Source organism: Triturus cristatus, chromosome 10, assembly GCF_964204655.1.
Source record: "Triturus cristatus chromosome 10, aTriCri1.1, whole genome shotgun sequence".
Classification (NCBI taxonomy): Eukaryota; Metazoa; Chordata; class Amphibia; order Caudata; family Salamandridae; genus Triturus; species Triturus cristatus.
The window spans coordinates 256,161,061-256,233,149 of NC_140593.1; positions in this window are offsets into that span (position 1 = coordinate 256,161,061).

The following is a 72,089-nucleotide window of genomic DNA, read 5'->3' on the forward strand; positions in this document are numbered from 1 at the left end:
ATTTGTAGTCCGTTTATATCCACAGATGGATGCCTCTTATGATAGATGCCATCACAAGTTCGCCTTAAGCCCCAAGGGAGGAGCACTGCTCAATCCACAAATCGCGCTCCACTATTGGGTCCTGGTTAAGACCCGTGGCCCCCTAGTCCCGGGGTGGTGCTTGCTTCGCGACTGGACCGCCGCGTTTTAAATCCAGGCTCATAGGGGTGACCATACTTCAAGCAGCACTTGAACGTTGTTTAGCTTGTCCCCTTTCCATAGCTTTATTGGTATACAGGCAGCTTTCCTCGGTATTCTCACTGGCACACAACCAAAAGCCTGACGCGTTTCGTTAAGCAACTTCTTCAAAGGCATATAGGTTGAAAGAGGCAGTCGGGCCACACCCCCTCATTTGTACCCAATCATACGCTGATATGCAGCTGCTCTGAAGGAGCATGTATGTCACGGTGTTCTGGGATTTGTAGTCCGTTTAGATCCACAGATGGATGCCTCTTATGATAGATGCCATCGCAAGTTCGCCTTAAGCCCCAAGGGAGGTGCACTGCTCAATCCACAAATCGCGCTCCACTATTGGGTCCTGGTTAAGACCCGTGGCCCCCGAGTTCCGGGGTGGTGCTTGCTTCGCGACTGGACCGCTGCATTTTAAATCCAGGCTCATAGGGGTGACCATACTTCAAGCAGCACTCGAACGCGGTTTAGCTTGTCCCCTTTCCATAGCTTTATTGGTATACAGGCAGCTTTCCTCGGTATTCTCATCGGCACACAACCAAAAGCCTGACGCGTTTCGTTAAGCAACTTCTTCAAAGGCATATAGGTTGAAAGAGGCAGTCGGGCCACACCCCCTCATTTGTACCCAATCATACGCTGATATGCAGCTGCTCTGAATGAGCATGTATGTCACGGTGTTCTGGGATTTGTAGTCCGTTTAGATCCACAGATGGATGCCTCCTATGATAGATGCCATCGCAAGTTCGCCTTAAGCCCCAAGGGAGGTGCACTGCTCAATCCACAAATCGCGCTCCACTATTGGGTCCTGGTTAAGACCCGTGGCCCCCTAGTCTCGGGGTGGTGCTTGCTTGGCGACTTGACCGCCGCGTTTTAAATCCAGGCTCATAGGGTTGACCATACTTCAAGCAGCACTCGAACGCGGTTTAGCTTGTCCCCTTTCCATAGCTTTATTGGTATACAGGCAGCTTTCCTCGGTATTCTCACCGGCACACAACCAAAAGCCTGACGCGTTTCGTTAAGCAACTTCTTCAAAGGCATATAGGTTGAAAGAGGCAGTCGGGCCACACCCCCTCATTTGTACCCAATCATACGCTGATATGCAGCTGCTCTGAATGAGTATGTATGTCACGGTGTTCTGGGATTTGTAGTCCGTTTAGATCCACAGATGGATGCCTCTTATGATAGATGCCATCGCAAGTTCGCCTTAAGCCCCAAGGGAGGTGCACTGCTCAATCCACAAATCGCGCTCCACTATTGGGTCCTGGTTAAGACCCGTTGCCCCCTAGTCCCGGGGTGGTGCTTGCTTCGCGACTGGACCGCCGCGTTTTAAATCCAGGCTCATAGGGGTGACCATACTTCATGCAGCACTCAAACGCGGTTTAGCTTGTCCCCTTTCCATAGCTTTATTGGTATACAGGCAGCTTTCCTCGGTATTCTCACCGGCACACAACCAAAAGCCTGACGCGTTTCGTTAAGCAACTTCTTCAAAGGCATATAGGTTGAAAGAGGCAGTCGGGCCACACCCCCTCATTTGTACCCAATCATACGCTGATATGCAGCTGCTCTGAATGAGCATGTATGTCACGGTGTTCTGGGATTTGTAGTCTGTTTAGATCCACAGATGGATGCCTCTTATGATAGATGCCATCGCAAGTTCGCCTTAAGCCCCAAGGGAGGTGCACTGCTCAATCCACAAATCGCGCTCCACTATTGGGTCCTGGTTAAGACCCGTGGCCCCCTAGTCCCGGGGTGGTGCTTGCTTCGCGACTGGACCGCCGCGTTTTAAATCCAGGCTCATAGGGGTGACCATACTTCAAGCAGCACTCGAACGCGGTTTAGCTTGTCCCCTTTCCATAGCTTTATTGGTATACAGGCAGCTTTCCTCGGTATTCTCACCGGCACACAACCAAAAGCCTGACGCATTTCGTTAAGCAACTTCTTCAAAGGCATATAGGTTGAAAGAGGCAGTCGGGCCACACCCCCTCATTTGTACCCAATCATACGCTGATATGCAGCTGCTCTGAATGAGCATGTATGTCACGGTGTTCTGGGATTTGTAGTCCATTTAGATCCACAGATGGATGCCTCTTATGATAGATGCCATCGCAAGTTCACCTTAAACCCCAAGGGAGGTGCACTGCTCAATCCACAAATCGGGCTCCACTATTGGGTCCTGGTTAAGACCCGTGGCCCCCTATAAATATATATACATATACCTGTGAAATCTTTCATTGAATTCATGGTGCAACATATCGTCCTGAAGATGGTCTCGTGGACCTTGGTGGCCATTTAGGGACCGAAACGTTGACGCAATAACACCCTTTTTTGTTGTAAATTGTGATTGTTGGTGAACAATGAAATGAATGCAAACGATTAATTGATCACAATGTATGGTTCAGTCAAGGTACTATCCATAGCGAGGTTTTATCAAAAGGGTGTCTTAACACTACTATTAGCTTTACAACTGAGGTAGTAGTGCAACTGTTGCCGTACATGAGAAACTGAATGTATTTATATCTTTCTCATGGTTTTAAGATTTTGTATTGACAGTTTGCTTAAATTCAAACCATACACAATATAAAAATTATAACATTTGTTTTGGAAATTTCCCTGATTTAATTTGTTCACATATGTGACAATATAAATATTGAATTGTTTATGTGAATGACTCCTCAAAGAACATTTTGTAATTGTTATTAGTCAGGAGGCTTGAGGTAGGTCAGGGGTCACCGAATCTTGGGTCAGGATCGCCGGGGGGACCTCCTTGTTGTGTTATTCCACTCGAGCTCGGGCTGGGTTCCACGGGTGCAGAGTGGGCTGGATTCACTGTTCCTGGCTGATGTTCACGGGAGAAACAGTCTGGAAAGTGAAGACAGGCAGGTTCTCCAGGGTTTGGAAGCTTGCTGGCTGCTGGACACGCCAGGATTTCGCAGGAGCAGGTTCGAGGGGAGACAGGCCTCCAGGGCTAGGGCCAAGTCAGTGGACGTCGTCCTCTTGTTAGCTCTGCACGGCTCTTTGTCCTTCTTTTCATCTTCTTTTCTTGTTGTTGCTGGATCTGAGGAAGGAGGGATCAGGGTACCCCTAAATATTAAATTTAGGGGTGTTACAGGTAGGTAAAGGGCAGGGACCAATGGGTCCCTTCCCTGGGGTGGGTACACCCTCTATTCTGCCATTCTCCAGTGGGAGGGAGTCAGGAGCCTGTCCCTGGTTGGCTGGGTTCCCCCATCCTCAAGATGGCGGGGACTCGAGGTTGTGCATCACCTCGCCTCCCCCACCTTAGGGGGGAGTTGGCAGAGGCGGGCACACCTCTCTTCCTCACTTGTTTTTCTGAAAGCTGCAAATGGTCTGGAGAGGCTCACAAAGGCGGCATGCCTTTGAAGCTTCTCCTTCCTGAAACCTGCCCATCCTGGGGGAGGAGGCTTGGCACCTCGTCCCAGGATGTGCATTGTTTCAGGCCCCTGAGAGCAGAAAGCTGTCGACCCAGTGGTCCAGAAACATGTCTGGTGGTGGCAGTCTAAGCAGCCACTCAGTCAGGTCACTAGGAATTGGTCGAATTTCAGGGGGCATCTCTAAGATGCCCTCTTTTGTGCATTTTACATTAAATCCCACACTGGCATCAGTGTGGGTTTGATGTGCTGAGAAGTTTGATTCCAAACTTCCCAGTCTTCAGTGTAGCCATTATGGTGCTGTGTAGTTCATAATGACAAACTCCCAGCACCATATACTCTTTAATGGCAGCACTGCACTTACCGTGCCCAGGAATGGATTTGGGCACTGTAAGGGTACAGGGCTCATGCACCTGTACCCTGACCACTGGCATAGAGCAACCATCTAGAGGGGTGACTGATGTATGCCAGGGCAGTGGTTTGTGGGCATGGCACACAAGGATGTGTGCCATGTCAACTCTTCACTTTGTTCTACACCAATGCACTCAGTCTGCAAAGGCAGTGTGTGAGTGTCAGGGTACAGGGCCTCTGAGGGTGGCACAATAAGTGCTGCAGCCCTTAGAGGCCTTCTCTGGTCACAGTGCCCTGGGTGCCTGTGGTACCATTTACCAGGGGCTGACATGTGGCCAGAGATGCCAATTGGGTTTAGGATTCAATGAAGTTTTAGGGAAGGAACATAGGCCCTGGGTACCTGATTAGCCGGAGCCCAGGGCACACTCAGTCAAAGACCATCAGCAATTCAGCAAAAAGTGGGGGCATACCATGCAATAAAGAGGGCACTTTGTCACAGTTCTCAACTACTTATAACTCATTTGTGGGAACATAACCCCATATTTTGCTGCAGTAAGCGGCTTTAGCGACACTCTTGGCCTGGTATATCTTTAAAAGTGCAGCAATCAGTCTGCTGCCTAATTTGGAAGCAAAGTTTAAAACAGCCGTAATTGCACACACCAGGTCTCCCCTTTTCCTCTGTTTTGATGGGCCCCAGTTCATTTGATCATCCATGAGGACCCCCAAATACGAAAAAATGTCAGTTCGAGAAACTTGAGCAGATACAACCATAAATTTAAAAAAGGCTTTTTCGGGCGAAGTACCACCTGCATCCCATATGTTTTAGAATAGTTTATTGACAAGTCCAAGTTTACCATAAAGGAGGAAAAAGAGTTGAGCAATGTTTGTAACACCCTTGCGGTCCCGGATAAAAGTACAGCATCGTCTGCATATAATAAAACAGGCAGACCACGTCTGCCTACCTGAAGATAATCTACCATTGTCTTTGTTAAAACTTTGTCTAAATCATTAATATACAAATTAAACAAAAAGGGGGCTAAAATACACCCTTGGCGTACTCCTCATCATATTGCAACTTTACGAGAAGCTCTTAGATCTGGGGAGAATCTAACATGCGCCTTGGTTGATTGGTGGAGGTCTTCCAAAAAGTAGACAATATTGCCATCCACCCCCATAGCCACCATGGCCTGCCAAAATTGAGCCCTATTCACGAAATTAAACGTGGATGACAGGTCCATGAAAGCTAGGTAAATGGTTCTGGGGCAGGCCACTGTATATTTGTTCAAGATCATGGATAGATTAAGGCACTGGGTCACAGTGGACCACCCAGGGCGAAACCTATATTGAACATCCTATAGGATAGGATGTTCCGCTGCCCAACTAGATAGCCTTTCCAGGAGTACTCGACCTACCACCTTTACTACGAATCCAGCAGTGAGATAGGTCTATAGCAGTGAGTACTATCTCATTTGCCCTTTTTAAAGATCGGCACTATCGTAGAAATAGCCAATGATTCAGGGCAACCTGTCCCTACGGCAGCATTCATGAGTGCCATAAGGACTGGTGCCCAAAAAGTTGGGTCTGATTTGTAAAGAACACTTTGATGGCTTTATTAACAAATAGGTTGCTTAGCACACCATGTCATAAACTCTGAAACCATATACCAATTGTGTGGCTCAGACAACTTTTTAAACCACCACTGCATGAAACTCACTTCTTGTATAACATTGAGAAGAAAATCATCAAATTTAAGGACTTTTCCAACATTTTTTAAAAACATTAAATTTGAGAGAGATAAGAAATCATTCAGCTTGGAAACAGTGTATCCCTACCTAAAACATGACATTTATATTTGACCTGCCTCAAGAGGAAGGTCCAAACAAAAATTAATTACTTTTTCTGAAACTTCATAATCAGAACCTACAGGTCACTCCTTGGAGAGGGACCCTCGAATCAAAACCTTAATGCAAAAAACAGCTGACTTTTTTGGGGGGAGGTCAGTACAGAGGAAGAGGCAAAAAAAAACAATCAATCAACCATGGGAAATACGGACTCGATGGCAGCTCTGCCAATATCAATAAAATCACCAATTTTCAATTTGTCTAAAAGAAATCTCATAGACATTGAGCAAAGTGTTCTGGAAAACAGCTTGTCTTTTGTGTCTGCAAGATCAACTGACTTTGTTCGCCTGAAAGAGGCATTGGAATTTTTCCGAAAAATGTTAGAAAGTATTTTTTGGAAACAATGATCTCCAACACATAGAAAAACCCTCAGGACTGAGAAAGAAATCTACATTCTGCCCCCTCTCAATTTGATTCCAAAAGAACTACCTGCGTTTGAGCAGACAGTCTTTTCAGCCATTAACCAACTAGAAATCAAGAAAGAGGTTATCAAAAACAATATGACTAAGGAGCAACAAGCAGCCCTAAAAAACTTATAAAAAGATGATACCATCTGTTGGAAATGACCCTTTTTAGGGTGCTTTCCCTCTACTTTGAGCACTTTCGACACTGCCATTCAGTGCAAAAGCAATGTGCTTGTCCTTTACATACTGGTGATTAGTGTATACATGATTGGCTGATTTGAGTTAGCTATAAGTCCCTTTTCTAGGGGTAAGACATATACCTACGGCATGTAACTCAAATGCTCCTCGTGGGCCTGCAGCACTGGTTGAGTCACCCACGGAGGTAACTCTTCAAAAGTGCCACAGGTTTGCCATGACAGGGCCTGTCTGTACAGGTTACTGTTACTCAACTTGGCATTTAAAAAGCTACTTGCTAAGGTTCTGCATGTCTCTCGCTACATTGGAGTACTCCCTGGGGGCATGGTGCGGTGTCGGGATGAGTTAGGGCATGTGCGTGTGTGCTCTACATACACTGGTAGTGATTGGCACAGGATGGTGTGTTCGATACAGTAGGGCCTGATTCTCACATTGGATTGACATGAGGGATCTGTGGAAAGGCTATTGAGTTGTATTTTATATGTGCAAAAGATTGTAAGGCTAGTTTTTGATATTGATGAGTTAGTAATGGCAAATCCTCTTTGGTGTTGTGAGTGGATTCAGCATTACTAATGTGGAAATACCACTTTGGGAAAGTGGGCATTTCTGTGTTTGTGGCTCTGTGTGCCTGTCAGCTTGTCTCCATTCCACATCTGGGTGCTGGGGGTGGGGGGCAGCTACATCTGTGCATTATTGATAGAAGGCCAGAAACTTGTGGTTCAAGGGAAACTGCAGACCTCCGAGGGGCCTTCCTGGGATGGATACATGGGGGTGGAATTGGCACCTACATTCCAAAGGGCAGGGTCTTGACCCCACTGAAGTTATTGATCAACCCTCCTGGGGTAGGATAGCAGACAGGACAAACTTTAGAGATGGTCCTGCATTTCAAAGGTGGCTTTTTGAACTGATCTCATCGCCAAAGGCCATTGTGGGTATAACTACTGGGACTCTACCCTCAAGAGTTAGAGACGCTTTTGAGATTAGAACCATACTACTCTGTTTCAATGCTGGGACATCAACAAGAGGAACTACTGGGGCAGGAGGGACTACAATTGGATTATCCACAGACATTGTGGCCTGGGGACTGTCATGCTCCAGGATGGGGACTATGACTTTGTGGATTTTGCCTGGAAGTTGCTGGCCTGCAACCTATTGCCAAATGTCATAGCCTGGGTCCCTAAGCACTCTCCAAGGGCCAGTTGGCTGGCCTCCTGTCCTCGAGATCCCAGGGACAGAAAGGTTCTCCCAATTTCCATGAGTTTGTAAGGACCACACAGGGTGCTCTGTGATAAGGGATGGAAGTGATCGTTCTTTGGGACAAGGAACATCCTGACATACGTTGTAATCACACTGTGCAGAGGAATGTTCTTGTAAAGATCAGCGGCCCACCTGGGGTGCCAGAGGAGTTTGAGGAGTGTGGGGGAAGTATGCTGAGTCCGAGGAACTCGGTTTGGCAACTAGAAATCTGTGCTGGCTTGCCCTCCGTAGTATGTGGTGTCTGAGGGGTGTTGGTGGGCATTTGCCAAGTCCGCAAGACTTGATCAGGAAGCCTAGACTATCTCCGACTTCCAGGTTGGGAGGACGACAGTGCCTGACATTGTGTCCTCCATCCAATGCCACTGGCTACCTCTCCCCTAACCCACACCACAAGGTAGTCTGTTGTGGAGAATAGTGTGACTGTACCTGAGGGGTCTCGTGGTGCCTTGTGGGAACCCACGGCTGGCTGCCTTGAGCAACTGCAGCTCACACCTGCGCAGGAGGGGAAACATTCCTCCAATTTGGAAAGTGCATCAGTTTCCGGTGTCTCAGTCTTTTACCTACTGGGGGATAGTGATCACACACTGGGCAAGGTGCCTCTGGGTGCCTGAAAGCCTAATCTGGATGGATGAAACTGAATAACTATTTCCTTCCGCTTTAGGTGGTCTCGATAATATAATTAAAGTATCACCCGCAGGGGCAACATGTATCGTTGGCTGGTGCTGGTTAAGTGACTGAGGGGCTGGGTCACGAGGCATAGTTGAAACCTGTGGTTTCTAGACCATTGCAAATGTATGGGGTATGCGATATTGTAAATGTTCTGTTTTATGAACACCTAAGAATAATAAATTGTGTCTATATGTTCATGGCGTTTTGCTGTAAATGGAAGAGTTCTACAATAACATATAACTGTAATATTCCCGGCCCCCTATATACCTCGGTAAAAATAAAAATCCAGAGATTTTCATTTCTATATTTGTGTTTTTGTATCATTAGAGAAGTCATTTAGCTTGGGTAGACATTGCTGATCCGAGCCAAAAAAAAATTGGATTCGTTTTTAATTTTTTTGGGATGTGTTGCAGTGATGATGTATATTTCAGGAACCATGAGACATATATAACAGGAGTGCTAAACAATATTTATTTTTTCATATTCAGATCAAAAACATTGTTTGGTGTATACATAAAAAGATTAAAACCCATTATTATTTGTTTCATTTCTATATGTCTCTTCTTCCTCTATTAAAGCCACCTTTTTGGAAAATGGCAGAAGGGTTGTTCTGAGGAGTTATTTCTTGTTTTTATAAGACTACTTGACCACCAAAACCTATGTTTTGACACCAAAATGAAGTATATAGGTCTCATGGTTCCTGAAATATTCAGAGAGATAATTTGCCATATGGACAGTTCTTATGGATTAGACGCAATTGTTCACAGAAACAATACTACTTCCTCCATGCTGAAAATCTGGTTGAAAAATAAAACAAACCTGATTATCCTTGAAAACTACAAAAAAATTCAATGAAAAGAGCTTGCTTCACTCCATGTGAAAGCCTCCTTGAGAAAAAGAAAAATCCCCATTTCTGGGCACTGGGGAGAAATCCGGCACTGTTGTGTCCCTCCACAGGAGCAGTGGGACGTAGTACCCTATTACTGGGCCCCTGCAAGGAAAGAAAGACAGGGAGCGCAGTTAGACTCCCCACAAAGCTGCAGGTGGGCCCAGGACCCCATTGCTTGGCTCCAGCGATGAAGATGGAGGAAGCGGGAGCACCGTCGCACTCTCCCACGTGACCAGCAAGACTGCAGCAGCACACGCATGTGCCCACAGGAGCAGGCAGACCAGAAATGAGCAGCAGCCTGCGATGGGCTCCTCAAGGTGCTCTCCAACATGGTGTCTGATCATTCGGGTGGTACCAGACACCCAGAGGATGGGGTCACCACCAAGTAATTACAAAAGTGTGGGGGAAGCTGCAAGAGCAGCACAGTCTTCCCCACAAAGGAAGTGCCAGAGTTCCACCTTAAGTTGGTTGGGACTCTCAAATGATATCCCCCCTTAGATTCCAATGTGATTTAAGTATTCCAGTGTTCAATGGAAAATTTCAGATTGACATCATCTAGTGGTGAGTTGGTAACTACAAACTTGTGTATTTACAAAAGGGATTACATCAAAAGTGCAGTAATGTATATTGAATGAAATATATGCTGAAGTCTATAATTGCATAGGGTTGTAATTATGAATTTGATGCTCTTTATGGGCTGAGATAAAATTGCAATATTCTTCCTAAAAGTTATGATGAGTACACTGTACTCCCAGACATGCTAAGACATTGATTCTTGCTAATACTGTATTTAAATAATGGGACAGACAGCCACTCGTGATTAAAGGTTGCATGCTTTATTGTCAGTATTAGGTCCTCTGTCATGTTTATATTTAAATATTGCATTTATTCCTAGGTGAAATGTGTGTTGACATAAACAATTGGACAGACACTCTCTTTGGTGCCAGGCTTAAGTGCTCTTACACCTAGTTATGTTCAACCTATGTCATTTAAGGACAAGATCATGTTTTGACATGTGAGTTGTGGTACTAGGCCCGATCCTTTGGGAGGGGTTAAGAGTGATTATGCAATGCTTTCTAAAAGTAATTCCATGTACTTGTGTATCTTTGTAAATTGTTGCATAGTATTGAGTAGTGTGTGGGTAATAACTGCAATTTTCCTTTTTCTAAAGAAAAAGCATGGACTGGAATGATTACTGGCCCACATCACCTCCCTTTTGTAGACCATGGACTGCTCTGCAACGCTACCCAATGACAGTCAAGCGCTACAATGGGGTGTTTGGTTCCCAGTGGAGAACAAATGTAGACACACTACTTGTGCAGGCCACACAACTAATGCCTCATTTTCAAAAAAAATTAAAATTAATCTTCATGATCCAGAATGCCTTTCACTTGGCCCTTTGGTGAATTTTGTGATGAATAAGAGATTGCCTTTACTATTTTTGAGACTACACTCTCATTTAAAGTCCGCATATATTTAAATACAAGCCTTTAAAAGCTGAACTTCTTTACAAGGCCCAATATTCATGAAAGGAATTTGTAATGGCACTCCTTGACAAATGAAAATAAATGAGCAGAAGTCATGCTGAAAGGTTAAAAAAGGTATGGTGCTTCAAATTAGCTTAATGGCTCGAGGATGTGGAATCTCATGGTGTAGCCTGTCCACGCAGGAGACGTAGGAATCCTTTAACAAGTAAGTCAAGACACTACATGTGACTTGCACAAAAAGCATTAGTCACAGCTTAAGAAAGGTTTTTTTAAGCAACCTTAGTATCATGGTTTCCACAAGAGGAGCTGCAAAAATGGTAAAGACATTTTGTAAAATTTGACATGTAGCTCGAAAGTGGCTGCTAATGAGCCCGCCTCATCTTTTATAAACTGTGCTGCGATTTAAAACACACTCATTAGAAAACCAATATTTTACATCATGTCCCGAGGACCGATCAAGTTACCATTTACATGGAGTAATTTTTAAAACACACAAGGTCCCTTTAAATGTTGCAATTCCACAATGTTTAAATCTCTTTGAATCTGACATGAAGATTGCAATTGGCAATACATGATCCTGATGACTCTTTGTTCAACTGAGTGCACAAATTACAATGTATCTATTGTAGCGTTAACGTGTTGGGCCCCCTTAAAATTTAATTATCATTTGTCTAATTTCTCCTTTCCCAAATTAACCCTAACATACCAGATCTCTACAGTCTCCAATGGATCTCGTTCTGTGCCGGAAGGGACTAGAATACTTAGAGGATGATCAATTATCACATGAGGTCAGGGAAAAAGATAATTGCTAACATACAATATTATATGTAACTCTTAATTAATCCCACATCTGTTTCTGATGAAGCCGCCAAACTAAAAAGAGTTAGCCACAAACAAATAATGAGTCTGAATCAGCAAAGTATATTTTCTTAGTTTAGTATTTCTATTTAAGTTTCAAATGAATAGCATACAACCATAAATTCAAATTAGATAAGGTTTAATAAGCATTTCCAAACTCTGCGAGATCCAAAATATAAGGAGTATGATCTTTCTCAGCAGATGGAGATTGCTATCTTAAGAAAAGTTGATCGACAGGTGAAATCAGTTGCATCTCATACCAACCCTTTATGAGTGTTCCGTAAATTCTGAATGACCAGTTCCTGTTCATAAAGGCAGAATATCTGACTTATCCAACACTGCAGTGTCAATGCCACTGCTGCTCTGATGTGAACCCTTTCAGCTGAAAAGGTTCCTCCACTCTAGCATACCAGCCGGCAGCAGATCGCAGTGTTTTGTCACAGTTTACATTGTTCATGAAAGTCCAAATCATCAGCCTCTATACCACAAAATGGGTAAAATGCTGCTGCCCATTAGTGCCAAAATCTGAGGCATTATACTCCATTGATTCAAGGTTTACCCCCCTTGACATCACCAAATTTGTCAGACCACTCTGTCCCATTGGTCGCTCTCGATAGGATGACATGGTGTAGGAAGTAAAAAGTATACAGATCCTGATGAATGAAGTAATCCATTACTCATAATTTCCTTAGATCCATTGTAGTTTAGTCATACGATCATTGGAGCATTTAGAAAGTAGGCAATTTCAGGCTCTCATCTTTTGTCAGTCCATTCTCAAGCATTTGCTCAGGGAAGTAACACTTTTGTTGCGAGTATAATCAAGTAAGCTAAAAATGTCAAAGGAGGCGATTGAAAGTTAAGACACAAGTGGTAACTTTACGAAAGATTCCAATAGGCTTCAGACCATTCCTTCACAAGTCCATATTAGGAAAGGGAGCAAAGTTGAGGCCTTCATGAAATACAGCTCATACACGATGAAATTTTGCTAGAATATGAATCTTGTGTTACAGAGAATAATGCATTAATCTTTCAGTTAAACAGATTAATATTACTTCAATATGATTACAATTATTTTATGTAGGTATAGGGTACTCATAAATAATATTTTATATATCACTACCATTCACATATAATTTAGTAAGTTGCTTTTGCACATTATGGTGCCGATTCCGATCCTGTAAAACCCGGGTACGAATGGTCGTACGGAGCGTATTCTCCGTACGACTCGTACCCAGGAAATCCTCTTTACAAAGCAGCAAGTACGATTCGTACAGAAATACCATTTCCGTATGATTCGTAAAAAACTACGTGCGGCTAAAAAATACCCACAATTCTGACCTGGGACAGCGCGTACGTGACGTCCGGACGGAGTCAGGCAGCGTTTTACGGACCAGCAAGTACGATTCGTGCCTACGTCACTCCGCACGGCTAATTTTTTACGGCAGCCAAAAACTCCCGGGAAATTGAGGACGACATGAAGAAGGAGCACCGGTACGAGACGGACAGCGATGGACCCCATCCTACGTGTCATCCCGGCCCTCCTAGCCTCCGACCTGGTGCACCGAAACCTCCGCGCACGCAGCAGAAGGTTAGAACAACACCCAGGGGCAAAGGGGGGGTGAGGGGCAGGAAATATAACCCCTACCCAATGTAAAAAATACTATATTCTGTACATACATTACCTCCAGGGTCTGGTCACTTCGGGGGGCGTGTCCACCAATCCCAGCATACCGCAACAATGGAAGTGGACGTGTACACGTACCCGTCACCACTACAATGGTGGGATGGACCGTACCCACGCTCTGAGGGCGTGGATATGGTCCGTTCCACCATTGTAGTGGTGATGTAGGGGTACGCGTGGTACGGACCGTACCCACGCCCTCAGAGCGTGGGTACGGTCCATACCACGCGTACCCCTACATCACCACTACAATGGTGGTACGGACCTTACCCACGCCCTCAGAGCGTGGGTATGGTCCCTACCACGCGTACCCCTACATCACCACTACAATGGTGGTACGGACCGTACCCACGCCCTCAGAGCGTGGGTATGGTCCCTACCACGCGTACCCCTACATCACCACTACAATGGTGGTACGGACCGTATCCACGCTCTGAGGGCATGGGTACGGTCCGTTCCACCATTGTAGTGCTGATGTAGGGGTACGCGTGATACGGACCGTACCCACGCCCTCAGAGCGTGGGTATGGTCCGTACCACGCGTACCCCTACATCACCACTACAATGGTGGTATGGACCGTACACACGCTCTGAGTCCGTGGGTACAGTCCGTACCACCATTGTAGTGGTGACATAGGGGTACGCGTCGTATGGACCGTACCCAACCTATGAATGCGGGGGTACAGACCGCATCACCCGTACCCCTAGGGCACCAGTACATTTGTGATACAAGGCGTACACACGCCACAAATGTTGGCTTAGGGCCTGGTGCAGCAGTGTAACCAGTATATTGGGGTGTGTGTATGCCCAGGACAGCAGAGTACTGCACCAAGGGTGCGGGTGGGTGGGTGCATGGCTGCCTAGGATTCCCAGCAGTGGACAAAGACATGTGAGGAGTGGGTGCAGAGGAATACCAGCAGTGGACAGAGACATGTGAGGGGTGGGTGCCTATCACTCCCAGTAGTGGACAGAGACATGGGGGTGTGTGCCTATCACTCCCAGAAGTGGGCAGAGACATGTGAGGGGTGGGTGCCTATCACTTCCAGCAGTGGACAGAGACATGGGGGTGGGTGCCTATCACTCCCAGCAGTGGACAGAGACATGTGAGGGGTGGGTACCTATCACTCAAAGCAGTGGACAGAGACATGTGAGGGGTGGGTGCCTATCACTCCCAGCAGTGGACAAAGACATGTGAGGGGTTGGTGCCTATCACTCCCAGCAGTGGACAGAGACATGGGGGTGGGTGCCTATCACTCCCAGCAGTGGACAGAGACATGTGAGGAGTGGGTGCCTATCACTCCCAGCAGTGGACAGAGACATGTGAGGGGTGGGTGCCTATCACTCCCAGCAGTGGACAAAGACATGTGAGGGGTGGGTGCCTATCACTTCCAGCAGTGGACAGAGACATGGGGGTGGGTGCTTATCACTCCCAGCAGTGGACAGACACATGGGGGTGGGTGCCTATCACTCCCAGCAGTGGACAGACACATGTGAGGGGTGGGTGCCTATCACTCCCAGCAGTGGACAGAGACACGTGAGGGGTGGTTGCAGGGGAATACCAGCAGTGGACAGAGACATGTGAGGGGTGGGTGCAGAGGAATACCAGCAGTGGACAGAGACATGTGAGGGGTGGGTGCCTATCACTCCCAGCAGTGGACAGAGACATGTGAGGGGTGTGAGGAACTTCGATTTCCGATCGCGATCGAGTCGACCCGCCATTTTGTGCTCTGCCGCCATTTTGTATTGCCATCACTCAGGCAGCACGGCGAACAAAGTCTATTCTGCTTTTTCTGCAGCTTCGTGTCGAAATGGTCCTTCTGCCTCTATTTACAAAGCTGGTGTTAGGTCTGGCCGAGTACACTAATCCCTGTCTGGTTTTCCTAATCCCCGTCTCAACTATCTGTTGGTTCACACTATTCTTTCCTGACTTTATCTTATCGTCTGGCCTTCACTGTCCTCTGCTAGCATTCTCTCGTTTCACAACTGTCCTCCAACACACACAAACGTATCTCGCCACCTGCATGTTTGTTACGAATCCGTTAATAAATTAGTTTGAGGGAGGGGTGACAAACACAGTTGGAGGAGAGGTTTCTTCGAGTCATCTGACACTTTTGTTTTCAAATCTCTCTTATTGGTTCTGTCCTGTTTTCCAACTTTCCTTATTGGCTCTTTCTTGTATGTGCTGGGTGTATACTTGGTTAATGTATATATTATCTATATGGTATAAAAGTTTGTGCGCCACAGAGTGAAGTGGCAGTCTCCTGAGAACCTACCTTGTGTACTTCTGGGACAGCTGTACTAGCTGCAGCTAATAAATCTGATCTTCTAACGCCTAACAGAGTGTCCCGTGTCTCTGTGTAGCTGAGCAGGAGAAACCCAGGAGATTAAGGCGTACCCTGCGCCGCCAGGTCCAAAAGGTTCTGGTTCTTCAGGTGGGTGCCTATCACTCCCAGCAGTGGACAGAGACATGTGAGGGGTGGGTGCCTATCACTCCCAGCAGAGGACAGAGACATGGGGGTGGGTGCCTATCACTCCCAGCAGTGGACAGAGACATGTGAGGAGTGGGTGCCTATCACTCCCAGCAGTGGATAGAGACATATGAGGGGATGGTGCAGAGGAATACCAGCAGTGGACAGAGACAAGTGAGGGATGTGTGCCTATCACTCCCAGCAGTGGACATAGACATGGGGGTGTATACATCATTATCAGATGACCACAACTCCATGGGTGTATGTACGCATCCCTAATTTTCGACTATGTTGATAGTGCCATAACAACACATCACTGACAGCAGTGTCCCACTTCCATGAGGATGGATGTCTTTCCCCCACTGCATGACACACCACATGTGGGTGTGAGGACAAATGACACATGCATACCCACCCCTGGTGGATGCAGCACAATACACACACACAGATCATGCCACAAGACTGTAAAGTCATGTCAATGCCTACTAAACTAAGAGAGCCAAAGGAAACACACACTGTCAAGCACATCCCAGGTGTGATAGGAATGTACAGGTGCTGGGATAGCCACCAAGATGTTGTCTCTTGTGGAAAGGAATAGGGTGGAGTTCCCACAGATACAATGCCCACTATTGTGAGTCAGGTGCCCAAATACCCTGCAGAACAAGTACCATATGTGTGCTAGGCTGGGATTACACACATGCATAGTGCGGAAAAGGGAGAATTTCTCCATGAAGGCAAGGCAAAATACTCAATACACAAGTACAGTGACTAGCAAGGATGGCACAGACGATGCAGCCGGAGACATTGCTGAGCAGGCATGGCCATAGTTGAAGTGATCCGTCACCAACAAAGGGACTGTATACACAGGTCAGCACAACAATTGTGCAACTCTCTGCAGGGAAGATGTCAGGTGCCACAGAGGAAGGGACACTCCTTGGTACAATGTCTCAAAAAACAAATAACACAGACGACCAAAGATCCTTTGCAGAGACCTTATGATGGCACGCAGATCCCATGGTCCACCTCATCACCATCAGACACGAACCTTTGCCCGAAACATAACACATTACCCCAACCCCATCTCCTGGAGCATCAGCACCAACATCAATACCTGAAATGCAATAGTGTTCAAAGTACAAAGAAAATGCCTTAATCAGCATAAAATAATATTTTTTTCAAGAACACTATATACATGGGCACGCGTCTCCCCTAGCTTGCCTGCACATTTGAACCCTCAGGTTCGTCGACGGGGGGGGGCATCATGTGGGGAAGGACCAGGCACCGCAGGGACAGGAGGTGTAAGGGTAGGTGTGGTGGGTGCAGTGACCGACGCCTCCGCCACAGGGGGTGGGGCAGCGCCAAAGGTGGAGGTGAGCTTGGCGCTGCACACTTCTGCCAGGGCATCCAGAGTATCCCCTGCACCCGAAGAAACCACAGGCACAAAGGAGGGGGGGGTCGGAGGGATGGGGTGCAGCGCTACTGGGGGAGGGGTGGACATGAGGGGGACTCAACTCCCCTACCCGGGGAGTGCCTTGCCCGTTTGCGGGCTGGTGACCCAGTGGGGCTGAGGCCCAGCACAGACATGTAGCTCTCCTTGTCTGACTGTCTGACAGGGGAACCAAGGGGTGTGCTTTTGGAGGGACTGGGTAGTGAGGCATGCAGACTCAGACTGTGGCTGCATGTATGCCTGTGTGCCCCAGACCCAGTGGGTGTGCCTTTATCCCCCTGAGTGTGCATGCCAGGAGGTGTGTGCTTGCCCTTACATGTTGGTGTGTTACCTGTGTCTGGTGGGGTGCGTGCTTGGGAATGTCTGGGTGTTCATGGGACACCCATGGGAGTGGGAAGTGTGGATGAGGCTGGGGTAGGGGGGGACAAAGCGCTGCAGGAGACTCACTGCTGCCGTCAGTGAAGAGTCCATGGACCTCAGCAACATCCGTTGGTCAGACATCGCTGCTGACATGCACTCCATGAACGACACCATCTGTGTCAGCAGTCTGGTGTGGCCATGGAGGACCTTCAGCATCGATGTCTGGCCAACCTGCAACTGCCGCTGAATTTCCACAGACTCTGCAGTGAGGGCAGCAGGGGTGACAGGGGCAGGGGGTGCGGTGCCTGGCACGAAGGAGACATGCTGGTGCCCTGCACGTACAGAAGGGACCGGAGCAACTGGGAGGGCGGTGATGGGAATAGAGGAGGCGGGGACATATGTTGTGCTGCTGCCAGGTGTTGTAGCAGCCTCCGCCCCCTCCAGGAGTTCAGCCTCGGACCCGTCAGCGTCATGGTCGGTGTCGCCACCAGACAGGTCCTCCGCCTGACTCCCCTCGCCCTGCGTGCCACTTGCTCCCGCAGACTCGCCAGCAGTGGTGGCACCGGTGCTGGATCCCTCCTCCAGGTCTGTGCAGATGTCTCCCTCAGTGTCCTCCGATGATGCTGTGGGCAAGGTGAAGATACAGAAAATAATCAGTCACCTGTATACATCTGACACATGAGTCCAAACAAAATAGGTCCCAGTGCATATCTGGCAATGCCTCATGAGTAACATCTAGATTAGTCCGCACATATGTAAGCCCTGCACTCCCCAGTTGGTTGACCCACCATGCCACTTGGAAACAAGGAAAAATAGGACACAACAACAAATAACTTGATATCGAAATATACAGAGAAGCTAGTGTCTGGGAACAGTTGAGCACAGCAATACTATTAAGGCATGCCACCTCTTGTTTACCATGAACGAAATAGTATTGGTGCACCCATGGCTAAATAACAGACCTCAATGCTGGAAGTGTCCCCACACTAAGGGACCTGTAAGTACTTTGGAAACACAAATGAAATACATTGTGATCCCTTGGGAATCACACCACTTTACACAATCTACATGTTTAGAATGTGTGAATGTGCCACTTTGTGAACAGAACACACATGTGCATGTATAAAAGAAGTCACACAAGGAGGTGCACACAAAACTACATTTACACAGTCATTGTATGAGCTGCCAGCCTTATTCAAAGAAGCCACTGTTAGAAAGAAATGGGGTTTCAGTAAGTACATATACATGGCACCATGGCGGTCTGGATGACTTGACACTCGTAAGTTGGTATCAGCAACAACCAAGGACTTACCCAAATTCCACCACACTGTGGGAACATGGATATGTATAATCTGAAAAACAGTCTTATTCGAACTCTTCCTTTCTTTAAAATGTGCCAGCGTGTCCCCTGAAAGTGTAAAGGTGGTTTCTTGTGCACTTCCTTGGGAGACATCTGTCATGCAGGCACATTATTGTCCTTCACAACAAAACATCAAAGTCTAGCATTGAAAACATGAAGACATGTTGACAAGTGTAGTGAGTGACAAAGTACAAGACTTCTTGACTAACAACATGAATCATGCCACCTGTCACATGGCCATCCGTACCATCACGACACAGTTGGCAACACATCTGACCCACTGCCTGTCATGTGGAGTGGCACACATGTCCAAACACAGGACAATGCATAAGCTAATGGGCATGCAATTGTGTCGGAATAAGGCACACCTGCACTGAGGAGACACCCTCATGGCAAGCAAGAATGTCCACACAGATGTCAGCACACTAAGACATAACTACGTAGCATCTGGACCACACACCGGTGCCAAAAATGGATGAGCAGGAATCATGTATTTAAACTTTTGACACATGCTGCAAAGCACAAACATTAAACCCTGCACAACATGACTGGGTCACTGCATGTTGGGTGTCTGTCCAGACAATTATCACACACAGGTCAGACCTGGCAAGGAGACATAAGGTTTGAATATGTAGGCCTCGCCCGCACAATCCCCCATACCTGAAACAATGTGATTGAGACAGATCAAGAAGTTACACCTCTTAATCAGGGTTTACAAAAATGTGCATCAAGAATTCAAAAATGTACTCCACATCACCTTGTGAGGCTGCCAACACATATTTGTGACAAACAACCATCAACAGATAGTTGTAAATAGACACACAGGCACTGCCCAGTGTGAGGATGCACAAGCCAAATGGGGTCCCCCTGTCCAGTGGACACATGTAGCACACTTCAGATAAATACAAATGAGGCCAGGGAACAATGCCACACAGGCCAACCTATGCTGAACACACAGAGAATGGGCACAGTGTTGGATGACACACATGATTCCGAGGCAAGGGTGACTCAGGGGACTGTAGTGGGCACACTGCTCCATGGTCCTGGAATGATCTGACTGTAACATGAGCAACCGTCCCGGCACTATGCATATCTCCCACTCATGCACATCATGTCTGAGGCCACAACATCGGTCATGCATGCTGCAAGTCTGTTCATTTGAAACCTCACACTCCTATGATGAGACTCAGCATCAGTGCCAACAAATATGGACCCCCAAATGACTGAACAGGACAGGGCACAGGCAAGGTACCAACACATGTCACAGACGACCCCCACACATGATGCAGAAAGCAATGTGCACTTTTATTAACTGGCAGCCTAGATGACCATGTGCAATAGTGATTACACACAGACCAGGCAACACATGTCAAGGAGGGGAAGGGAGGAAGAACAGCACCAGTTGACTTGGGGGAACAGGATATGCACTGCACATATAAACCCTGGCAGTGTATCCAGGCGACTGAGCACTTCCAAAAGCTGGTGACACACAACAAACACACATGTACCTACCCCCTCCTTGCTGCTGTATCTCCTGTAACCGCCTATCCATGTCAGGGAAGACCACTGCCAGGACACACCTCATCTGGTGGGTGAGGCGTCGGCGCCCGCCGTGGGGACATGGAGGTGAGTCCTTCAGCAGGACCCGGGCGATCCTCCGGGTCCAGCACCGGATGTCCTGCCACCGTTTTCTGACTTGGGCTAGGCGCCGACTGCGACCCTCCACTGATCTCACGGCCCTGACGGCCCGCTTCCAGATCTCCCCCTTCGCGTAGGCAGTTACCTGTGAGGATGACAAAGTGAGACAACATCACTACACCTGCTCCATGTCAGAGAGACACACATTTGAACATCTTTGATATGTTGAACAGGGCATAGGATGCTGCCAAGGAATAGCATCTTTGTCATATGGACATTGGCCTCTGTGGAAGCCCCAATGCACTACATGGCATATAAAGTACACAGGTGGCATGAGGGGTACGACACACTCCATGATCATGGCACACACTGTGCATCCCAAGCAACACCAGGCTGATGGACAGCACCTCCAAGCAGTTACATGCCCCAGGCCACTGACGCAACCTCAGCAGAGTACACAGACACACACAGGCACAGATCAATCACATGCCATTGGCAACAGCGGATACAAACCTCACTCTGCACATGTGCCACTTGCCTGTGGGGTGTCACAGGTGTCAGACACACAGCACGGCTTACTTCACACATCAGATGGGTAGAGCTGTTGCCTCCTCCATGCAGCTGTGGTGCAACACTTCACATAGACACTCACCCACATGACAAGGAACATTCACACACATCAATGTCCACGGGCCGTACACATCACTTGGACACTCTCACCACAGCTCCACTCAACTCACACACATCTGTGGGTACAGTCACCTGTCACACCGGGGGGACCACTGAATCACCTCAGGACTATAGACAAAAAATGCCACAAAGGATTAGGCAGGCTGAATGTGTCATGCACTATGCAGTGAATGTCACAGTACGCACAATCCAAGTGAGGAGTGCACACATGAACTACATCATGCTCTGCATGGGAGACATAAGCCATTCCCCCCCCCCCGGGACCCACTCTAAACAACATTGCATGTCTGTCACACCTGGACACAATGCCAGTAGTGACAGTCACAAAAAAGGTGCACAGTCAAAGCTAGTGGGGTCAGCACTAACCTGCTCCCCTGGTTTCCCATACAGGCAGGTGTACTGTGGGAGGATGATATCCAGCAATGCCGCATTCTCCTCCTGGGTGAATGGCTGGGCCCTCTCCACAGACCTTGACATGGATGCCAGAGGAAGCACAGACAGCAGCAGTTTTCTCAACAGGAAAGTTGTGCAGGCAAGTGCCCTCTCATGGGTTCTGGCTGACTTATATCTGTCTTGCTGAAGGGCATTCATTTGGACGAGTACATAGTGATTGGTCAGATTCATTCGCATCTTACGTTTAATCCAATCCCTTTCCACATACACCAGTGACAGCATTTGCATCGTTCAAATTTTGAGCATCATGTCAAGTCAACAACCACTTTGCAACATTGTATTTTGTGGCCAACTGACTTTTCCAGGACACCTGATGGACAAATTTGAACTGAAAACTCTGTATCCATGACAACCAGCATGCATTTAGTGCCTAATGCTTGTCCCTTATGTGTCCCCTATGTAATTTTCAAATCCACACACAGTTACGGTGCATTTCACACGTACACCTATGGCACCAGTTGCACAGTGTGTTTGACACGTACGTGTACGCACTGGTAGTACATGTGCGGGTATGTGTACTACCAGTGCCTACACGTACATGTACTACTAGTGCCTACACATACGTATAGGCACTGGTAGTACACGTACATATGGGTACGTGTACTACCAGTGCGTACACGTACGTGTAGGCACTGGTAGTACATGTATGGGTACGCACTGATAGTACACGTATGTGTAGGCACTGGTAGTACACGTACGTGTAGGCACTGGTAGTACACATACGGGCACGCACTGGTAGTACACGTACGTGTAGGCACTGGTAGTACACGTATGTGTGTATGGTCCGTACCACGCGTGCTCATACGGCACCACTACTATAGTGATATGGACCGTACGTGTACGGTCCGTACCACGCGTGCTCCTACGGCCACACAACTCTAGTTATACGGACCATACACACGCCCTCAGAGCGTGTGTACGGTGCGTTTCACACGCTTACACTGTTGATAGGAGGCGCACACGAAAGAAATGGAGGTCTCAGACTCGCACAAGGATGTACATCAAATCATTGTCATTGCTGTCCTACATGTGCAGGGCCTAGGTGTGTCAGGCAGTGATATTGCACATGTCTCCTCATGTATTTGCACAATTGATGTGTGATGACCTGTGTACACATGTCATGTGTGATGGGGCACTATGTGGCACACTTCCCCTTCACACTTTGCACATGTGTGCATGTAGTACAAACGTGTCAAGCACAGCATCACTGGTATGGAATAGTCACCACCACCCGCAAGTGTCCTCTGATGCCAGGGACAGGGACACTAACAACTGACATTTAACGACTAGCATGCACCGATGTGACTATGTCATGTGTGTGTCATGTGTTCCCATGAGCTTGTTGTTGGTGTTCCGTCAACTGCATCTGTTGTTGCTGCATCCAACATGTGTCTGTGTGTAGATGGGCATGGCACACATCTACGCACACCATGCCACATGTGGATTTCCACGTAACGGGTGTCTGTATGCATCGAACTTGATATTTTGACATGAGGACATATCTGCGTCGTGTCTGTGTTTTCTGTTTTCATGTGTACCCCTTCTTTGCAATGTGTGTGATCTGTACATGTGACATTCCATGTGATCTGTGCGTCTAGCTTGCTGTCAGCTGTCTGTATGAGATGACATCCTTCAAATGCTGATATGTGGATGTATGTCACTCTTGTGATGTCTCTGGATGTTCACTGACACTGGCCCACAGCTCATTCCAGGGCATGTCATGTAGACTTGACAATCAACGGGTGTAGCTGGCTTTTCGTAGGAGTATCACCTGGCTGGCATACGTATCCTGGATGTATTGCACAGACCAGACTCAGTATTTTGCAGATGTGTATTAGCAGTTGAGCATGTGCTCAGTTCATTGGCATTGATGTTGTTATGTTCTCACTGTTCGTTATTCATTCCAGTTTTCTGCAGGGCACCGCCTGTCCCCAGACCAATGCCAGACTTGGGTGCCATAAGGGAACCTGACTGCATACACCGTTACAGATTCACCCAACAGTTGATTAAGGACTTGACCGCTAAGCTGGCACCACACCTCCAACCACGACACAGGTATCCTACTGTGCTGACCCCCAAGATGAAGGTGATGGCAGCCCTAAATTTTTTTTCGAACAGGTACGTTTCAATTCATCATAGCTGATGTTGGGGGCATGTCCCAGACGATGTTCAGCCGTGTTCTGCATGATGTTTTGGCAGCCATGTTGGAGCACCTGGATGAATTCATCCATTTTCTGACTCCTGAGGAGTTGACAGCTGTCAAGGGTGATTTCTATGCCCTGGGAGGGATGCCCCATGTCATTGGGTCCATTGATGGGACACATGTGTCTTTGGTACCACCACAGGCACAGGAGGTCGCCTATCGCAACCGTATACATGACCACTCTATAAATGCCCTTGTGGTGTGTCTTGCTAACATGCTGATTTCCCATGTCTGTGCACGTTTTCCAGGGTCAGCACATGATGCCTACATCATGAGGCGTAGCAGGGTGCCACAAATGATGCTGCGGCTGCACAACGAACGAGCATGTCTTGTTGGTGGGTATACTCTGTTTGTCCTGTGTTTTGCGGTATCTTTGTATCTTACGCCATCTCCTGACCCACTTTTTTACATGATGTTTCCATGTAGGGGACTCTGGCTATCCCAACATGCCATGGCTGATGACGCCTCTCCGCAACCCAAGATCAGCTGCAGATCACCGGTACAACAATGCACACGGGCAGACCAGGCGAGTGATTGAGAGGACGTTTGGCCTCGTGAAGAGCCGATTCCGGTGCCTTCACAAGACAGGCGGGTCCCTCGCATATGCACCGGCGAAGGTCTGCAAAATCTTCCTCGTGTGCTGCATGCTGCACAACATGGCAGTGGAGAAGGCAGTGCCACTCATCCTGGAGCAGCATGAGCAGGAACATCCACCCATGGAGGATGAAGGGCTTGGTCACAAGGCAAGTGAGGAGGAGGAGGAGGATATCCGGAGTCAGCGCATACGCAACTTCTTCTCATAATGGTGAGTTACTGGGTCTGAGTGTGCATGCTTGGAGCCTTGTGTGGCATGTGTTGCAATGTGTGTGTCCAGCTGACTGTATGCTAAGTGACTTAGATGTGTGTTCTGATGTGTCACTCGAGTGATGATGTCGTTCCACTCATTTTAGCTGAGACCCTAATTTTTCTAATCGCATGGTGACAACATTATTCCTTTAGAGTAAATGACCATGTATGCGGATCACAATCTTTTAGCTGACTTCTTGTGTGTCTGTCATTCACAGGTTCTTGCGCATGTTATCTGGTCGTGTCATTGTTGGCCTACTGCTATTCCTCATGAGTATTGCAACGTGTGCTGAATCTGCGTTCCATGCACGGACATGGGGAAAAGTCATTTTGGGTGAGGATTGCTGCCAGGCATTTTGTGGGTGTTACGTGTTGGAATGTGTGGGGACTGCTCCTATGCATGTTGGTTACCATGCATACATGTCGACTCACCATGGGGCACATGACATGTAGCATGATTCCCATGAGTTGATAGTCAACCTTCGTGACAGTCATCTCTAATGGTTTGTGGATTCTGATGAAGGCATCAATGTGTGTAAAACTTCCCTCAGAAACATATGTGATGCTACGGGTGGACATGGTGTGGGACATCCCCATAACAGGCTCAATGGGGAATTGCAGCCTCTCCATGTGCAGCAGGGGGTGTTTGGCTCATCCCCTTAACTTGTGTGCCAGGCCATTTGGATTTACTACATCTGTGTTGTGAAGGGGGTGTCCAGTGTAGGTCCCACATGTTCAGCCAAATGACCTGTGTGTCTGTTCATATTGATGCATTTCTCTTAGTGTGAGCCTGAGTAATAAAGGGGTTCCTCACCCTCGAAGGTGCCTCATCTCTGTCAATGCAGGTCTCTTGCCACTGTGCATGCGGCATCTCTGGCATAGTTGTCAAAGATTGTGCATATGAGTCTATGTGTAGTTTGGCTACATGCATGCAGTTCTTCATGGGTTAGAATCTCGATTGTGCATGAAGTCCATGGTTGTGTATGTATTTGGGCATGTTGATCCCCACGACGGGCCGTCAACGCCTGCTGAGGGTGTGTCTCCTGTGCGCGGCTCGGCATTCTGTTTCCTGATCCTGTGTCAGTAATCTTTGGTGATTGTGCATCCAGTTTCTCTGGGTGTGCCATGGGTAACCGGACCCTCCTTCCTTTACATACGCCTGTTGCAGTTGTCCTTTCTGACATCCTTGTCTTTGTGTGCTACTTTTGGCATACTTTCCAGGACATGCCGCCTGCTGCTGCGGCCCCTGCAGCAAGGGCCCACAAAGTAGCAGGATTTGGCAACACACACGCCTCAAAGATGCTCCTCCCTGCCTCCCTCCACCCATTCATTTGGCTGTCATCATCTTGTCTGTGCCACTGTTGCGGCCACGCGGTGCCAAAGGCAGGACCGTCAGCACATGCAACGTGCACATTGCACGACCCTCATGTCCTTGCATGACCCACATCACACTACAGTCTGATGTTGTAGCCACCCTCCAAGCAATGTCTATCCAAAACTCAACCGCCTGCTCTCAGGCATACCCTAAGTGCACACACGACACCTTAGCATGCTGAGTGTGCAACTTCAACTGCCTACACAGTGCTGCCCCGCCTTCCAGGCCCTGTCACACCAACCAGATCATGTCCCTCCTGCTCCACACCAGCTCCGTCCACCAGCAAGGCCATGGGAGTGGGACTCAAGCCTTCAGCATGTGGTATAGTGGCGTCATCTGGCACATGGCCCAGGGATCATCTCTCAGCGTGTCAATCTTCAATGTGTCCAGGACCCCCCTCTCCACCATCACATGCGCACACAACCTCATCATCATGTCGTATGCCATTGACAGCCAGGTGCTCCTCACCCTCACCAAAGATGCAGGCATTCCCAGTTCCAACATTCAAGAAGGCATGAGGTCAGTGGATGAATGGCTGAACATCAGCCACCTGAGGCAGGACTTGTACAGGACTGAGGTAATCATCTGAGGATAGTCCCCTTACAGCTGGCCCAACTCCTTGTGTCCCACCCGCAGGGGCCCTACATAAGCACCCAGTGGCCACGCACACAAGATGGTGTGCATCATGGATTTGTCACTCACATTTGCCGTGCAAATCACCAGCATCTGTACCTCATGGTGCAACACCCTCTGCATGATGCACATGATCCTCAGATAGATCCACTCCAAGGAAAGACAGACTATCCCCCAGGTCCACGACACCAGCCGTGTCAACTACTGCCCCGCACTCTTTGGAGCAAGTACATCCAAACTCACGGGAAACTTGTCCACATCCAGGGTGCATCTGCACAACTCAGCTTCAACATCCCGCACCCCATCAAAATCACCGTCCACCTGAGATAGCTGCAAGGGATCACTGTGTGCTGCAGGATGACCTTCACACTCCTCACACACACTCAGGAGGCAGTCAACAACCCCAGACCCCAAAATCAACCTTGTACGTCTGTCATCCAAGACCCCGTTGGCCCAACTCTATGCATCCGAACTTGGACTGGCCACCATTCTTCACACCCACAACACTCCAGCATGAAGGAGATGGTTCTCACGCCTGGACAAACATGACCTCTAGGCCTTCATCATCCTCTTCCTGATTGGTGTGTCCGCACAGTATTTCAAGCCCCCCTTCAGCAGCTTGAGGCCATCACGGCTGTATCGGATGATACATTGTGACCCATGTGTGTCCTGTACCGGACTCAGATCCCAGGGTATGGATGGTTGGAGTTAGTTCAACACTCAGGCATAGTTTGACATTTACCCACACGTATGTTGTGGACTAATGCAAAATGACTGCAACATTTCATGACAAAGAAATAGTTTTATTCTCGGTGGGGTGTGTGTTTTGGTAGAAAAAATAAGGTGCTCTACCTGGTGCATAGAATCCAAAGTTCACAGGGGGAGATGGGATCCTTGCCATTTGAAGTCATCAGAGTCCAGACCACAGTGTTGGTCATCATTGGTCAGACTGTGACCAGCAAGTCGATGTGGCAGAGAATGTCAGTGAATGATGTGCTGCTGTTGCGCATGAAGGCCAGGTGCCAGGCCAGGTGACCTGGGAGATGTGGATGGTCCGCTGCCTCTCACGGTCTTTTCCGTGGACGACCCACCTTCCTCCGGGGACCCTCAGATGCAGGCCTTGACAATGTTTGGGACACTCCGTCGGACGAATCCTCCTCCTCCTCCTCCCTCTCTGTGGCTGGTGCTGGTCTGCGCCTGGTGTCACAGGGAGGGTTGCCCATATTGTTGGCGATCCGACGGAGTGAATGGCTTATGTCCCTTTGCACCGCCTGGAGCTCAGCTAGTCTTGCCTCCATCCGTCCTTAGTGTTGTTGTTGACTGGCGTGTTGCTCGGCCTGCTGATTCTTAATGTCTGTGAGGGTTGCCACTACCTGACTGATGGCCCTGGTGTCACGCCGGTATGCCTCCATGATGTTGCGTACGTGTGACATACCGGTCCCTTCAGCTGTCTGGTCAGGTTCTCGCCTCCGCCTGCCTCCACTCCCACCAGCCCTGCCCACACGAGCCTGGCCTGCCGTTGTGGGCACATCAGGTCTACGAGACCCCTGAGGGATGGCAGTGTCGGTGTTGGCTGCCCCCTCCTGGGTGCCCGGCGAACCTTGTCCCTCCTTGTCAGACTGGCTCAGTTGTTCAGTGTGGGCAGGGCTCCTTGGTGTCTCCTGGGATGTGGCAGGAATGGGGGTGGTGGTTGGCACAGATGTACCTGAAGCAGGTGCTGCAGGGACTTGGACACCAGAGGGGCCAGGTGGGTTGGGGTCATCCGTGGAGTGTTGTGAGGTGTCGCTACCGGTGGGATCAGGTTCCTCCCGAGCCTCGGACTGTGGTACTTCCCCCCCATTGTTGGGGGGAGATCCATGATGTTGCCCTGTGTGTGAGAGAGAGACAATGTTAATGCTGTTTAATGCGACATCCATGTTTCATACATATTCTAGTTGCCACAGTTCCTCCAGGTGGTTGTATGTGCCTAGCATTCACATCAATGTTCACTTGTGGATGGGTATGTTGCAGGGGACTGATTGAAATGTTCTCCAGGGTGTTTGACATGTCGAATTTGGGCTTGGATGCTTCTTTGGCTGTGGATTGATCTTGTTGTGTCACATGTCCATTGTGAGAGGGGGTAACTCCATTGGCTGCCCCGGGGGTGTGTGCTTGTGTAAGGGGTGAGTGATCATCCCTCAGCCCGACGCTGTTCAACATCCACGTGGCCCCCCTCACACAAGTGGCCCGCCACCACAAACTCAAAGACATCTCCGACACCCAGCTCATCCCCTCACACTGCCAAAACAAACATCCACGAGGGTCTGAGGGCCATCGCTGACTGGATGCGGAGCGGCCATCTGAAACAGAACTCGGACAAGACGGAGGTCCTCATCCTCGGACCCACACCCTCAGCCTGGGATGACTCCTGGTGGCCAATTGCTCTGGGGACAGCACCGACACCCACCCACCACGCACGCAACCTAGGATTGATCCTCGCATCCTCCCTCTCCATGTCCAAGCAGGTCAACGCCGTCTCCTCCTCCTGCTACGACACCCTACGCACGCTCCACCGGATCTGCTGGTGGATCCCGACCGAAACTAGTAGAACAGTGACACAGGCCCTCGTCAGCAGCTGATTGGACTACGGCAATGCACTCTACGCAGGACTCCCATCCAAACACCAACGGCGGCTACAACGCTTCCGAAACGCCTCCGCACGACTGATCGTCAATGCCCCCCACCACAGCCACATCACCCCCCTCCTGAGTGACCTGCACTGGCTCCACATCGACAAGAGGATCCCCTTCAAGCTCCTCACCCATGCACACAAGGCACTCCACAATGCCGGACAAGCCTATCTGAACATCAGACTCAGCTTCTACACCCACACCCGCCAGCTCCGCCCCAGCAGCCTCACCCTCGCAGTTGTCCCCTGTATCCAACGTACGACCGCCTGCAACAGATCCTTCTCCTACCTTGCCACCAAGACCTGGAACACCCTCCCAACCCACCTATGACTGACCCAAGACCTACTTGACTTCAGAAGACTCCTCAAGACCTGGCTCTTCGAGCAGTAGTGGAACCCCCCTCCCCCCCAGCGCCTTGAGCCCCTCACAGGTAAGTAGCACACCTTACAAGTACCCTGATCGATTGTTGATTGATTGACGGTGCCTGCTGGTGGGTGTAGTTTGATTTGGCAGTGGGTCTCCCAGTTGATGTATCTGTCCCCACATGGAGCATGCTGCCATGTCAGTGAGTGTGAATTCCTGTCCTAGATATCTGAGCTTGTTGTGTTTGTGTTAAGAGTTTGCAGTTGTCACAGGAGGGCCTTGTGCTGCCTACAGTAGGGCCAAGTGTCAGCTACCTTGTCAGTACTTTGCCAGTCCCTGTGCATTGCACATGGTGCATGGGTATGTACCTGGGCCATATGGGCTGAGGACAATGGTGTCTGTTTCTGAGTTGTACAATATGTTTAGTGATCCCAACCCTCCCAGCATCCCGGACATCCAGTCTTGGGTTTGTGGTTTGTGTAGGCTGGGACATGGCATGGCCTTGCTTTGTGAATGGGGCATACACATGTTAGTGGCATGAGCGTTGTTTTTGAGTGTGGTTGTGTCCGGTGAGTGCAATTGTTGTAGTTGGGGTGTGGATGCCATTCCCCCATCTTATGTAAGTTGTTTGTGTACTCACCAGGCTCGGCAACTGCCACCGGCGGAAGCAGGGCCATCAGCTTCACCTCCCAGGGATGGTAATGTACCGGTCTGCGGGGCAGCCCACCTCCAGTGATGTTACTCTGGGCGTAGTCCTCGTTCATTTTGCGCTTGACTGCACTCCGCAGATCGTACCACCTGGCTTAATATTTTTCCCACTAGACTACCTCCCAAAGTTACAAACCATTTTCCCAAAGAAGTAAATCCTTTTCCGAGTGATACATATAGTATGTGGGCAGTGTGTATCCAATTAGGCAGACCACCACATTTGACATCAGTTGTGGTAACAAGAAACACTTAATATGGCCCAAGCCAATAATGCTCCAAACACGATTTGTGCATGTGTTTCTTCACCAGGACCCAGTCACCGGGAAAAAGGTCATGGCACAGCTCTGTTGAGGTGAGGTGGCAGCTTTCCCAACTTGGGGAAGAGGATGTAACCTAATGTCTAGAGCGGTTGACCTCGAAGCTGGGGAACCTGGGTTGAGTCTCTGCAATGGATGCTCAAAATCCTGTGGTTCTGGACAAATCACTTAATCTCCCCATGCCTAATAAGAAATGAATCTGTCCATCTGTAATTAAACTTGTTCTGGATAAATCACTTAATCTCCCCGTGCCTAACAAGAAATGAATCCGTCCATCTGTAATTAAACTTGTGCTAATGTAAAGCGCTCTGATACCTGAAAACTTTGGGTCAAGTTTGCACTATATAAAACTCTGGGGGAAAAAACTGCTGAGACAGAACGGACCACATCAGCCAATCCTTTACAGTAATTGAGTACCAAATCATCAGTAATATTCACTAGCTGGTTGGCTGGGACTGTAAGCTGTCTCATAGCTCTCTCCATTATGATTTCATGTGGGGACAGTTCTTCTGTCTGGAGTACTTCTCAAACTCATCAACACCAAGGGCAAAGCATCAGGCCATTCCAGAAACATGAACACACACACCTTTGGCAGACAGGACTTTAGCATCCCATTAGCCTGCTCGACCACTCCAGATGCCTCTGGGTAGTATGCACAATGTAACTTCTGCTAATTTGTAATGCTGCACAACACATTCACATCACCTCATTAGTACAATGAGTCCCTCTTTCTGATTCCAAAGAGATCAATTATCCAAACTGTGGTATAAACTCTCTAAGGAGTATTTTAGCTACAGTTAAAAATTCATTGTGCCTGGTTGGATAGGCTTCCACCCAAGGAGAGCACAGACACACAATCACTTTCTAAAAGCTTTACTGGGCTTTATGAAAATATTTATGAATTATCCTACTTTTATTATCCTGGCTGATTTTAATTTTCAATTAGAATGTTTGGAGGACAAATATAAAGACCTACTCATTGACTCTAGGCAACTAGTTCAACAATCCACTCATTCTGCTGGTCGTAGATTGGATGGTATATTTTCCAATCATTCAAATATTAGGATTGATAAACTACTACCTCTGATCTGGATGGATCATAAAGTTATACTGTTTAAACTTAACATCCCTAGTCCCCTAATCGACCAAACTGGAACTCAAGTGGTGAGTAGTAAGAGGGCATGGAAGAAAACTGATACAATAAAAATTGATGACTTATTAAAAAACACATTACCAGTAGTTAATGATGATCTGGAACAAGCCTCAATAATCTATGATTCATGGATTAATGATGCAGTGTCTCAGCTAGCCCCCAGAAAAAGCAGCATTAAATATCAGAAAATGCCTTCTGCCCCATGGTTCTCACATGAACATAGGGACCTTAAGAAAAAAGATAGGCACCAGGAGCAGAAAGGGAGAAGGCAGTATAATCAAGAGGATACATTAAAATATAAAAATCTTTTAAAGGAGTATAAAAAGCTGATTAAAAAATCTAAAACTAATTATTTTACAGACAAACTAAAAGCAACTAGAAATTCCTCAAGGGAATTATTGAGAAAAGTGAAAGTCCTTTCTACCTTCAAAGATAAAACCAAGGTGACACTTAGTCAAGAATTATGTGATCAAGTTGCTAATTTTGTCCTGGCAGCTACAGAAAAGATCCTATCCATTGTTGATGCAGGAGAGAATGCGGCCTTGATTTTATCAGACCTATCGGCTGCTTTCAACACAGTTGATCACCTCGCATTAATCAATCGTCTTGAGAAAATAGGCATAAAAAGGGAGGCTCTCAAATTGATTTCATCCTTTCTTACTAATAGAGAGCAAGTAGTGATGCACGGAGGATATACTTCCACTCCTTTTAAACTTCATTGTGGGGTCCTCCTTAAGTCCAACTCTTTTTAATGCGTACATCACCCCATTTATTCAGCTGATTAGAGAACATGGTTTCTCAGTCTGTTCTTACACTGACGACACACAGCTAGTGGTAGCAATTTCATCTAATCTAGAAAAAGTAGCCTTGCAGTACAGCACATGCATAGATAGTATTGCACAGTGGATGCAACTGAACTCTCTTAAGCTTACCTCCAATAAAACAGAGGTGTTTATGTTTGGCAACAACAGTACTTTTTGGAATTCCACTTGGTGGCCATCTAATTTGGGCACGCTGCTAACTCCAGCCCAGAAGGTGAGAATCGGGGTTCTATTTATGGCAACAGATTATTCTCCATAGAACATTCAAACCAGGGGACGTCCTCCTGCTTTTACACATTAAATTGTTTTTTAACCCCTTCAGTGCCCATGACGAGCTGGACTCGTCATGGGCCGCGGTGGCGCTGTGCCCATGACGAGTCCAGCTCGTCATAGACCCCGCCCGCTAATGCAACGGCCGGCACTGGGCGGGGAAAGGGGCGGGCACTGAAGGGGTTAAAAGATCGTACCATTCTTGTCATTAGAATATAGGAAAACAGTAATCATTGCCTTGGTAATATCAAGGATTGATTATTGTAATGCACTATTTGTAGGATGTCAAGCACATCTTCTTAATAAACTTCAGACTCTACAAAATACTGCAATGAGAATTCTGTTTAAGTTACCAAACTTCTGCTCAGTTTCCAAGTCCATCAGGACACTTCATTGGCTTTTTCCAATTAAGGAGCGGATCCAGTTTGAAGCCCTTTGCTGGGCTCATAAGGGTCTACATCATGACAGTCCATTCTTTTTGCAGGGAGTTTTTCACTGGTACATTCCCCCACGTACCTTAAGATCTAGTACAGCTAACAAAGTACATACCCAGAATAAAGAAAGCTCACTGGGGTGGAAGACGTTTTTACTATATAACAGCAAAATGGTGGAATCTACTGCAAAAACATCTACGAGCTCAACCCAAAAATTTGAAATTTAGAAAGGATCTAAAAACCTGTTTTTTCTCCTTGGACCAGTGGGTTTGTACCCCTTAAAAGATGGGTTCACTTTTGTATGCAGATTATTGACAATGTTGAGAGTTCTTTCCACTAGCGCCAAGATGCCCATTTTTGGGTAAAAGCACGCTTTATAAACCTTTTTAACATAACATAAATAAAACATATTTCAGTCCATTGCAAGGGGGGCATCTCAATAAAATCAATCTGCATTCTATTGAAGGGTCCTCTAAATCTTCCTACATGACTCATTGTAACTAGTGTTTTCATATTGTTGCTGACATATCACACAGCTCAGAATCAAGGATTAAACCATGTCTGTTGAAAGAGACGCATCATAGCATCGCTCCCAACATGTGCAGGACCATGGTAGTTTCTTGCCATTGGTGACAACAAACTATCAGGTAGCACTGGTCTTCCATCTGTGTATACCCTCACCTCATCTTACTGCCTTTGTATGCAACCTGCTTTGATCAATCTTGTCTTTCTGTTTCTGGCACTTCATCTTGCAAAGCCTTGATTTCTTCCCATATTTTCCAAACTGAACACATCAGTCTACGTTCTGTGACATCAGTCTGTCCTTTTAGTGGGGCTCCATTGAAAATCATTTAGGGGGCAATAGTGCACAGTCTCATCAGCCCAGTAGTTGCCGACCATCACATAATCATTTCCCTGTCGATGGGCTGGGCACTTTATCACTGCAATTTGCGCAGGCAATTGTGATGACAACAGTAGCTATTTCACGCTCTCTCAATTTCAGATGGGAGAACCCAAAGAGGTCATGAATCCACGCTGAGACCACAAATGCCCAAAGTCATGGACAACCCCAAAACCATATTGGCTGTCAGTAAAAATGGTTACTATTAATTGCTCGGTAATGCTGCAAGCCCTGGTTAGTGCAATCAACTCAACGACCTGGGCCGAGTAGACTCCTTGCACACATGAAACTTCCACCACTCCAACAACCATACTGATGGCATATGGAGCTCTCAAATTTCCTCCTGCATCTCTTAAGCATGATCCATCCACAAACAGCACATGATGTGACTCAGGTAATAGAACATCCAGATTGTCCGGTCGGAGTTTTGTGCTCAACTTAGTCACATCCAAACAAGCATGATCTGCTTCATCAATCACAACTTCATTTCCTGATAAGGGCATTAATGTAGCCAGAATCAAACTTGCACATCGCACCAATTACATGTTTTTAGCTCCCAATATCCCCTGTTCCTACTTTGTTAACTTGCTACTTGTGAGATGTTGTGTTTCAGTACAAGTAAGCAAAATCTCAACAGAATGTGGCACATGTACTTTCAACGGATGACTTATCACAATACTCTGACACAGTCCCAAACTCACACATGTGGCAGCAACAACCTTTAGACATCCAGGCTATGCCGCATCTACAGGATCTAATGTAGCTAAGGAATATGCAACAGGTCTGCATGCAGTTCCGTGCATCTGCATTAAAACTGACAATACGCCACCTTCAAGCTGTCTGCAGAACAGAGTGAAACTTTTGATAAAGTCGGGCATTACCAATCCTGGAGCTCAACACAAACTCTCTCGAAGTTCATTAAAAGAGCGCATACATTCATCATTCAATCGAACGGGATCTGACACATCTTTATGTGTAAGCCTCTGAAGTGGCTAGGCTGTCAATGAGAAATTTGGAATTCATTGGCGGCAAAAGCCAACCGTTCTCAGAAACATTCGAACTTCCTTTTGTGTGCTTGGCGGTTTCATCTGCAGAATGGCAGTAATTCGATCTTGCGACTCCTTTCCGGCTCCTTTTTCAATGTGATGTCCCAAGTAAAGGAGTTCCTTTCTGCAGAATTGTAACTTTGTTGGTGACACCATATGCCCACTTTCTGATGCAATGGTGTCAAATATGCAAGCCTCCTGAGTACCTGATGCTACCAACATGTCGCCAATGTACTGAGCCAGCATGTTATGATTTGGCATTACCATGATTCCAGGTTCTTCTTCAACATATGTTTGAAGATGGAAGAACTCTGCATATAGCCAGTGGAACTTGGCACCATGCCAAGACACGGTTTCCGAACCAGAAAGCAAATAAAAATTGGCTATCCGGATGTAAGGGAATGGAGAAGAATGCTTGACACAAATCAATGACAGAAATCGTTCAGCTTCACAAGGGATCTGATATAGTATGGCGTCTGGAATTGGCATAATTGGACAACATGGAATCACAATCTGATTAACTTTGCACAAATTCTGCATGATTTGGTACTTCCCATTTGTTTTCTGGATTTCTGTTATAAATCAATGGTCTCAGTGCTCAAATTATAGGGTGAAATTTGATGCAATTCTGCATTTGGCTTCAAAGTAATCCATATTGGAGTGACTCCTTTGATCAATCCAATATCTTCCTGTGGAATCCCAAACTTGAGGTAACACGGTGTCTCTCAATTCTAAGGGTAAATCATGACTTTTTAATAAAGGAAATACCCTTCAATATCAGACTTTTGTTTTGCCATTTTAAATACAATATCTTCATCAATTGGAATGAAACTCTATTCCCTTTGGAGTATAGATGGAACAATTCAATTTGCACAACAGGTCTCGGCCCAAAATGTTCACTGGACTGGATTCACATATCACAAATTTGTGCATATTCTTAAACGATCAAATTTGTACATTAACAGGCTCAGTTACAGTTACATTTAATCATTTGAAACTCCTGGAACTTGGATATTCCTACCCACTGGGGTAGGCTGCTGTTCTCACAGTGGAAGGGGTAACACCAGTGTCGACAAGAATTGAAATAGATGTTCCATTTACCTTGCCATCCACATAAGGACCACTCTTGTCTATCTCTAAGGATGCACCAAGCACTCATTCCTCCTCCCATCTCGGGCACCATCATTGGGACAAATCGGAATCACTGTTATCAATCTGTATTAAGTATTGCTGAGTAACATTTGGGTTTGTTGTTGACTTGGCCATTGTTATGGAATCTCATGTTCATATTGTATTTTTGAACCTGACTATTCAAGTGAGGCATAGGAGCTTGTGGAATAGTTAAATTAAACTTTTTCTGTCTTTGAGTCCATTCATTTGATTCAGTGGATTAAACCTACACTTGCGCTTCCAATGCCTGAACTTGTCGCAAATATGGCATGGGCTAGTCTTTTTCATATTCCTATTAAAATCACTCTCCCTCTGCCTTGAGTTGTTGAATTTTGTTGTTGCCCTCCTGCTACTCCTCGCATACCAGTATTCATTTGACCATTGCCCTGCACAACAGAACATTCAGCCCCCACTCCCATTTAACCTTTCTTTGCTCTCCTCATCTGAGGCAATATCAACTTTTATTTTCATCTCTTATGTTTGGAATCCAACTCGTCTCCGCAATATTTTGCATACTGAAGAATCTCATCTATGATTTTCCTCTGCTAACAAATCAAATGCTGTTGTATCAAAGCACATATTTCAGGTCTTGATCCATACACAAATCAATATACGAAATGTCCCATATCTTTCCGTGACACGTTTTCCATTCCACAGTATTGCTTAGAAGTCTGTAAAAGTCTCTGGTACGCATGCACTGTCTCTTTCAATACTTGTGTTGTTCTGTCAATCCTTACGAAACAGTTTCTTTTGGAGAAATGTTTACCTACAATAAGTAATGACCTGATTGTATTTTTTCATTACTTCAGGTGATGGTGCACCAGTTCTCAAATCTCTCGCAGGATCTGGTTCTGGCCAATCTAAGCAATCTTTCATTCGGTCCATAAGAATATGCCATGTTACATTGCATGCTTTTTTAATGCATGCCATTAAAACGTGGTCATTACAATGACCGTGTTGTAACAACGCATGCTATTATAACGCAAGTCAGAGCAACGGATTGCTCTAGGTGGGGTGCTGGATGTTGGAATAGTATTATTTACTATTCCAACTCAAGTGCTGTGCAACAGTAGAGAAGGTTTCAGATTTTAAATCCAACACCTTCTGACCCCTACAGCAAGTCATTGTTCTGACTTGTGTTGTAATGGCATGCGCTGTAACAACGCAGTTGTTGTAATGACCGCATTGTAATGGCATGCGTTGTGTTGCATGCAGTGTAAACGATGTTTACCATCCATAATTCAATTGGAACCACAATGACAAACAAGGTATCCAAATCCTTTAATAAAACCTTTGAAACTTTCACAAACCTCTCAACTTGCCTATAACATTCAACAGATTTTTCTTTCAGTTTTTTGGAAATCATTTGTAAAGGACAGTATATAAGGTCTAGACAATTTTTCATGAGTATGTCGACCTCTCCCCGTAAGGTATTTCCGTATTTATAATAATTCATCAACCCAATGGCTGACGATCCTACCAGGACTAATAATTCCGAAAATCATTTCTTCCAACTCCACTTTAAGTTTCACTACATCAAGTAGTTTTTCATTTAAGATTTTAATCCTTGAGGATCCCTGATCTTCCGTACCCTTCTCAAAAGTAGAAGGAGCTATATCCTTATACCAATCATCAAGTTCCTGTGGGGTAGGCCCTACTGGATGATTTAATATACTCTGTTGTGATCCTCCACTAGGTCCCTCCACTCGTGGGGTGACATGGATTTCAGAACCTTGAGCTCCCGTTTGGAAAGTGTTTCCTGCCATATTCTGAGATCCTCTACTGGGAGTCTCCATAAATCTCTCTACAGTACTAGATAAATGAGTTGGTCTCACTTGATTATGTGATACAGTAGTACGAGTGGTCCCTACACTAACTCCTAATTCATTCCTGTGATGTGAGTTGTCAACATTCAGAAATGTCAAATTGGAATTAATTAGATCTTTACTCAATTCCTATGGAATAGTATTTGCAATTCAGTGGGAACAGTTAAGGCATGTATTTGGTGTCCTCCCATACGTGATTCATACAAAGGAACTACAGGTCCTATGGTTACTGTAACTGAAAGAGCATCTGGAGCATTCGGTATTATGGGGTTATTAAACACTGCTCCTCTAGGCATTTGTTCTTCAACCAGGAAAGGATTTGTAGGATATAAACTATTTGGTAATGAAGGTGCATCTGGTTAAGTTACCACAAATGGATTTGACCTTGTCTGTGCCTGTTCTTCGTTATATGGTGGAAGTCGATTCATCCATAACTCCCTCAGAAACTCATTGTTGATCTCAACACCACTACCATGTGTTAGCGTAAGGGCATGAGAGCTTTTCAGATTATTTTTTTGGGGCATTTTTCCCCCTCACATTTATCTGTGAACATTATGGGATACATGTGTGCTCCCTCTGCATTACCCCATCTCCACATTTTCTGTTGAGCATCCCACTTACCCTCTACTTACTTATTTAAGATGTTCTTTTATCTTCCCTTGTATTTCTGTTTCTCCTTCTGATGGGCCACATGTTTCCATTCTCCAAGAGCATCGAATTGCATAGGTCTTGGTGGTGGATTAATGTAATTCGTCTGTCTCCTTAAATTTTCAGGAATTCGTACATTAAAAGTACCATATTGAGGTCCGATTCTCTGACCATGTACATGTATTATAACCTTTCTCTAAAGTCATACACAAAGCAGATGTGCCTTCAGGTGTTATCGGTACCCCACCTCTAGTAGGTACAGAAACTTCTCCATGTATCAATGTTTTTATATTCTTTAACATTTTCATGATTCTGAATACAATTTCTAATGTCCTTTAGAAAATATTTCACTCATCTTTCCAAAAGCTACTTAATTATATCATTCTAGCTCCCAATCACTGTGCGGCTCTCTATGACGCTCCCAACCAATCCCAGTGTGGTTTCAAACCAACCGTCCTATCGCAGTGCAACACTATATGACGTCAAAGCAACTCCTGGCAGCAGCTAACCGCTCCATTACAATCCAACTGATTCAAACTCTGGTCCTAAAACAACTTACAAAGCACAAAAAATCTCTTGTCTCCTCCACTAAAAGAAATTATAGATCTACATACAACCAGACTTTATTCACAAAACCTAAGAAAAATCTTGACCAGCGCAACTTCACCTAAAATCCATATGATTTATCTCCGTTCACATGAGAAGAATCACAGCGATTTTTACTTTTAACACGCTCACAAGGTTCCCTTATCTGGTGGTACTGCCAATGATGTCTTACCCACAGAACCTTTGAAATAGCAGACAACGTACTCAGCATATGCCACACTGAGACGACCCTTAGGAGTATATACCGGGATCATAGGCCACATCGAATCTGATAACAACTTCAATACAACAATACCCTATACAACATTAAGCACTAAAAGCATTACTCTACCAATTCTCATTAGTAACACATTTAAGCAGCAATATTACAGAACCCTATTAATACTCACATTACTTGTCTCGTTGTCTTTTCCTCAGAACTGGCACTCAGTCGAATGTCACTGAACTTGGGTTTTTTGGAAAATCTATAGCGACCTCAATATACATCCCCCTTATATCCCAGTTTTGTCAGAGAGTTAACTATCCAACAGGCTATCAGCAAAACTGTTGTAGCTTTAACATGTTGGGCCTCCTTAAATTTTAACTATCATTAGTCTAATTTTCTCCTGCCCCAAATTAACTCTAACTAACATACCAGATCGCTACAGTCCTCCGATGGATCTTGTTCTGTGCTTAAAGGGACTGGACTAGGGGTGGGCGAAATTTGCGAAAGCGACTTTCGCAAATTATCGTGAAAATGTTTAAAATCTCCGCAAACACGCGGAAATATCGCGAAGATACGGAAGTTTTTTTCCCGCCCGTTCGCGGTATTTTCTGCGTGTTCGTGGCTCGCCAACTTACCCATGCGGTTGCTTGCGGGCGCGGCCATCTTGTTTTCACTCTTCTCGCGGTGCATGATCGCGAGAAGAAAGACATGATCGCGCGACGCATGACGTTACTGCGGGCGCGAACTGTCGCGAGACAGCGCAAATGGCTACCAACAATCCAACATCTCGTGGAGAACGCGACCGGATCGGGAAAACTTGTTGGCGAACGCGGGGATTCAGGTAAGGCGATCGCGCGCGCACGAGAATGTATTATTTTACAGCGCGAGCAAGAACCAAAATATCGCTAAGCTGCGGAATGCGGAAATTTTGACATTTTCGCGCTCTCCGCGGAACGCGAAAATGTCAAATTATCGCACTTTCCGCGAGCGGAACGGAAATTTAGCCCAGGCCTAGACTGGACTACTTAGAAGATAAGCAATTATCAAATGAGGACCAAGAATAAGACAATTGCTTACATACAATATCATTCATAACTCTCAATTAATCCCACATCTTTTTCTAACGGTAAACGGCCATTACAAGGAGGCTGTTACCACGCAAGTTGTTACTTCGCATGTGTAACAATGCATGCGATGTAACAACGACTACCATTACAACACAAACCATTACATCGCATGCACTTTTAAAATGCATGCGATGTAATGGTTATCCACATTGTTGTGAGAAAACTGGGCTGTTCCGTTTCCTCACAACTATGTGCACCGCCCCTCTGTCAATGCTGGAACCAGGAGAGAGAAACCACGAGGAGTGAGAGGTAATTGGGATTGTGCTTGGGGTTACTTTTTAAGTGTTTAGGGTAGTGTCGAAGTAGTGTATTAATGTTTGTGTCGTGTAGGGTTGTGTGTAGGGGAGGGTCGTGCTGGGGTAGTGTTTTAGGGTTGAGGGTAGTGTTGTGGTGTTTGTGCAGTGTAGGGAAGCATTTTTGGGTTTAGGGTCATGTCGAGGGGGTCGTGGATGGTAGTATTAGAGTGTAGGGGCTGGACTAGGGGTTGTGCGGGGGTAGTGTTTTAGGGTTTAGGGTAGTGTTGTGGTGTTTGCATAGTGTAGGGTATGGTATTATTATTATTATTATTTATGAGTTTATATAGCGCTGGCTAGATCCGAAGGTATCAGAGCGCTTTACAAGAGTATCTACAGAGGTGCAATAAATTTCATAAAGTTACACTGTAAAAACAAGGGTTAAGGTCGTGAGAATACTCGAGGATGGAAAACGAAGATGCTAGGTGAGGCAACGAAAAGCAGTAGGATAACAGTAAAAGCGGCAGAAAATAAAAGAGAAGAACAATCTAAGGGGCAGGGGAAGGAAGAGGAGGGACAAAAAGAAAGGGAAAGGAAGGCAGATAAGGACAGAAAAGTGAGAGTGAAACAAAACGAGAGAGGGAACTAGATATAATGATAAGATCGACAATGAGGAGTAGGTCAGAGGCACAGGAGAGACGATAGAAAGGTCGCCCGGCTGGGGACCGGCTGGGACAGAGAAAGAAGTCAAGGATCACTAAGATGGTGGATCGGGTACAAGGGAGTAAAAGAAGCAAGTCACAAAATGGTGGGGAGCACAAGGGTCCAAGTCAGAAAGTCAAGGGAGCAAATTACCAAATACACCAAGATGAAAAATTTAGCAGAGGGCAACCAGAGGGAGAAACGAGCCAGAGAGTCAGGAGGGAGGAGGGCAGCCGGCCCCAAAGTCACAGCCGCACCGTCCATGAGCAAAGGCGCAGGGCATCTGGGGCAACAGTGTCCGATCCAATGTCCATGGGTCAGGGGAGAATGACCACAGGCGCCAAAGCAGCAGTCCGCAGAACGGGAGGCAGCAAAGTCCAAAATAAAGTCCAAAGAAAGCCGAAGGGGGCACCTCTCTGGCATGGTAGCAGAACGATGGGCTCAGATAGCCACGAAGAGCTGTGCCGAGACTTCAAACCTCCGCTATGTCTCCAAATTGGCCTGATGTCTAGCGAGGAGGTGAAGCAGGCAGCAAAGATAGAAAAACCAGGGGGGGCGCCTCTCTGGCACGGTTGAGCAACGATGGGCTCAGACAGACACGGAGAGCGGTGCTGGGGACTCCCACCTCCGCCATGCCCCCAGATTGGTCCAGATATCCTGCAAAGAGGCAAAGCAGCCGGGCTGGCTGTGGGGAATAGCAGCGGCAATCGGTACCAAAGACGGAAGGGGAGCCTCCGCCAGGCTCTTCTGCAGCCTTCCAGAGAGATCAAAGAGTCATCGGCTACGTAATAAAAGGGTTCCGTCGAACGTTGATCACCAGGAAATGAAGAGGAAAAGGCAGAGGAAGACGAAGACGAGCAACAGAGTTAAGAAGGGAGCTCTGCCCGATGCCCAGCTGGGTAGGTGTCAGCCATGGTGAGATACCTCGGCCAGACTCCCCTTTAGCTGAACTGAGCAGCTCCACTGGACATCGGCCATGCTGGCTCTGATTTTCCGCTAGAGAAAGCCTCAAATGCAAATTCTGTTGAGAATCTCAGGCTCACAAGTGCAGGAATGGAGCATCGAGGACGGCATGTTTTTGAGGGTAGTGTTTTCGGGTTTAGGATAGTGTAGGGGGGTCGTGCATGGTAGTGTTAGAGTGTAGGGACAGGACTGGGGGAAGGGGGAGGGTCATGCTGGGTGTAGCTTGTTAGGGTTTAGGGTAGTGTTGTGGTGTTTATGTAGTGTAGGGAAGTGGTTTAGGATTTAGGGTAGTGTCGGGGGTCATGCACGGTAGTGTTTAAGTATAGGAACCGACTGGGGGTAGGGGGAGGATCTTGCGGTGGTAGTATTTTAGGGTTTAGGGTAGTGTTGTGTTTGTGTAGGTTAGGGTAGTGTTTTAGGGTTTAGGGTAGTGTAGGGGGGTCGTGCAGGGTAGTATTAGAGTGAAGGGACAGGACTGGGGGAAGGAGGAGGGTCGTGTTTGGGGTAGTGTATTAGGGTTTAGGGTAGTGTGGTGTTTGTGTAGTGTAGGGTAGTGTTTTAGGAATTAATGTAGTGTCGGGGTGTTGTGCAGGGTAGTGTAGTGTTATTGTAGGGAGAGGACTGGGGTTGGGGGAGGGTTGGGGAACTAGTGTAGTGTCGGGGGTTGTGCAGGGTAGTGTAGTGTTATTGTAAGGAGAGGACTGGGGGTCAAGGGAGGCTTGTGCAGTGGAACTACATTAGGGATTAAGGTAGGGTAGGTTGGAGTCACTTACCTTGCAAAAGTTTACCATGAGTATACCTTTACCACGCATGCCTTGGTGTTGAAATGGCATGCGTGGTGAATTTATAGTCGTGGTAAAATTTTGCGTTGTAATGGTACTCGTTGTAATTGACATCATCTAGTAATACCCGTGTTGTAAAGGCATGCGTGGTGTTTCTATGCGATGTAACGAGTGCTATTCATTTCTAACTTTGCATTCAAATTAAAATGGGCTTAGTCACAAACAAATAATGAGCCTGACTCAGCAGAGTAAGTTATCTTAGTTTTGTATTTCTATATAAGTTTCAAATGAATAGCATACAACCATAAATTCAAATTAGATCAAGTTTAATAAAGCATTTGCAAACTCTGCGAGATCCAAAATATACAGGGAATGATGTTCCTCCACTGAGGGAGATTGTAATCTCAAGTAAGGTTGATCAACAGGGGAAATCAGTTGCTTCTCATACCAACGCTTTAGTAGTGTGCTGAATATTTCAAATGACCAGTTCCAGTTCATAAATCAGAATATCTGCTCCTGTCCAACACTGCAGCATCAATGCCACAGCTGCTCTGAAGCAAACCCTTTCAGCCGGAAAGGTTCCACAATGGTAGCATACCAGCCGGCAGCAGACTGCAGTATTTTGTCACAGTTTGTGTTGTTTTTGGAAGTCCAAATCGTCAGCCTCTATACCACAAAATGGGTAAAAAAGGTGCCACCCATTTGTTCCAAAATCTGCGCCATTATACTCCATTGATTCCAGGTTTACACCCCTTGACATCACGAAATTTGTCAGACCACTCTGTCCCATTGGTCGCTCTCGATAAGATGAGATGATGTAGTAAGTAAAAAGTATACAGATCCGGAATAATTGAATAATCTATTACTCATAATTTCCTTAGAGCCACTGTAGTTTAGTCATATGATCATTGTAGCATTTAGAAAGTAAGCAATTTCTTGTTCTTATCCTTTGTCTGTCCGTTCTCAAGCATTTGCTCTAGGAGGTAACACTTTTGTTGCAAGTCTAATCGAAAAGGCTACAAACGTCAAATAAGGCAATTGAAAGTTGGGACACAAGTGGAAACTTTACGAAAGGCTCCCATAGGTTTTAGACAATTCAGTTTAGAAGTTCATATTAGGAAAGACAGCAAAGTTGAGGCCTTCATGAAATACAGTTTGTATACGATAAAATTGTGCTAGAATATGAACCGTGCGTCATATAGAATAATGCATTAATCTTTCAATTAAATGTATTAATATTACTTCCATGTGATTGCAATAAATGTATGTAAGTATAGGGTGCTCATAACAATTTTTTACTCACATATAATTTTGTATGTTTCTTTTGCACAATATATGTTAATAAAGACAGCGTACAAGTTTAAAGGCACATCAAAAATAAGATTTACGAAATGCAATCTTAACATAACCTCGTGTAGCACTTACTTTTCTTTTGTCATTTCCAGTGCCCACGTTATACATTCTAATATGCTACTCATACTTAACACATGAAGTGTTCATTTCTTACAGAGGAATTTCTGTGTCATCATTTATTATCACGTTTGTCTAATCACAAGAACAAAGAACACGTCATTAAGGTGTCAGATTTCACATCTACTTATTGACCGTTATGTGTAACAGAAAACTACTTTTAACATTCTGCATGCTTTTACGATGCAGTATCTAAATCAGAACTTCATTTGTGTGTTTCTTGAAACATGTAGCCTAACACACATTTTGTCATTTTACATGTAAATAGTGTCACAATCATTTCAGTGTAAATTGTCGTAAATAAATGAGAGGAATCACCTCTGCTCTATCACTATAAAATGCTTCACCACACCGATTAAGAAATGCAGGTGAATTTGAAGCATTGAAATAATGCTGATGTCCAACATGCTTTGCTCACAGATTATATGATGGAAGGGAAACCACCAGAAGTGACACGAATAAAGTGGAAATACTTTCAATGGAAAGAGAACTACAAGAGCTTCACTTCTACTGTGTGAGTGCAATTTTAGACAGGTATATCAGTTTTTCCTTTGCATCAGTTTTCATAAAAAGCATTTGACTCAGTTTCCACATGAATTACTATTACAGCGAGCCATTATAAAAACCAGAAATAAAATGGGTTACGCAGCTGAACAGAGCAAATAAGCAAGTGCAAAAAATAAGGGAACACATCTCCGACCACGATCATGTTGTTTATTATGTTCCTCTTTTTCTTACAATGTTAACCAGTTCATCGTCTTGAAGAGAACCCTAAATTGTGGGGTACAAAACGTATAAACACATTAAAAAATTGTGAACTGGTTGAAAGAATAAGGGCTCAAAATGAACCTGCTGATACATGAAAAAATAATTTAGGTCCCTGCTGAAAATCCGATTGAAAGGCATTGTTTCCAACCCCTATTTATGTTGGTGGGGTTTAGAGAAAAAGAAAAAAGGACTACTCCTTGAAAATTTAAATTGAGGACTGGGACATTATACATTTGTTATCATTCAGGAGATGTTATTTTTGTAAATAGATTGCTGTATGGTTTATGTTTATTATGCTGTAATTTCTTTTGCATACTTATAAGTGTTTGTGTTCTACAAGTTTGTTTTCTTTCAAGTTTTAAAAAAAAAAAAATATTATGGAATTCAAAGGAGGTCCACAGACAATCTTAGAATACATGTATGCACTAAAATACAAATAAAATTGCATGTTAAACAATTTTCCAGTATACTACAGGGTATAGCACTTAATGGTACTTAAAGTGACCATCATGCCACCAGTGTAAACTGTGCAAACATTATAAGATAAATATATATTATATTAAAACACAATAGTAGCAGCAGAACCGGGAATATAGATGAATAAGACAAATATATTGCACTTAATGGTATATAAAGTGACTATCGTGCAGCAAGTGCAAATATGCAAACTCTATATAATGAATACATTACATAAAATACATTAGGAGCAGTAAGAGCAAGATATACGAGTCTAAGTCAGGCAAGAAACCAGCTAGAGAATCATTGACAACCACAATTTCATTCAAAGTAAAACATCATAATACAGCTTTAGAAAGCACTTAAAGTAAAAAATTCTATAACAAAAAATTTCATTTGGAAGTGCATAAAGTGACTGTGAGACTGTTGGGACTGGAAGGATGAACAGATGCAAACATATGGTCCTCAGCCAATTCCACTGATGTTATAAGAGAGCAGGGCATACAAATAAGACCTGGTCAAGATTTTGGGGTCCATTTTGGCACAAATGACCAACCACTGAAGAACCATACCATTTAGACAAAAGGGGATTTAACATGAGCAAACCCTGCCTCAAGAGATTCCAGAAATGTCTCAAACTATGTGGCAAATTCCAAAAATTATACGTCTGTGCTTTGTTTATCAGGCACAAATCTACATGCATGCTTAATGCAGTGGTAGTTTGAAAAGTTGATTGAGCCATCTAAATGGTATATGGTTCCAAAGTGTATGACATGTTGTGCTCGGAAACCGATTTGTAAAAAAAATGTCATTACAATTTTACAAGAAATTATAAATGATTGATTACACTAATATTGTTTCATGTGCACTATGATGAACAAAACAAGTTTGTAAGTGGTGTCTGCAAAGGTATACTGTGTATGCATGTTTGGAACTTCCTATAAGTGGCATTGTCAGAATTGTGACTTAAAATCCGACTTTACTATTAAAGAAGATTTTAAGACATTTGAGGTTAAACATTGAATTCCTACCAGCTCCCAATCAAAAGTTATCACTTATTACATAAAATAAGGTAGCACAATGTTTACCTATATGAGCGGCATGCCTCGTAATTGTAAAAAAAATATTTAAGAGTTTTTCACTACTAGGGCATATAAAAGTTAAACGTATTTGTATGAATTCTTTAATAAATATCACCCTGCCCTATGAGCTGTCTAGGGACTACCTTAGGAGAGACTTACATGTATTAAAATGTAAGGTTGAGGGCTGACAAAGATATACAAGTTTATTTTGTCAGGTCAAATTGGTATTTAAAAACTTCACACAAGCTGTACTAGCAGTCATGAGACCTGTTTTAAAGGGTTACGTAAGTGGGTGACACAAGTCAGTGCTGCATGCCCATTAGGACACTTTAATCTACAGGTTGTGGGTACATGTAGTTTCGCTTTACTAGGGAATTATAATTAAATTAAATGTGCCAATTTTACCATGTTTTAATGAGTGACCACAAGCACTTTAGCTCTGGTTAGCAGTGACAAAGTGCACAGAGTCCTAAAGCTAACAAAATTGAATTTCAGCAACAGGAGATGAGTGGGCAAAACGTTTGAAGGAAGATCACCTTAAGGGCTATCAGGTCTAACATCCACCACACAATTGACGTATCCTTTTTATTAGAAGATGTGTGGGAAAGATGGGTGGTAAGACTATAGTCACTCCCCACAGATGTAGGAATTTTTTCGGAGTATTTTCTATGATATTTAGTCAAGGTTTGACATTTATAGGACATTCTGTTTAAGAAAATGTATTTGGATCAACACCAGTCACACCAACCTGATTTCCTTTTTTGGAGTGTTTTAAAAAATATATAGGGTTTCTATGTTTCCCTGTGCTCTCCTACCACTGCTAAACACATCCCCCGAATAATTGAAATTCAAGGGAAAAATTATGATGTTTCCTTCTTGCATTTTGGGACCTTTCTTGTTGCAGATGATAGGCCCACCCACACATAGGAGGGTACGTCTTATTAGGAGAAGTGTATAAATGCTGGGTGATCAGACTTTTGATGATTCCCCACAAATTCCAGAACTTTCCCACACAGAAATATGAGGAAATTCTGTGATGTTAATCAAAGTGTGATGCTCGCAAAGCATTTATGATAATAAAAAGTAACGTGATCCATGCATAACATGTATTTGTAAATCACACGTTCACCCAAGGGTATGTTGGTGCTGAAAAACAGATGTTTATTGTTACCCAACTCAATTGTACTCATTTGATTAACTTCAGAAGGATTTAAGGCTGAGAAGACCCACCAGGATTAGAACTTGTGACCAAAAAAGGCCACTATATTGGATGTATTAGTCCACTAAGCCACCAGACCCGGACCCTCAATGCAATGGACTTCCTCTGATGTCTATGTTTTAAACATTTCTGGGGCTTATATGCAACTTTGGCCCAAATACTGCAGCTATCCCAGCTCAAGAAACAATGTAATTCAAATAAAAAAATTGACTTTTTATTAATTTTCTTCCCCGTGCAATAGGTCCATCACACATATGTGAACCAATGGAACAGAGACTAGTAGGACATTTATTATCTATTGAATTTGTCAGCATTTTTTAGTTTAAGTCATTGTGTACCAAAAAAAACACATTCCACAAAAACACCCTTTAAATCACCTGATAATATCGGTTATGTAATGTTGGTTTGTATAGCACACTAATCACCCGCAAGGGTAACTAGGCACTTGAGCAGGAGTGTAGGTGTGTGGCCACACCATATTATTTGAAGAGCCAGGTCTTCAGCTTCTTGTAAAACTCAAATGTTGAGGAGGAGGCTCTAATGTGTCGTTCCACATATTGAGTCCTATTTAACCCCTTCGCTGCCAGGCCTTTTCCCCCTCCTGTGCCACGCCCTTTTTGGCTATTTGGGGTAGTGCACGCTGAGGCCCCTGTAACTTTTTGACCACATAAGGTATCCACGCCAAATTTGCGTCCTTTTCTTCCAACATCATGGGGATCCTGAAGGTACTCAGGGTTTGTGGATTTCCCTGGAGGGGTCACAATAATGAGCCAAAATACAGCAAAATTTAGGTTTTTATTGGGAAAATGGGAAAAACGGGCTGCAAATGAAAGCATCTGGGTTTTTCCCTGCAAATGTTATCAAAAAAGGGTTTCTGGGGCTGAAATCACCATTTTCCCAGCTTTTAGAGGAAACCAGACTTTTGTCAGAAACCCAAAATTTTTTACACAGTTTGGGCATTTTTCTGGGACATAGCCTATTTTTGCTATTTTTTGTGCTTTCAACCTCCTTCCAGTTAATGGTAGAAATGGGTACAAAAGCAATAATGGATCCTGGAAAGCTATACATTTTAGAGAAGTAGATAAAATTCTGAATTCAGCAAGGGGTCATTTGTGTAGATCCATCAAGGTTTCTTTATAGAAACTAACAGTTAAATATAGGATAAATTGAAAATTTGTTGAAAAAAGAGCCTTTTGTGTCAACGTTTTCACCTGTAACTTCTTCTAATTTTGACAGCTCTTTGAAAGCAATATGCCGTTACATCCGCTGGACATTACTGGTTGTGAGGATATATAGGACTTGTAGGTTCACCAAGAACCCGACGAACCCAGAGCCAAAAACTGAGCAGCAACTTGCAATGATTTTTTATTATGTACCGGGTATATAGTAATTATTCTGTAAAAATGTGTACATGGAAAAATCGGTATGAAAGACACCTATGTATTTCTGAAATGAGAACAAAATATAGAGTTTAGAAACAGTGCACATTTACAAAATTGGGATACTCATACTAACATGATAATTATCAGTCATTTTTTAGAATGACTTCTTTTTTACACAATGTCTTTCATTTGGAAGGCAGAAATGCATCAAAAGTCAATAGGTAATAACAGTTCCTTTACAAATATGAATTACCCTAGGTTCCCGATAAAAATGGTACCTCACTTGTAGGGGTAGGCATAGTGCCCACGACAGGAAATGGCTCGAAACCCAACGTGAACACACCACATTTTCACAATGCAAAATTACCCTTTTTTAGCAAAGTGCCTAGCTGTAGTTTTTTAACCCTAGCTCTGCCGGCACCTAGGGAAACCTAGCAAACCTATACATTTTTGAAAACTAGACACCCAGGGGAATCCAGGATGGGGTGACTTGACTGCCTCCCACCAGGTTCTGTTACCCAGAATCCCTTGCAAACCTAAAAAATTGGCAAAAAAACCACCTTTTCCCCACATTTCTCTGGTGGAAAGTTCTGGAATCTGCGTGGATCCACAAATTTCCACCCACCCCGCGTTCCCCAAAGTCTTCCGAGAAAAATGGTACCTCACTTGTGTGGGTCAGCCTAGTGCCCGCGACAGGAAACGGCATAAAACGTAAGATGGACACACCTCAATTTCGCAGTGAAAAATGACCCATTTTTGGCAAAGGGCCTAGCTGTAGTTTTTGAACCATAGCTCTGCCGGCACCTAGGGAAACCTAGCAAACCTATACATTTTTGAAAACTAGACACCCAGGGGAATCCAGGATGGGGTGACTTGACTGCCTCCCACCAGGTTCTGTTACCCAGAATCCCTTGCAAACCTAAAAAATTGCCCAAAAAAACACATTTTCCCCACATTTCTCTGGTGGAAAATTCTGGAATCTGCGTGGATCCACAAATTTCCACCCACCCCACATTCCCCAAAGTCTTCCGAGAAAAATGGTACCTCACTTGTGTGGGTCGGCCTAGTGCCCGCGGCAGGAAACAGCGCAAAACGTAACGTGGACACACCTCAATTTCACAGAGAAAAATGACCCTTTTTTGGCAAAGTGCCTAGCTGTAGTTTTTGAACCATAGCTCTGCCGTCACCTAGGGAAACCTAGCAAACCTATACATTTTTGAAAACTAGACACCCAGGGGAATCCAGGATAGGGTGACTTGACTGCCTCCCACCAGGTTCTGTTACCCAGAATCCCTTGTAAACCTAAACAATTGCCAAAAAAAACACATTTTCTCCACATTTCTCTGGTGGAAAGTTCTGGAATCTACGTGGATCCACAAATTTCCACCCACCCCGCATTCCCCAAAGTCTTCCGAGAAAAATGGTACCTCACTTGTGTGGGTCGGCATAGTGCCCGCGACAGGAAACGGCGCAAAACGCAACGTGGACACACCTCAATTTTGCTGTGAAAAATGACCCTTTTTTGGCAAAGTGCCTAGCTGTAGTTTTTGAACCATAGCTCTGCCGGCACCTAGGGAAACCTAGCAAACCTATACATTTTTGAAAACTAGACACCCAGGGGAATCCAGGATGTGGTGACTTGACTGCCTCCCACCAGGTTCTGCTACCCAGAATCCCTTGCAAACCTAAAAAAGTGCCAAAAAAACACATTTTCCCCACATTTCTGTGGTGGAAAGTTCTGGAATCTGCGTGCATCCACAAATTTCCACCCACCCTGTATTCCCCAAAGTCTTCCGATAAAAATGGTACCTCACTTGTGTGGGTCGGCCTAGTGCCCGCGACAGGAAATGGCGCAAAACGCATCGTGGACACACCTCAATTTCGCAGTGAAAAATGAACCTTTTTTGGCAAAGTGCCTAGCTGTAGTTTTTTAACCCTAGCTCTGCCGGCACCCAGGGAAACCTACCAAACCCACACATTTCTGAAAACTAGATACCAGGGGGATTCCAGGGAGGTATGGCTTGCGTGGATCCCCCAAAGTTTCCTTACCCAGAAGCCCTGCAAACCTCAAATTTAGCTGGAAAAATCACATTTTTGTGTGGGAAAGTTGTGGCATCACCGGGCTGACACAAATTTCCTACCACCCAGCGTTCCCACGGGTCTCCCGATAAAAACGGTGCATCACTCGTGTGGGAGGCCCAAGTACCCGTGACAGGTAAGGGCCCAAAACGTATTGAGGCGACATGAAAATTGCCTACCTCAAAACGACCTGGTTTTGCAAGGGGGGTCACCTGGGTTTTTGGCCCGGTGCTCGGCGGCCACCTAGGGGAACCAACCAAACCCACACATTTCTGAAAACTAGACACCCGGGGGATTCCAGGGAGGTATGGCTTGCGTGGATCCCCCAACGTTTCCTTACCCAGAATGCCCTACAAACCTCAAATTTAGCTGAAAAAATCACCTTTTTCACACATTTTTGTGTGGGAAAGTTGTGGCATCACCGGGCTGACACAAATTTCCTACCACCCAGCGTTCCCTCGGGTCTCCCGATAAAAATGGTGCCTCACTCGTGTGGGAGGCCCAAGTACCCGCGACAGGCAAGGGCCCAAAACGTATTGAGGCGACATGAAAATTGCCTACCTCAAAACGACCTGGTTTTGCAAGGGGGGTCACCTGGGTTTTTGGCCCGGTGCTCGGCGGCCATCTAGGGGAACCAACCAAACCCACACATTTCTGAAAACTAGACACCCGGGGGATTCCAGGGAGGTATGGCTTGCATGGATCTCCCAAGGTTTCCTTACCCAGAATGCCCTGCAAACCTCAAATTTAGCTGAAAAAATCACCTTTTTCACAAATTTTTGTGTGGGAAAGTTGTGGCATCACCGGGCTGACACAAATTTCCTACCACCCAGCGTTCCCCCGGGTCTCCCGATAAAAATGGTGCCTCACTCGTGTGGGAGGCCCAAGTACCCGCGACAGGCAAGGGCCCAAAACGTATTGAGGTGACATGAAAATTGCCTACCTCAAAACGACCTGGTTTTGAAAGGGGGGTCACCTGGGTTTTTGGCCCGGTGCTCTGCGGCCACCTAGGGGAACCTACCAAACCCACACATTTCTGTAAACTAGACACCCGGGGGATTCCAGGGAGGTATGGCTTGCGTGGATCCCCCAACGTTTCCTTACCCAGAATGCCCTACAAACCTCAAATTTAGCTGAAAAAATCACCTTTTTCACACATTTTTGTGTGGGAAAGTTGTGGCATCACCGGGCTGACACAAATTTCCTACCACCCAGCGTTCCCCCGGGTCTCCCGATAAAAATGGTGCCTCACTCGTGTGGGAGGCCCAAGTACCCGCGACAGGCAAGGGCCCAAAACGTATTGAGGCGACATGAAAATTGCCTACCTCAAAACGACCTGGTTTTGCAAGGGGGGTCACCTGGGTTTTTGGCCTGGTGCTCGGCGGCCACCTAGGGGAACCAACCAAACCCACACATTTCTGAAAATTAGACACCCGGGGGATTCCAGGGAGGTATGGCTTGCATGGATCCCCCAAGGTTTCCTTACCCAGAATGCCCTGCAAACCTCAAATTTAGCTGAAAAAATCACCTTTTTCACACATTTTTGTGTGGGAAAGTTGTGGCATCACCGGGCTCACACAAATTTCCTACCACCCAGCGTTCCCCCGGGTCTCCCGATAAAAATGCTGCCTCACTCGTGTGGGAGGCCCAAGTACCCGTGACAGGCAAGGGCCCAAAACGTATTGAGGCGACATGAAAATTGCCTACCTCAAAACGACCTGGTTTTGAAAGGGGGGTCACCTGGGTTTTTGGCCCGGTGCTCTGCGGCCACCTAGGGGAACCTACCAAACCCACACATTTCTGAAAACTAGACACCCGGGGGATTCCAGGGAGGTATGGCTTGCGTGGATCCCCCAACGTTTCCTTACCCAGAATGCCCTACACACCTCAAATTTAGCTGAAAAAATCACCTTTTTCACACATTTTTGTGTGGGAAAGTTGTGGCATCACCGGGCTGACACAAATTTCCTACCACCCAGCGTTCCCTCGGGTCTCCCGATAAAAATGGTGCCTCACTCGTGTGGGAGGCCCAAGTACCCGCGACAGGCAAGGGCCCAAAACGTATTGAGGCGACATGAAAATTGCCTACCTCAAAACGACCTGGTTTTGCAAGGGGGGTCACCTGGGTTTTTGGCCTGGTGCTCGGCGGCCACCTAGGGGAACCAACCAAACCCACACATTTCTGAAAACTAGACACCCAGGGGATTCCAGGGAGGTATGGCTTGCATGGATCCCCCAAGGTTTCCATACCCAGAATGCCCTGCAAACCTCAAATTTAGCTGAAAAAATCACCTTTTTCACACATTTTTGTGTGGGAAAGTTGTGGCATCACCGGGCTGACACAAATTTCCTACCACCCAGCGTTCCCCCGGGTCTCCCGATAAAAATGGTGCCTCACTCATGTGGGAGGCCCAAGTACCCGCGACAGGCAAGGGCCCAAAACGTATTGAGGCGACATGAAAATTGCCTACCTCAAAACGACCTGGTTTTGAAAGGGGGGTCACCTGGGTTTTTGGCCCGGTGCTCTGCGGCCACCTAGGGGAACCTACAAAAACCCACACATTTCTGAAAACTAGACACCCGGGGGATTCCAGGGAGGTATGGCTTGCGTGGATCCCCCAACGTTTCCTTACCCAGAATGCCCTACAAACCTCAAATTTAGCTGAAAAAATCACCTTTTTCACACATTTTTGTGTGGGAAAGTTGTGGCATCACCGGGCTGACACAAACATCCTACCACCCAGCGTTCCCCCAGGTCTCCCGATAAAAACGGTGCCTCACTCGTGTGGGAGGCCCAAGTACCCGCGACAGGCAAGGGCCCAAAACGTATTGAGGCGACATGAAAATTGCCTACCTCAAAACGACCTGGTTTTGCAAGGGGGGTCACTTGGGTTTTTGGCCCGGTGCTCGGCGGCCACCTAGGGGAACCTACCAAACCCCCACATTTCTGAAAACTAGACACCCGGGGGATTCCAGGGAGATTTTTGGCCGCCAAGCCCGGGGCCAAAAACTCATGGGACCCCTTTTGCAAAACCAGGTTGTTTTGTCATAGGTAATTTTGATGTCTCCTCAATAGGTTTTGGGCCCTTGCCTGACGCGGGCACTAGGCCTACCCACGCAAGTGAGGTACCATTTTTCTCTGATGACTTTGGGGAACGCAGGGTGTGTGGAATTTTGTGGACCCACGCAGATTCCAGAACTTTCCACCACAGAAATCTGAGGAAAATGTGTTATTTTGGACACATTTTTAGGTTTGCAATGGATTCTGGGTAACAGAACCTGGTGAGAGCCAGTGAAGTCACCCAATCCAGGATTCCCCTCGGTGTCTAGTTTAAAAAAATGTACAGGTTTGCTAGGTTTGCATACGTGTCAACTGCGCTAGGGCCCAAAATCCACAGGTATGCACATTGCTAAAAAATATTCGGAGCCCAGTGGGCTTTCTGCCTCCCTGGGGGGGAATCGGGGAAGGGGGTTTCATCCTGATATGCCCCTAAAGGGGCAGAAAGACTGTGGCTATTTTTTGTGGGGGTGTGGGCATTGGTATGACCATTTTGGGCAGCCCCCACCCCCACGCATAAAAAAAGCCTGTGTACTTGCTGGCGCCTAGTGGGCTTTCTGCCCCCCCAGGGGGCATATCAGGGGCCACTGCCACCATCTGCCCTCCCGGGGGGGGCAGAAAGACTTGAATTTCTCTGGGGGTGGGGTGGGGTACTGTCATGCCCATTTTGGGGAGCCTAACTAATAAAACAAAAAAATCCATGGTTTCTAGTGGGCATTCTGCGCCCCCGGGGGGGCCAGATTGGGGGCTACAGCTCCCATCTGCCTCCTGGGGGGCAGAAAGACTGTAATTTTTGTGGGGGGGAGGGTGGGGGCATTGGCGTGCTCGTTTCGGGCATCCCACACCCTAAAAACTATTGCGCAAAAAAAATCCCTGGTGTTTAATGGGCTGTTTGTAAAATTCCATAGTGTCTAGTGGTCTTTTTGCCCCCCCCGGGGGGGCAGATTGGGGACCAATGCCCCATCTGCCCCCCGGGGGGGCAGAAAGACTGTGATAATTGGGGGGTGGGGGCTGCCCAAAACGGGCAGGCCCATGCCCCCACCCTAAAACAAACTGAAAACAAATCCCTGGTGTATAGTGGGCTTTCTGCCCCCCCGAAGGTGCAGATTAGGGGCCATTTTTTACAATTCCCCGGTGTCCAGTGGTCTTTTTGCCCCAGCCCCGGGGGCAGAAAGACTGTAATGGTGGTGGGTGGGTGGGGGCATTGGCGTGCCCGTTTCGGGCAGCCCCCAGCCTAAAAAAAATAAATGAAAAGAAATCCCTGGTGTATAGTGGGCTTTCTGCCCCCCTGAAGGGGCAGATTAGGCGCCAATGCCCCATCTGCTCCCGGGGGGGGCAGAAAGACTGTGATAATTGGGGGGTGGGGGCATGGGCCTGCCCGTTTTGGGCTTCCCCCACCCCTATTTTTATTTTTATTCCCTGGAGTCTAGTGGGCTTTTTGCCCCTCGGGGGGGCAGATTGGGGGCTACTGCCCCCCAGGGGGGGCAAAAAGACTAAATTTGGCCAAAATTATTTGGGGGAGCAAAGGCCCTTGCCCAAGGGGCCGCTCCCCCCTCCCTGGTGTCTAGTGGGTGGATCCCTGCTTGGGGATCGCCCTCCTGTGGCGATCCCCAAGCAAGGATCCACTGGGGAGGTTCTCCCCTTTCCAACGATACCTCTCCCATCTTTCTACGTGCTCCGGAGGCTGAGATAGCCCCCTGAGCACGTAGAAAGAGAAACAGAAATGAGCCTCTTGGCTCATTTCAGTTTCACTTTCAGTGTAATGACGTCGGCGCGACGTGCGCGCTGATCGTCATTACACTGAAAGCTGGGGGGGGGGGGCCTCGGGAGCTGAGGAAGCTCTTCCCCAGCTCCCGAAGCTATTTTCACTAAAAGGGAATCCCTCTGGTGCCCGCACCAGAGCGATTCCCCAGGGAATGCCTCATGACGAGCTGGACTCGTCATGGGCACAGCGCGACTGTGCTCCATGACGAGTCCAGCTCGTCATGGGCACACAAGGGGTTAAGAGAGAAAGCGACTTATTGTTCTGCAATTGTTAATGAGGGGGTATATGGGAGCGAGTGCGAGGCTGAACATAGGTGTCTCGATGGGTTGTGAAAACGTATGCAGCTGTTGAGATAAGCGGACCCTTTGTTGTGTAGGACTTTGTAGGTGTGCATGAGAAGTTTGAAATGGCTATATTCGTGGATGGGGAGCTAGAGGAGCTCCCGGAGATAAAATGTCGGTGTGGTGAGGTAGGTTGAGTATGAGCCTTGTAGCAGCCTTCTAGATGATCTGAAGTCAGTTTAGGAGTTGGTTGTAAATTCTGGCGAGTCAGCTAATTATGAGTACTTGTGTGACAGTTCGCTTAGCGTTCTGGGGGAGCCACGTGAAATATTTTTGTAGCATTCGTAGGATGTGGAAGCTTTTTGTATTGCTCTGTGCCATCATGTTGAGCTTGTTGCCCAGGATGATCTCCAGATTTCTGGCATGGTAAATGGGTGCTGGAGTGGGTCTGATTTCTGCCGGCCACCAGGTGTCGTACCACAGGGATTTCTCTAGTCCATAGACGAGTACTTAAGTCTTGCCCATTTCAATCAGATTGTTCTCATCCATTCTGCCACGAAGATCATGTAGTTGGTGAAGTTGAAACTGGTGGTGGACGTCATGTCTGTCAGGAGAGGATGAGTTTGGTGTCATCTGCACAGGAGATGATGATGAAGTCTTGCGATCTAATGATGTTGGCAAGTGGAGCCATGTTGACATTGAACAGGGTAGAGCTGAGGAAAAAATCCTGGGGGATGCAGCATAACAGTTTATTGTCTACGGATGTGAAAGGTGGCAGTCTGACTCTTTCTGTTCTTCCAATGAAGAAGGAGCAGATCCATTTGAGTGCTGGTCCTTGGAAACGACACAGGCTTCTGATGAGTGTGTTGTGTGAGACTATGTTAAATGCCACAGAGAGGTCGAGTAGGATGAAGGTGGCTGTTTCTCCTCTTTCAAGGATAGTTCTGATTTAGTTGTGGCTGTGCTGAGTGTGGTTTTTGTAATGGGGAACTCCAGAGTTGTTTAAGTAACCCCTATTCCTACACTCAGATTCTTGTGCACATTTAAAAAACACACAAATATCCTTTTTATTCATTACTTTTATCTTTTATCTTTTACATTGATGTATAGATGAATTGCAATAGAAATCAATAGAGAGTGCAGCTCGGTTGATGGCGCTAGGTTTTGTGTGCTTGTGAAGAACTGACAAACACTATGGCCCAGATTTACTAAGGGCATGCACCGCTGTTGCATCACGCAAGGCAACGTAAGGCAGCGCAAGCCCTCGAGTCCGATTTACTAAGCCATGCAAGGCCATCTTGCATGACTCTGTGTGGCTTAGTAAATCTGGAGTAACACAAGGCAGGGCAAGTCACTGCCTTGCCTTACTCTACACTGGGAAGGCAACGGGTGGAGCATGGGTGTTCCATGCATCCACCCATGTTTTTTGGCTATTAAACCTGTGAATGTGTTAAAATGGTACGCCATGCCAACAGAGGCATTACGAGAAGAAATATCTTTTCTTCTCCTCGTTATTTTCTCTTCTACGTGTGCTGCAGGCTGCAACACATGTAGAAAGAGGAAAATGCCTCTGAGGATTGTTTTTGTGCAGGAAGAAACAATCCTGCCTGTAACACAGTCAACCTTGCATCATGGCGCAAGGGTGCCTGAATTGGTGTTAGGCAGCACATAATGTGCCAACACAGAAACTGCTCTCTCCATTTGATGCAGCGCAGAAAGTTGTCTTGCTGAGGTGCACCAAATCTTAGTAAATCAGGGGCTATATTTGATGGATGTCACCTTGTTTCTTTGTAGATCAGCCCTCAGTGCACAACATATCTGATGAAAACATTATTTCTATTTTTTTCTACTTAGTTTCATTACTTTTTATTTCAACAATTACTTTGTGAAATGTAGAAGTAATCTCGAAAACAATGCCCCCTGACGAATTCTGAGTCTACTTTTCAGAACTGTATAGCTATATGGGCTCAACAGAGGTTTCGCATCTCTTTTCTTCACAATCTTCAAATAGGTATAATCCACAAAAAATAGGAAATATTGACCACTACTTGGAAAACTGTAAAAACTGGGGTGAAAACAACAGATTTTATTTACAAGAAATTCGGAAAGAGGGTGAGCCTAGCAATGCAAATCTTCAGTTAATGTCAATTTTGCAAAAAAGGGCACACACTTTCTAGCAAAACACTTTTTCCATTAAAAAAATGTTGGCACATTGGGGCTGTTTTCTTGGTCCCCTTCAGAGGAAACCACAAACCCTGGAAAATCTAACAATCCATAACATATGGGAAAAGAGACACAGACTTAAGTGTGAAAATGCATGAATATCAAACAACATTATTAACACAGTTGGAGAGAGCGGATAGCAATCCTCAACCTTTACGGATTAAACAAGAAACGCTAAAGCAAATAAGTCTGACCTTATTTTGCAAACTAAGCAACTTGGTATGGAGAAATGATTTTGCATGTGATACTATATTGAAAGCGGACCTATTGGTGTGGGCTGTTTGCTTTAAAATGAGTGTGTATATGTGTTTACCTCACAGTAGTCCATGTCCACTTAAACACACTAAATGAAAGCGTGCCCTCAATTATGCACTTCTTGCCTCTAAATTGTGTTGAACAATAAAAGTCATAGTCGTGCAATACAGTTTTTTTAATACAAGTCGTTTAACATTCTTTCCAGCCATGCCTCGTGTTTTTCAAAGCCAGCTGAAAATAATGTGGCTTCATAAAAATTATTTTACTGCTAGGAAAAACCCTACCTCACTAAATAACTATTTCTCCTCTATTCATATTTCTTTGCAGACGATAAATCCATTTTCTCATTTGAATCAAATCCTGCCCTATTTTCATCATGTGTACATTTATATATATTAAAATGCCAGATGTTTTGCTAGGTTAATCAGCACATTAAATCCACTTCTTCGGCAATCACCGTTGCACTGGCATAATCGTTCCTGTTGCATATTATACAAATACCACAAAAGCTCCACTTATATGTACTGCATTTAAAATAGAGAGTTTGGAAATTGTATTGACATTACCTTCTGAATGTACAGTGTGTGCACTAGACAGTATTGTAGTCTAAAACGCTATCTTTGCTTTCACCATACGACTATATACAAAACAAATAGAGACTCTTTTGTTAATTTAATCTGTCCTTTTCCATCTATTCTGCAACAACAAAACTCTACTCCTGGGGCGATATTTTGAGAAGGGGTAAGCTTTCTGGGAGAGTTGTGTATCATCGTCATATTGTTGAACCATAATGCTGTTATCTGTGAGTAGAGCCCCAAGGGGTTCCAAGTAGAGTTTTAAGATGACCAGAGACCCTTGGAACTGCAGATAGTAGGGATTTGGAGATCCCATATGTGAACAAACTGGTGTTGATTGGAAAGGTAGAAAGAGCACCAGTAGAGTAAGAGAACTGTATCGAAGGCAGCTGAGATATCCAGCAATATTTTGACATAGCTGTCATCTTCATCTGTGGTTAAGAGGGTGCCGCCTACAATTTGAAGTAGTGGTCTCAATGCTGCAACATAAGCTAAATCCATATTGGTCGTCATACAGGAGATGGTCAACACAGATGTCACCTTGAAATTGAGCATTGGCTGCTTTCTCAATTATCCTGCCAATGAAAGGTAAGTGAGTGCTAGGCTTTTAGCTGGCAACAGAATCTAATGTAGGTTTCTTTAGGAGTGTGGGGATCTGGCCTATCCTGAGAGGTTCTGGGAAGGTGCCTTGTGTGAGGGAGGCACTGACAATTATAACTAAGGGTGAGAGAGCTTACTCAAAGAGAGCTTTGATGAAGGAAGAGGGTAAGACAACATCTTTATAGGAAGTGGCTTTAAGGGAGTTGAGTGTGTTGGTGAGATATGTGCGAGACAGGGCTTTGAAGGGTGACCTTTGTTAGATTCTACAAGAAGTGATGGGCTTAAAAGGAGGACAGGCTTTGTGTTGCTAATGTGTTGTCAGAACTTTTTTATTTTTCACTGGAGTGTATCACGGCATTGCACTTGTATGTAAAGTGTGGGCTAGGTGGGTTGGGGAGGAAGTTGATGCAATGCTTGACTTACTTGAAAAGTTCTCTTCTTCTGTTGGCGTCTTCATTCATGGAGTTGTATAGTACTTTATGGGGCACATGCATCAAGCATTTTACCGGTCGTAAATGGGCCGATTCGAAGAATAGGACCATTTGCAACCGGTAAAATGCCTTTTCTGATGCATGTACCGTTTTGCATTCGCAATATAGGTAGTCACAATTTTTTGCCATTACATAAATTGCGAATGCATTTAGGGAATTGGAATTTGCGATTACCTAAATGCGATGCAAGTAGCATTTCCAAAATGTGACTTTTCATTTAGTAATCGCAAATTACCATCAACTTCAAGTTGATGGTACTTTGCGAATCCTTTGAATAATGCACAAAAGTGCATTTTTCAAAGTGACATGTGGCGCACACACATGCCCTTAGGGCATGTGTGTGCTACACATGTGCACACTTACCTTTTTTGGGGTTGCATCAGGGGGGCCTTAGGCCCCCTAGCACCCTTGGTATTACATACGCAATTTGCGGATACCAATTTGGTAATCGAAAATTACGAATGTATTCCCATTCATTCCTATTGACCTATAGGAATGAATGGGAACGCATTCCCTATTAGCGAATCGCATATTTGTGATTCGCTATTAGGGAATTTTAAGGATTCACAAAATTATTTGTGCATCCTTCATGTATAGGCATTTTCAATTACCAAATAGCGAATCCTTGCATCCTTCATGCATAGGCATTTTCATTTAACAAATAGTGAATCCTTAAAATTCGATATTTGGTAATCGCAAATGATTACCTTGATGCATGTGCCCCTAAGTTGCCTATTATAAGGATATTTCAGTGTGTTTCATAACAGGAGTTCAGTATCATGGGGTCACCAGCCGCCTTGGCTTTTCTTCTAATTTCTTTACTGTCTGCAGAAGGAGTGTTTAATATCTGTAATGTCTTTAGAGTACTAGGATACTGAAGGTTTTGGCTTGCATATGCACAAATTTGTCGAAGCATGGATGTTCACATAGTCTCCAAAAAAGTGTTGAAGTCATTTAAAAGGGTGTTGGCACTGGAACTGGGGTTCACAGGGTGAGAGATGAATTCATACATTAGATTGTTGCACAAGAACTCTTTGAAGGACCTAAAGGTTCCCTTCTACTTTGACTTCACCTTGGCTTGTCGGTAGGATGCTGAGCAGGGAGATGGTGATGGTGAGGGGTGCCTGGATGGACCCCAGTGGTACTTTGGACCCTCTATGTCCCCTTCCACATTTTAACATGAAGGGGCAATCAGCTGTTCCCATCCCACTGGAAGTTGCTCACTTAACATGTATATTAAGGACCTTTTAGCACCTTAAGCTGCATCTGAATGTAAATATCATGTCACACACACACACATCCAAAGCAATTCATTAGTTTGCATGGTGCCACACGCAAATGAAGCAACATCCCATTTCCACTGTGTGGGCTTTAGCTTTTTAGCTGTACATTAGTATTACAGAATTGGAGCACACATCTCTGTGGCTGCATACATAATGACACAGTGTTATCGAATTAACTGAAATGTCTTAAAGGCACATTTCTTTTTCTGGGATACTTTGCTTAACCGGTGACTTTGCTCTCACAACTTAATAACATTCTGTATGTAGATTTAGAAAAACAGAGATACATTTGAAGGCTAAACAAACATAGGAAAACAGTCACACTTAGTTTGCCCATTCATCTGCCAGCTGCAGTACCATGGACCAATAATTAGTCTCCAATTTGCCTTTCTTTTCACATCCTCGTATTATTTTATAATAGAATATTTAAATATATGAAAACATTAAACAATAGGTATTGAAAGCAGATGGCAATATACCCTAGATTTTCACCTTTGTGGAGGAAAGCCGTGGAAGAGGAGAGGATAGCATCGATCAGATGAAAACACAAAAGTACAAGCCAAGGCACTCAGCACCTTGTCACAGTATAGACATAGCAGACAATTGAGGCTTGCTCTCTAGTTTGCTTGGTGGTCTGTGGGGGTGCAGGCAGAGCTGAGTGCTTAACAAAAAAACTAATCTGCTTGTAATAAACCCTTCAGTGGAAGTAGGATTTATCTCACATAGGCAGCTGGATGGTATCACCATGTTTTGATTACCAATTTTGATGCTCTTTGCTGCTGGGTTTAGCGCAGTAATCCTGTTCTTGCACAAAGAAGCAATGAGCCCTTGGAAGTTGCTGCATAAGAGTGGATGTTTTGTTACACAAAAGCAGCTGCAATACAGAAAGGGACTGCTGCCTGACCAATATCACCAATTACAAATGCCACCCAAAAATGTATACATCCTCATTTTGCTGGGGACTGAACCAAAACAGATAGCAGGCAACATATGGAGACAATGTCTGAAGGGGGTGAACCTGAATTAGCCAATAGTTGATCAGGGTTGAAGCAATGCCCTTTCCTGTATGATCTGTGTGTTGCTTGGTATGTGTTGGGAGTACATCAACAGGAACTTCCTGCGAGAGGCTGGCTTGGTATATGATTTACACTTATGTAAGTGGACACCCTGCACCAGTCTAGACAACCATTATGGGTAATTAGAAGGTCTTAGACAACCTTAGAATGCTCTCAAAGTGGTAGCTGTGGAGAGCAGCCTTCAGGCTTAGTCCAGAAGGGGTGTAAAACAGCATGTTATACCAGAATGCAATCTTATAGGTATAGATTAATTGAAAAAGAACCACATAAGGTAGTCATAAAAATATGTATTTATTATATAATACTCTCTAACCCATACAGATATCTCTTACCCGGAGATATAAACAATGCACAAAATACCTTGCATAGAAATCACCTAAATAGCACGGAATACACAGTGGACCCCAGGTGGGAACCAAATCATATACTAAGAAAGTGGTATAAGAACCACGACTCGTGTCAAAACAATGTCCAAAGGATGTAGGAGTGCCGGTGACCCAAGGAACCACCCAAGGTAAGTGACTAGTAACCCCACGGAGATCATATGCAGTGTGGGATCACAACCTCATTCTCCGTACAAATCAATGTCTAAGGGCCCGATTCCGATCCCGCTTGGAAGCACCCCTGACGGCATCCGTCAGGAGCGAGTCCGAGTCGTACACGTGATTTCCGGGCAACTCGTACAGCTGTACGAGCGAGCAAGTACGATGCAAAAATCGCCTTGTGCTCTGAGCAACTCGTACGCGTCAGCGAGCCCCTCCGGATGACTCCGCCATGGTCAACACACACTGCCACAATGGGGGGATTCCCGGATGACCAAGTACGATGCACGTATTGAGCAGCCAGATCGAGTCAGAGCCTCTGACTTGATAAAGCTCCGTGGTGCAAAGAATGCAGTGTGGACAAAGATTTTTGTCACTGGAGATGCGTGAGGTTGGGGCTACTTGGAGCTCGAAGATCTTGGTGAAAGGAAGCTAACAAGCCTGTGCAGCGGCAAGTCGATGCCGTGCACAGGGTTTGGGTTCCTGAGGCTCCTATGAGGGATACTGGCCTCAAATTGGCAGGGCATGCATCGACAGCTGTGGAGAACCACCACCTGTGTTGCTGAGCCTTTCGGAGTCCGTGGGAGCTCAGGATCAGCAGGCCTGTCACCTTAGATGGGGTGCCTGTAGATGCAGGGAAGTGACTCCTTCACTCCAAGGGAGATTCCTTCAGGTGTCTTGGATACCCACAGGCCTTGGAAGGTTCCTGTATGGTGCACAGGCACAGATGATGCAGCAGACTGGAAGGGAGACAAAGTCAAACCCAAATGAAGTCCAGCAAAGTCCAGGGTGCCCAGACGATAGAAGTTGAAGTGGTGTCTGAATTGAATTGTGTCCCACTGCGAATGTAGGGACCCACCCACAGGTAAGCCCTTAAGTACCCTAAGGAAAAGGTTGGGATGATTCAGGGGACCTTCCCAGGAGAGGATTTGGACAGGGGGGAGGATATTCCGATATCCTTAGTCCAGTTTTGCGCCATAGCGGGAACCAACTGCTCCCAGAGCTGGTCTGAATTGGACTATGCAAGAAGGCACCAAATGTGCTCCTCATGCAGACTGAGTGGGGCTGGCAAGCTCACCAACCCGGCCCCAATACACTAAATCCTGTCTGGGATGTGGTCACACCTCCCTGTGATAGGATACTTATTGTGCTGCTTTCCCCTACTCGAGCTTGGCTCAGCAGCAGGAGGGCAGAATTGTGTGTCTGGTCAGCAGCAGCAATTTTGTGCTGTCTGGGTCTGGAAGACTGGCACCGGTAGCACTGAGACCCTAACGGAGAGCTCTTCTAGTGCTTGGAATCATAGCTCCTATACCTTTTACAGTGTGGGGCAATGATTCCAACATGTTTGTTACCAAACATGATAGGATTCGTTGCAGCCGCTTTTAAGATGGTCATCGTGTAATTATGCGGTGCTCCTCTATATGGAATATGGCTGCTTCATTTACAACCTGGGAGAATGGACTCTGCAGGCTTTATGGGCTAGAATTGATAGTTGGTGGTGTTCTAAAAATGGTTTCGCCTGCAAAGTGCTTGCACTGTGCTTTTGAAATCCATTGTATCTGACCACTCTCACAAATACAGCTGTGTGGGGCTTACTAGAGATAACAGGAGGGCTAGTTGACCCCCAGGGAACCTCAGGAGCCAAGGGGACTTCATCCCTCAACCAAGAGCACGCCAGGAGTAATGTTTGCAGAGTTGTGGACAAAGGGGGCATGGCCTGTCTCCACCACTCAGTAATCCCACTGTGTGGGCCTTACTGGAGGTAACAGGTAGGCTAGTTGGCCCCTAAGGGCCCGCAGCAGCAAAGGAGAGCCTGCTATGAGAATTTAGCAATCCTCCTGTGTGGAACTAACTGGAGGTAATAGGCTCTGCTCTGTGTCTGGAAAAGGTCTTCTCCAAAGTGTCTGAATCATGCATGCAAAATGCAATATTAAAGGCACCCGAGTTTCAGAAATTTGCAGCTGTGTGCGTGTTATCGCTAGAGCGTGGGCCTATCAACATCAATTCAAAAGCATACATTGTTATTTGGCCCTGACGGCTTCTGCACACAGTGTTCAGACCAAGGTCACGGTGCACGTCTAGGGATTTGAACAACAGACCGTTCTCATGCGAAGAAAAAGCAAGCAAGCAGTTTTCTTATAATAAGAGCTACCTGCAGTGTCGTGTGCAAAAGCAGCAAAAGTTGCAAGATGGCGTTTTAATTCTAAGACGCTTATGCTAACATAGCAATGTGTGTACCTGGAGCTCCGTCTCCATTACACCCTCCCTTGATCGGACCACAAACAAATAGGGATGCAAATTAGGAACGCAGAGTTCAAGTTCGACAGAGACAGAACCAAGTTCATGTATTGTCCATCCATATAATTTGTAGTGAAAGTTCGAAAAGCCCGCTTGAAAAGGGAAAAAAAATATGTAACCTCTCGCAAAGGCTCGACAGAGCCTAGATGTGGAGTAAAAAACATGGAGAAAACTCAAAAACTTGTGGTTTGACTATTGGAAGAGGGATAACTTCCAGGTTAATCCATCAACGTGTAAGCACAATAAATAGCAACAGCCTCCAAAAGGAAGTCATTATAATGTTCTGTAAAAGATTCCGCCATCCAGTCTAGCAAAGTAAACGAACATACATGTTCTTCAATAAGTGGTGCCTCTAGCACAATCAGAGGACAACGAGCGTGTTCTTCAAGATAACTTTTCACCAAGAAGTCATACGCTGCCGTATATATATGCCAATTCCCTAGGACTCCATGTGCCGCTCCACAGGCCATAATCCCGATACCAGAACAGTCCAATTCATGAGCCACTAAGGGACTCATCAGTCGATCATAATCCGGGGCAGGAGACACCGAGTTTGACAGGCACAAATCCAGAGCCCATTCGAAAGGACAATCTAGGCAATGAAAAACAGGTTGCACGCAAGTAAAGTAGGAAAACCGGAAGGACAATCCATAGGCTACGCTTAAAGTGCTCAGTGGTAATGTTCCATAATATTCAAGAATCCGGTTACGAAGTTGGAGCAGCCGGGGCAGGCTGTCGTGTGATACATATTGTGCAGCCATTGCGCAGTAAGCAGACCAACAGGAGCACACCAGCCATGAGGGCGAGAATCAACGGGAGCCCGCCGAAGACGCTGGAAAAAATAGAATGAAAAAGTGCCGGTATCACACCAAAGACTGTCTGAAAGGAGGTCACGAGGCCGGAGCCCACAACTTTGAAAAAATGTGCTAAGCCAGTTGTTGACGAGGCATTGAATATGGTATGAATCAGAGCACCGAAATGAAGGGGGCGATCTGTATTTAAAAGCGCATGCAACTCGGTGCGAGTGTTAGCTATGTGAAGGACGAATGTTTCACGGGAGGAAGTCAGTGCGACTTCTTTTTGAGACAATAGAGCCCTTATTCTGCTCATCTTGTTGAACTCTGCTTTCAAGGTTGGGATGGAAGGCCAGATGGATACATCCAGTCTCCCATGCAAGGGTGGGAAAAGGACATTTTTACAGCAGACTGCCCGTTGTGAGACAGTTACAATGCACGGAATTGCCACTAGCATCCCGCAGAATGCCTCACTATTCAAAAGCAAATAACTACCTTTAGTTAGTAATGTAAAAGTGGGCGTAATTGCTGGCACAGGATTTCCCTTTAGAACGCAAGCTAAATTTGGTGCCTGAACGTTGCATGAGCCATGCAATTGGATGTGTCTACAGACTACTGAGTGATCAGGTGTGGAAGTGCATTCCTCTCCTTTCAAATAAACTTCTTTACCCTCTCTCATGCACCTGTATGTAAATCGGAGTGACCAAACTTCATGCAGGAAAGCAGTACCCAATGGTTCATATCTGCCTAGGGCATAATGTTTCATACACAAACTGAACTTAAACAATGGAAACGGCAAGGTGATCAAACCATGGATAAGCCACACAGCTGAGTTCGATTCGGCCACAGAGAAAGGTAAAGCCTCTAACTTTTCAATATGCAGTAACGAGTATGTTGCATCTTTCATGGACATGAATTGTAGTTTTGCAGTCAGATTAAACGGCAGGAATAAAGATGATGTATTCATGTCGTCTCAGGGAACTTTCCCAGACTTCAATGTTTGCAAAGTCCATGCAAACTGCATAATAGAATGCAATTGATTTTGACCATGGTATAAAACAGACATATCATCCTGAACAATATCCACAACAGATGAAACAATATTATCTAATGGATAAATTCTGGAAGAAAGGGTGTTAATGCTATTATCGATTACAGCTAGCACTTTTTCCAGAATTGCTTGATCAATAGCTCTTAATCTGAAAGCAGCCTCAATTTGAGATAATTTCCACACGTCGTTATAAACAGCACACACCCATCTTTAGGATCTGCCACCCACAGGACCCTTAACAAAATTATTCAAATCTATTTTGTCATTTAATTTTGATAAATGAATTTTAACAGATACTAAAGTGGAATGTTGCAGCCAAATCTGACATAACTTCCTGACAGAATAGGTAGTAACAGAATGAGGAGATGCAAACCTGGGGTCAACCCTAACCTGTGTATAGCCAGGATATAGACCCAGAAAATGACGTTGACAGGAATCTGAGCTCGTCTGCCATATCAACCATCCTTTAGGATTTAGGTTGGAAATGTTGAAGGATGTATTAGAAATATAGGACTGTAACGCATCGATGGACAGATCTGTGTGATTATTCCATTGTGGATAAGTACCCAGATCAGGAACAGAGGGTGAATTCATCTTTTTAGAAGTAGCCAATCCAAAGCAGGTGGTTTAAAAAATGGTAGAATTCAAAAACAAAATGTGGTTTGGGATAAGGCATGCAGGATGCAGAGCCTCTGTACCTTGTACCTGCCATGTTTTAGAATCCTAAAGTGATTTAAGATCAATGGTATCTTTCCACAGCTCATAGCCCCCTATAGCCAATTCATCCATAAAGGATTTGGAATATAATAATTTAGTGTGGGTCAGTCTAATCTTAGATGCTGGCTCCGCAGCCGTTTTAAAATAAAATGCTTCAGGTTCAGATACACCGAAATCAGTAAAATATGCCAATTTTTGCACTAAAGTTTTAGAGCTCCCTTCAATGGGCACAGGGCAATGTTCCCATTGTGTGTAATTGACAACATTTCTAAATGTATTTGCTTTATGCAGGTAATGATTGCCATAGTGTTGGTAACAAAACAACTCCCCATAGTTAGCCGTGTCTAAATACAAATCTTCAGCATCAAAAGCAGCATAATATTTCAAATCAGAAAAAAGTGCCTCTATGGCCTGGCAGTCCCAATCATCAGAGCGGATGTTTTGTCTCACAACATCCCCCATAGAAACACAAAGTACATTGGGGACATTAATCACCTCTGTGGGACCATGAATTTGAAATTTAACAGCATCTCACACAATCCCATCCAACACATGCCAGGCAGTAATATTCAGAAAAGTCTGGTCCCTTTGCATGATGTGCGATGAGGCGTAGGGGGCCATAGTTCCATAAATTAATCTAATTGCAGAGCTTTCGGTGAGATAGTGTCCATTTACAAGACGAAAAAATACCACCACAAATCCAATGGACATAAACAAAAAAATACTTATGAGAGGCAGCCAAATGAAAGTCCAGGGGGGAATTAAAAAATGTCTTTTAAACCAAGCAGCAAAAATAGAAATTTTCGATGGGGGGTTGGAAGTCATAGAGTTAGTGTCAAATGAAAAATGTGACTGGTCAACTGCAGTTGATTGCAAACCAGGCAACGACACATCTGTGGGATAAGTATACTCGGGCAGATTTACAAGCCCCTTGCGCCACTTTTGCTTCACTTTTCCCATGTTAAAAATGACGCAAAAGTGTCGCAAGGGCCTTGTAAATAAGCCCCTCAGTATCTTCAGGTGTACCACCAGCCGGTGGTGGCAACAAAGGATTAGTAACTGTATGCATCTCAATGGCAATGTCAGGCCTGGTGGTGGACGCCGGAGCCAAAAAGAATTTCTCAGCATCGCTGGACAAGAGACCGCTGGAGTCTAAGAAGAATCGGCCACTCGCTGTGGTTTGACATTATCAATGGAGATGTACCTGTTATCCTTGCAACCAGGAAGTGGAGGTAAAATGACTGTTCTTGTACCCTGCACGCCAAGCACTGGTACTGGAGCACGATAAGAGGGACCAAACTCCTTCTTGTTCTCCACCTTCTCACGGACCAGGTCACCAACTCGAGGTAGCCAGCCGACTACCAGAATCTGAAGCGCAGCATCAGTCGTGGAGGGCAAGTGCTCCTTTGCAAGACCGTCTCTGGTCCCTTGTAGATTCTGTAATACAGCACAGTGATTATCTACGTCAAAGGGCGCAGCCGACGCCGCCATGTCTAGACCATCAAGGTCCGGAACAAACATCTTTATGCCAAAGAGCATTTCATATGGGGTCCGCCCACCCAGAGACCTTCTAGGGAGATTATTAAGTGCACGTTGAACATTATACAGATGGGCTAACCAGTTCCTGCCAGTGCCTAAAACCCTAGCTGTCAGGGATTGCTTTAATTCACGGTTCATTCGCTCCACAACACTATTGCCCTCAGGCCGGTATGGAGACAAATATTTGACTTGGACTGCCAAAGATCTCATGGCTTCTTTGTGCGCCTTAGAGGCGAACGCAGGACCTTGGTCAGAATGAAGGGTACCACATGCGAAAATTCCCACAAAGACACGGAAATCCCTGATGACAGTGTGAGCATCAGCACTCCGTTGTGGCCATACCCAAATAAAACATGTGCACGAATCCACTGCAACTAAGATGTATTTATACGCAGTATCAGAGGAGAAAGGACCGCAGTGATCTAAATAAACACACCCAAGTGGTTTATTAGATATGTACAACTGTGTTTGTGGTGGGCGCACAGCAGTCGAAGGTTTAATCTGCTGGCAGATGTCACAATTAAGAACATAAGCTCTAGTCTGTTTATACAACCCGCGCCACCAGTAACGTTGTTGTAATAGAGTAACAGTCACTGAAATGCCGGCATGCACAGAAGCCATGCCTTCGTGAGACGCTGTTATCAAGGAAAGTCTGCAGTCCGCGTTGGGAATCAATCTGTCACCAACGTCGTTAATTCTCACATAAGGAACTTTCTCAGGACTTAAATGATAGAGTATTTAGAAGGGAAACCTCTCGGGTAATTACTTCCCTTCTCAGTTGCAGCAATAGCTGCCAAGATGTCATCATCAATCTTACTTTTGGATCTTGGAACTGCTGCTACTAGATATTTTGCCACTGCTGTTTTCGCTGCCTCATCAGCTAAGCTGTTTCCGACAGCGTGGACACCAACTCGCTGGTGCCCAAGAGTATGAATTACACCCACGAGAGGCAGATTCTGTTTAAGTTCTGCTACTCGAACCCAAAACATTTTATGCTTGATTGTGCTACCCTTGGAATCACTATATTCATTTTGAGACCAAAAGAATAAATTGTCGTTAAAAGACTGAACACAGTAAAATGAGTCACTCACTATAAGAGTTGTAACTCGAGGATTAGCAAACTCCAGTGCGAGCACCAGAGCACGTAGCTCTGCCAACTGGGCGGTACAATCACCCAATGACTGCGTATGCACGACATCAGACTTGAATTCACCATTTACGAAAGTACCAGCCACAATTGCGCAGGCCGCTGAATATGCATGCTTAGATTCCGTCGCCGGTTGCGCCGAACCATCAGTGTAAATGACACAATGGTAATCTTCAAGTGGGCGCAAAGACTCCTGAGTCTGCAAAGCCTTAGAAT